The sequence below is a fragment of the Podarcis filfolensis genome (assembly GCF_964270895.1).
Source record: "Podarcis filfolensis genome assembly, chromosome: 13".
Lineage (NCBI taxonomy): Eukaryota > Metazoa > Chordata > Lepidosauria > Squamata > Lacertidae > Podarcis > Podarcis filfolensis.
In genome coordinates, this window is record NC_139615.1 from 9,952,972 (window position 1) to 10,013,919 (window position 60,948).

The window sequence follows — 60,948 nt, forward strand, 5'->3', positions numbered from 1 at the left end:
CAACTCATTTTCCTCCCAAAGCTTCAGAGCAGCAGCCCTGGCAAAGGACATAGAGATATTCTGGGATCAAATCAGAAGCCAGGATGGGTTTTTTTAATTCTGGGACTGTCCCTGGAAAACCGGTACACTCAGAGGGTATGCATATGGATGGAACAATATTCCTTCTCCCAATAAGTGCTCAGAAGAACATCATTGCAAAGGGAATAATTGGACACAGGGTGGTTGCATCATGGAATTGATTATTTTGTATACTTCCAAATCAGCCATGTTTTAATGAGGGCCTCTTGAGTTTGCCATTAGCACCATTAACTCAAAACAACCCAGGTCTCACAGGCATAACTTCCCATCACTTGAGGAGTGCAATTTGACTAAAGAGCAGAGGGGAAAGGAGAAGTAGGAAATACACAGGGTATAAATACAGGGGATGAGAATGAGAGGGCAGGTCTTTAGGAGAAAGTCAATTTCCTGGTATTTTCCTTGCAAAGCTAGAGTTGCCATTTCTTTCAGGTGGGTCCTTCCTTTGAACCTGACCATCTATTTCAGAAGAATACGTTAGTTCTTGATAACATGGTAAAGCTTATTGTTGACGAAGTCGTATCTTCCTTAAAGCTGGGAAAGGGAATTTGGGGAGTGATCAGAGGGTAAAAGAATAGGATTCAAATGCTAAATTATCTCAAGTAGAAATGTTATACTGATGATGGATAAAATCATGCAGACTGCATTAAAAAAAAACTTTCTAGATTTATTCCCATTGTTGTCTGCACTGAGATCTTCAGCTGATGGGCCTTGTAGCCTTGCTTTTACCCATGTTGGGTGTGTACCATCACAGACTGGTTCATCCGTAGCCATAAGAGGAGTCACAAATAACACCCATCCTGGGGAGCCACTCTTTCGTTCAATATTGCAGTCATCATTTGCTACTCCCCTGCTGGGGATAAAATTATGTAGTGAACAGTGATAGGATACGTACTGTCTGAGGAGTATTTCAACTAACAGTCACTTCATAGCGTAGTTTTCAAAATTAGGAAGTGTATGCTATTTTGATCTCCAGAATAGAATGAGACGTTAGGTTGCAAGCTGCTATGCATCTTTTGCCTCCTTATGTATTATGGGTTGTATGCAGTGTTCATCATTGCATACAATGTTCATCATCATAATAAATTATTATTATTGGGAACCAGGCAGAGGGCCTTCCCGGTAGTGGCACCCATCCTGTGGAATGCCCTCCCATCAGATGTCAAAGAGAAAAACAACTACCTGACATTTAGAAGACATCTGAAGGCAGCCCTGTTCAGGGAGGTTTTTAATGTGTGACATTTTAATGTATTTTTAATCTTTGTTGGAAGCCGCCCAGAGTGGCTGGGGAAACCCAGCCAGATGGGCGGGGTACAATTTTATTATTATTATTATTATTATTATTATTATTATTATTATTAAATGCCCAGAATAGACCTGTTGTAAGTAATGGGTATGCTAACTTAGCAACATTCAGTGGTTCTATTCTGAGTAGAACTTAGTTGACTACAACCTTACAAATCCTAATTTTGCTGTGTTTTGAAACATTAGGGCTTCTATGCAAGACCCACCACGGTAGAACAATGGGAGTATTGGAATGTATACAAGGAACTGTTTGTTTGTCTTTTTATCCCAAAGATTTGTGTGATGTATAAAGAACTACAGGTGAATAATGGGTTTCAAGACTTGTGAATTCCCATACCTTAGAGTAGTAGAGAACTGTATAGGTTAGGAAAATGCATTGATTTCAATCCAGAAACACATTCTCTTCAGAGCAGCATGCAAATCAAGCGTATATAATTGCTGTATTAGAGGGGTTGTTAGACTACAAGTGTCCTAAAATGACATTTCTATATTTTTACCTCTAAACATTACCCAAAATAGTTCACTCTGGGGTAACGTCTCAGGATAAACTGGTCTGAGCTGACACATCCGGCCAAGAGATGCTGACTTGCTTGCCCTTCAATTTGTGACCATCGACGCCATGTATTTTGTTCTCCCATGACACGTACTGCCTGAATGGCGTGTGGAAACGTAACATCGGTCCTTGAACATTTTGAACTTCTAGGATTCCTGTACCCCAAAGACCTAAAGTCCATGTTGCTCATCTTCTTCTTCTTCATGTACATATTGTGTCTTTCCGGAAATGGCTTGATCCTCTTAGTGGTAGGACTGGAACCCCACTTGCACAAGCCTATGTACTGGTTCCTCTGCCACCTGTCCATCATAGACATGATGGTCTCCTCAGTGGTAGTGCCCAAGTTGATTGTTTGGCTGATGGGAGGGAATGGGGCCATCTCCTTTGCAGGGTGTGTAGCCCAGCTCTTTTTCTTCCACTTCCTGGGCTGCACAGAATGCTTCCTGTACACTGTGATGGCCTTTGATCGCTTCCTGGCCATCTGCAAACCACTACACTACAGCACCATCATGAACCACCGTGTGTGCTTATACCTTTCTGCTGGCACTGTGTTGGGAGGTGCTCTGCACTCTGCTCTAGAGACTTCCCTCACCTTCCATTTGCCATACGGACGGGGAAACCAGGTGAACTTCATTGTCTGCGACATCCCAGCTGTTCTGAAGCTGGCCTGCGTGGACACATCCCTCAATGAGATGGTGACTTTCATTGACGTGGGGTTGGTTGCCATGGCTTGCTTCCTCCTGATCCTGACATCTTACATTTATATCATTTGTGCCATCCTGAGAATTCCCACTGCCAAGGGGAGACACCGTGCCTTTTCCACTTGCACAGCCCATATCACCTTGGTGATGATCTATTATGTGCCTGTTGTTTACAACTACCTGAGGCCGGCGTCTCAGGAATCCTTTGACGGCATCATTGCCATGTTTTATGCAGCAGTGACCCCGTTTTTAAACCCTCTCATATACACACTGAGGAACAATGAGATGAAAGTGGGATTGAAGAAATTGTGCAGTACAAAATGGCAGGGTTCTAACAAGTTGGTTCGAGCGTGGTGCTGATAATGTCAAGGTTGCAGGTTCAATCCTCATAAGGGACAGTTGCATACTGCTGTGTTGCAGAGTATTGGACAAGATCAGGGTTTCCCAAGCTTGCATCTCCAGCTGTTTTTGAACTTGCAGACCCATGTCTGGGAAACACTGAACTAGATGATCCTTTCCAATTCTCTGATGGGTTTTAAGTAAGAGTTTTGCTGAAACCAGGAGGAAACAAATATTTCATGCCTTTTGGTTTGCTTTGTGTGTGTTTTTTGTCATTTATTTATTTTTAAAGAACCATGCCGTCCAACTGTTATGTAGATCTTGGCTGTTTATGCACATTTGATTTTCTGGTCATTGCAAGAGAAGACAGACAACATGGTGCACAACCTGAGCATCGAATACCCACCTCGCTCTATTGTAACCCTTTATGCCATTTACAATGTGTTGTGCACATGATAGGAAATAACCACCTATGACCACAAAGTCTCCTTTGGTTATACCACACATCTCTTCCTCTATCTGTGCACATGGATTCAAAGTCCAATTTATGTAGTAAGTGTGCAGGTGGTTGCTGGTTTTGTGTGTGCCCCATGTGGTCATCCAGTGAAATGCAGGGGGCAGTGAAGAACTTTCTGGACCGATACTGCCCACCCAGGCATCCCATTGGATCTTCTTTAACCAGTTCTTCTTCAGCTCTGGTGTGTTTCTGTATTCTTGGTCGTTCTTTCATGATCCCTGGTTTCTCCTTCAGCCCTATCCAGTCCACGAGTTCTGGCCAATTACCTGTCTCATAGCTCCTGGTTTCTCGCTGCTGTCTCACCCCAGACTTTTGCCCATAACCAAGCCTCTATGCCAAAACAATTGTTTGCAGATGATTGTTTCCCAGTAGAGTTCCAAGCAACAATAATTTTTTAACTTTCAAATAAACAATAGTTTTAATAATACACACTGGACTCTGGTGAAACCACAGGGCATAAACATGTTCCCCAGATGTGCACATATCCCGAGAGAACAAGTAAGGAGGTAGCATGAAATTCAGAGAAGCTGCAACATTATAAAGACACAGGGGGAGACGAAATGGTGTCTGTCATGGTGGAAAACGTTCAGTTGATTATCTTCTACAGCTATCCTGTAGTCAACCTGTATTCCCCAGACTGGTTTTTCTTTCTTTCTGCATCTCAGAAGAAACAAATATGAATAAAAGAAAATATAATTTGTGGGCTCAGGACTTGCCTGGCCACAACACAACTGAAAGCAGTTAAGGTGTTCCAACACCCTCTGTATAATCTCCTGCAGAAGATCACACAGTTACTACTCTGAAGAGGAAAGTTAGTTTCAGAATCTCCTCTGCACACTCAACTAGCTGACATTTGACTGAAGGTACGTCTGAGGCAAATAGCTTGGTAAAATATCCATGAGTCTCCTGAACAGAAACTAACTGCAATGATATAATAACAACTAAGCTTCAGCAAGCTTTTGCTAATGATGTCTTGTTAAGTGATCAAATTATCCTATGATTCATCAGACATTCTAGCCATTCCTCAGGTAATTTTACCAATGATTTTATAGCACACCTATAATCTCATCGAAGAGGTCATTTGGCCAACGCCTATCAGGAAACTGGATTGAATAGCTCCCAAATGCATTTCTGGACGACGTTAAGGATTTAATAAGCAATAAAATAAAATAAGCTCAAAATAGTCTTTGGAAAATGAGATCGTGGCAAAAACATCTTGCGCATGAAATCCTGATATTAATGTAGTTTGGGATTATTTCTGAATATTGTGCACTGTTATTTCCCCCAGTTTATGATCCCACCTACTGCAAAGTATCTTATGAACAGCGGCAGACCTTGTGGCCTCAAATTTCAGCAGCGCCCTGTGCAACCCCAAAATTCAGAGCCCCCCCCCATTTTTCACACTCCATTCTAAAGCATAGTTGCAACATCCCCTACAGCACCCTTGAAGCTCCATGTCCCGTGCAACCAAAGCAGTCACACTCCCCTAAATCTGCCTCTCTTACCAATGGAGTGTGCAAATGAAACAGCACCAACAGAGTTCGTCCTCTCAGGGTTCCAATACCCACCAGAAATGAAGGTCCCATTGTTTCTCTTCTTCTTGCTCATGTTCCTGCTGACCCTGTCTGGAAATTCCCTCATTCTCTGGGTGGTAGCTTCTGACCTCCAGTTGCACAAGCCCATGTACTGGTTCCTCTGCCATCTGTCCATCCTGGACATGGCTTTCTCCTCTGTCGTCGTTCCCAAAGTGATTGCAGGATTCATCCCTGGTGGAAAGGTCATCTCCTTCACAAGTTGCGTCTCTCAGTTATTTTTCTTCCACTTCCTTGGATGTGCAGAAAGTCTCCTTTACACCTTGATGGCTTATGATCGCTTCTTGGCCATTTGTAAGCCCCTCCATTACACCAACATCATGAATTGGAAAGCCTGCCTTGGCCTCTCCTTGGGGACGGTGATTGGAGGCTGCCTGAACTCAATCATGGAGACAACCCTCACCTTCCATTTGCCATATGGGTGGAGAAACTACGTTGACTACATCTTCTGTGACATCCCTGCAGTGTTGAAGCTGACTTGTGCTGACACAGAGCTCAATCAGATGGTGATGTTGCTTGACATTGGCATTGTAGCAATGACCTGCTTCCTCCTTATCTTGACCTCCTATGTCTACATCATCTCAGCTATTCTGAGGATTAGCAGCAGGGAAGGGCGTCGCCGGGCCTTCTCAACCTGCACAGCCCATCTCATTGTGGTGGGTGTTTATTACCTACCTGTGGTTTATCACTACCTGAGGCCAGGTTCTCAGGACTCCATGGATGCTGTGGTGTGCGTGTTCTACACCACAATAACCCCATTTTTGAACCCGCTCATCTACACACTTAGGAACAAGGAGATGAAGACCGCTCTGGTGAAAAAGTGGAGTGGTAATGCAGAGTAAACAGCACCCATCTTCACACAGCTTTTTAGCTGCTTTTTAGAATGTCCATTCAAGTCGGATTAGCTTCACCATGTGATGAATTGGTTGCGGGAGCTGAAACAATGATGGAATAGGCTGGAACTTAGCCAACCAGTTCTGTGGGACCTGGGGTGACTGCCAGTGTTGTCTATGCTCAGTTTAAGGTGTGGGGTCATGTATTGGTTAGGGTGTTGGACTAACACTTGGGAAACCAGGTTCAAGTTCCCAGTCAGCTATGAAGCTCACTGGGTGACCTTGGCTCAGTCACCATCTCTCAGCCTAAGCAACCTCAAAGGGTTGTTGAGAGGATAAAAGGGGGAGAAGAAGAGAATGTACTTCACCTTGAACTCCTTGGTTGAAAGGTAGGATTGAAAAGCAAAAATAATTAAATGATATATTAAAAAAACTATGTGGCTGTACTTTGAAGAAGCCCCCTTGCATTCCCTTCTGAATTTCTCAGGATGTCTGCCATGTTCTAGGGTGTTTTGTAGTTGAAATAACTTTTGCTTTTCTGCACAATTCCTTACCTGCCCCTAAGAAAGAAGTTTGGTCCTCCTGAAATATGTTTTAGTTTAATATACATGTGTATAATTTTACTTACCTTTATTGTATAAGCATCTCCCTGATGACTATCCACATTCTTGGGTTGAAAAACTATTTTATTTTATTTTATTTTAAAAGATTTTGCTTTTCTGTTACATTAATACTAACAAATAAAAAATAAATTGATATTTTTAGTAAATATTTTGAGTCACACTTCTTCAGTAAAAAAATAAAGATTTGTTCATCATAAATCATAGTTCTCAGGATTAGACATATTTGCATTGATGCCAATGTTATATTCATAGTGTATTGCTGAAGTGCACTATGTAATGTTTTCAGATACTAATTTTCTCTAATAAACTGTTTTGAAAAAGATATAAAGGGTTAAAATAAAGCATGGACTGGAAATGGGGTAGATAAACACAAACATAAGAACATGTGGCTAACACCTCAAAATCCAACTTTGTCCGATTTACTCCAAAATTGGGCCAAAGTTTTACAGCATTTTGCAGCTATTCAGTTTTGGGGGCTCTGCAAAACATGAAGTTTGCACTGCAAATTCTGCAAAACAATTGCAAAACTTTGGCCCAGATTAGGAGTAAATTGAACAAGGTTGGATTTCAAGCACTGCTAATAAGGTACCCGAGTTTGATGTATCATTTACTCTGTTCTTTGGGAGGTTTGGAGGAAATTCCAAATTTGGGGGTTCATAATTAACACAGCTTGTTCTCAGGCTTCTGGTGAAATATATTTGAGTAATGTACTGCCTGGATTGGCCACATCTAGCATAAATATCAAAATCCTGGCCATGCGCATTTGCCTGATCAATGGGACAGTTCTTCTGTTTGCTGAACATCAGGTCATTGAACTCAGGAATTTAGGATTAGGGGACATAGTGGGAAGGGGGGTAAATAGTGGTTTCACACACACACAAACATACACATGCCCCATCACACCTTACATATACCAACCACATAATGTATCCACCATCACCACTTATGCTGCCTAGTAAGTCACATAACTAAACACAAGGTTCCATTATGGAATGATTCCCATGGTTCCCACAAATGAATCAACATTTTAATGAGGCCCTCTGGAGTTACAGCTGTTATTAACTCAAGAGCACCCCAATGGCCAGGGCTTGGTAACCTGAGAGACACAAAATAAGAAGAGAGCAGAGAGGGAACAAAAAGAAGATTATAAAGATGGGTGATCAGAACAAGAGGGGTAGATGCATAATACAAGAGCATATTAGGACTCTCTTGCCATTTATATCATGTGGCAATAAAAGACTGGCACATTAAAGGAGTTGTTAGACATAACTGAAATTTGCATCCACCCACTGATGGAAGATCTAGGTGAAAACTAGCCTGAGCTGACACATCCCACCAAGAGATGCTGACTTTGGTTTTCCTTCAATTTGTGACCATTATCACCATCCGTTCTGTTCTGCTAAGATGAGTGCTGCCTAAATGGAGTGTGGAAATGTAACATCAGTGTTTGAACATTTTGAACTTGTGGGATTCATATATCCCAAAGAGCTAAAGTTCCCGTTGCTCACCTTCTTTTCCCTCATGTATATATTATCTCTTTCTGGAAATGGCTTGATCCTTCTAGTGGTAGCCCTAGAACCTCATTTGCACAAGCCTATGTACTGGTTCCTCTGCCATCTGTCTGTGTTGGATATGATGATCTGTTCAGTGGTGGTGCCCAAGATGATTTTTTGGCTGATAGAGGGCAATGGGGTCATCTCCGTCACAGGTTGTGTGTCCCAGCTCTTCCTCTTTCACTTCCTGGGCTGCACAGAATGCTTCTTGTACACCGTGATGGCCTTTGATCGCTTCCTGGCCATCTGCAAACCACTCCACTACGGCACCATCATGAACCATCAGATTTGCTTCAACTTCTCTATTGGCATCTGGTTTGGAGGCTGCCTGCACTCTATGGTACATACCTACCTCACCTTCCATTTGCCATATGGACGGGGGAACCAGGTGAACTACATCTTCTGTGACATCCCAGCTGTGCTGAAGCTGGCCTGTGGAGACACATCCTTCCATGAGCTGGTGACTTTTGTTGACATTGGGATTGTGTCTTTGGTTTCCTTCCTCCTGATCCTCACATCCTACATGTATATCATTTCTGCCATCCTGAGGATTCCCACTGCTACAGGGAGACACCGTGCCTTCTCCACCTGCACAGCCCATATCACTTTGGTGGTGATATTCTATGTCCCTGTGGTTTACAACTACCTGCGTCCACCATCTCAGGACTCCCTTGATGGGACCATTGCTGTGTTCTACACAGCGGTGACACCATTCTTAAACCCTCTCATATACACTCTGAGGAACAATGAGATGAAAGTTGGTGTGAAGAAATTGTGCAGTAGGAAACCACAACACTCCCTTAACCATGTGAGATCATCTTCTTGAAAACATTATATATCGAGAAATCCTTGCAGTCCAACTCCAGAGAAGCGGACACGGAGCAATGGATCCAAACTACAAGAAAGAAGATTCCACCTAAACATTAGGAAGAACTTCCTGACAATAAGAGCTGTTGGACAGTGGAATTTGCTGCCAAGGAGTGTGGTGGAGTCTCCTTCTTTGGAGGTCTTTAAGCAGAGGCTTGACAACCATATGTCAGGAGTGCTCTGATGGTGTTTCCTGCTTGGCAGAGGGTTGGACTCGATGGCCCTTGTGGTCTCTTCCAACTCTATAATTCTATGATTCTATGATTCTATGAACTGTTAAGTAGATATGGGTATTTTAGGAATAGCTAGAGACAACAAATAATCTGAACATGGAACATTTCCCTGATCTCTACTCTCTCCTTTTACCTGTTGTAAATAGAAATCTCAAACCTAAAAATATTCTTTGTCTAAACTATTCATCTGTTGGCTTTTTGTATTGTGAGAAGATGGAACTGGGGGAAATCTAATAGGATCTAAGCAACTTCTGGTTCAGGATGAATCATCCCTAAGTGATTAGGATGAAAATATTTCTGACTGGTCCAAAGGTGGCTGGATAGAACTAAGCAATCAAAGTGCAATAGCACATAATAGCCCTGAGATCTCTGGATGATGGGCAGTATATAAATTTAATTTTGTTGTTGTTGTGGTTGTTAACAACAACAGCAGCAGCTATTGAAAGAGACCAATGAAATTTGAAGGGGAAACATACATGCCAGAGCCATTAAGAGAGAGAGAGAGAATCTGTTGGTCTTTATAAGTTAATATTAAAAGCTTTTGAGCCAAAATGTGTCAGCTGGAGTGCCTGGTTGTCACTGAGAGCATAGATGCAGTGGAACTAATGGAAACCTGCTACAGTGGAGTAAACCACTGGGACCTGGTTATTTTCAAATACTAACTGTGAAGCAGGGGTAACCAATGGGGCATTCTCCATAAGTTGTTGGACTACAATTCCCACTCCATTGTCTTTTGAGACAACAACTCAAAACCACCACAACAGAAAATGTAGTGATAGGCACCATCATAGAGTGAATTTAAGGTTGTTTGTGGCTACTAGCCATGATGGTTTCATTGCCTCCAGTATCACAGGCAGAAAGCCTTTGAAAGCAAGTCACTAGGGAATCACAGCTGGAGAGGCTGATGCTGTTTCTCAGCTGGTAACCGGAGGATTCAATTGTACAAGATGCAGGGTGCTCCTTCCTAAGTATCTTCTGCCCTTAAAGTGAAAGGAATCACAGCATCTATTTCTTCCCCAGCATATTTCATGATTGAATGCTTCACTTTAATGGCACTTGTCTTCATTTTAGTCTCCTCAAATGAATTGCCCTAGAGTGTTGCCATGTTGAAATGTTTGTGTCAATCATTCCAATATAACACTCCTGGATCCAACCACAGTGGCATCCATGACCCACAGATTTCAGTGGAATATGTTTAACTCTCTCATGTTGAAACTAATTGGGTCGAAATGTTTGATTGAGCGGGCCCAGTCTGGAGAGTCGCTTTAACAGATGTATGTAAATGTATATTTATATTTACTTATTTGGGGAATATCTAACTTGCTCTCTATTCAAGAGACTCATAAAGAGATGAGAGAAAATAGAAAGCAAGTGCAATTTCAGTCCAAAGTATGGCCAAATATCATACAATAGAATATCAAAACCTTGTACAAAATGCATATCAAACACAATACAAATAAAACCTCAAATTAATATACAATATTAAAATCAAATACAGCATAAAGGAATCTTAAATAAATATACAAAGTGTATAGAAAATAAATAAAAACGGGGCACCAAACAGAACTCAAAGACGACGACAACCACCTCAAAACAGTATACAGAATAAAAATCAAATACAATACAAAATATTACTAACCAAATTTTTTAAAAAGTGGTAAATCAGTGTGTGTGTGTGTGTGTGTGTGTGAGAGAGAGAGAGAGAGAGAGAGAGAGAGAGAGAGAGATTTGTTCCTATATAGAGAAAAATGCAAAGCTATCATCACATTTTAGTTTATGTGGCTGCGTATAGGTACCTATTCCAACCAAATAACAACAGGGTGGCAGCCACCCAGGTGACCCATTTAATGGAGGAAAGTAGGGGCTAAGTACCCCTCCCCACTGTGAAACATGGCTACAGCAAGGATTAATAGAGGGGAGAAGCGTTTCACGAGTCACTCTGTGCACTGCCTCTCCCAATTATATTAAACATGGCTGCAGCAACATCTAACGGAGGGAGGAGCTGCTTCAAAAAACCATTCCATGAAGCCCCTTCCTATTTCTTTTTTTTTTTAAAGGGTGGGTGTTGTGGCAAGCTGTTAGGGAAGCTGTTTGGGGTGATCTGTGAGGAGAGGGGGAGGCATTTGGGGTAAGCTGGGAGGAGATAGGTGATGGGGCAGGTGTGCTGTAGAGGAAGGAGGTTCAGTCAGCTGTAAAGGGACAAGGGGTTGGTGAGATGGTGGGAAGCGGGATGGCAAAAGGGTTGGAGGGTAGGTGAGCAAAGTAAGCAAGGCCAGCGGCCCCTAGTGAGTGAGGACATTAAGTGCCAGTCAACAAAGGAGTGGGGTCCCTCCTCCAGCTGTCTGCTAGTGGGCAGAGACCAAAAAAGGGTTTAGGATTTCAGTCTGCCTGATGTGGGTGGGAGAGGAAATCCCTTACAGTCTTTTAGTGGAGACAAGGAAGAGGAAGGGGGCAAAGAGCACCCTGCGGGCTGACTGAGACAGGCTGAAACAAAGAGACCGAGAGCAGGGCTGGTTTCTCGGTTCTGAGACCAATGGGAGAAGCAAGAAACCCTCTTACAATGTGAATGCTCCACACTCTCTCCATCTAGACTCAGGTTGTTTATATGTGTAAATAAACCAAATATCACAAAGACACTACAGTCTCCACTGTGCCTCATTGTCCAATCGGAAACACAGATTCTGGGTCAAGCGCACCTGGAACCACTGGAATCTTGCACTGCTCCTGGAGATTGGGGTGGTGTGTCACAATATATATGCCCAGTATAATGACAATGCAATGCTATACTAGGGCCGACTGTGAGCCAATTCAAAGAGGACACAGCAGTGGAAGGGAGAAGGGGGAGAGAGGAAAGGCCCAGCAATAGAGGGAAGAACAGCAGAGATGGTTGCCTGAGGATCCTTCAGATTTTAAGCCATCCCTGTCTTTGACTGTGTCAAACTCCAGTATCATAAACTGGTACTTAGTTATAAGTTATTTAATTTTGATTAATTCAATCACTGCTGAGGGAAGGGGTTCCCCTAATCATCTCTGGTTTGGTCAACAAGGTTGGAAAATAAATGGGAATGGAACAGTACTGTGGACTGAACTATGTATTTTGCTACTGAAGTTGACAATGTTTACTGTGGGTTGAATGATGTAGTTCTCTACTGCTCTTGGCAGCACTTGCCATGGCAGCTGGAGCTACAGTGGAGTGTTCAGATGGCCGTCTTGTTACCTCCACTTTCTGCTGAGCAATAATGTGGAAAGTCAAATATGGATGGAAAAACAACCTTCTCTCCCAAAAAGTGTTCAAATGAATATAATTGTGATGTGCATAAATATTCAAAGGGTTGCATCATGGAATGGTTCCTTGACATTCCCCCAAAGGAAGTAACACTTTAATAAGGACTTCTGGGGTTTCAGCTCCTATCATTATTAACTCAAGATCATGCCATGCCTCACAAGCTTATGTCCCACAACATGCAAAATGAGATGACAGTGTGGGGATAAGGAAAAGAAAGCAATGCAGGTAGGGGATAAATATGAGTACCTGAGGACAGGTGTTCAGGAGGAAGCCAATTGCCTAGGCTCCTCTTGCCATTTATTTCAGGTGAGTGCTTGCTTTGAACCCAGACAACTATATCTGAAGAATATGCCCAATATTTTTGATAACTCATTGCCAGCAAAGCTATCTCTTACCCAAAAGCTGATGAAGGGAATTTGAAAGAACCTTTATTTTAAGGAGGAGGGGGATGAGTAGGATGGGATATCTTGTATGCCAACTGGGTACTAATGACTGATAAAATAATACAGGTTGTATTTTGTTACAAGGTTTATAAATTCATGCACGTGATGGTTATCACCAAAGATCTTCAGCTAACTGACCTTCTTTCCACTCCACTGAAACACACACATCTGTTTTTCTATATGTTAGGTGAGATCTGGATAGACGGAGTTGTTTCATTTGTAGGAGTAAGAAGAGTAAAAGGCAGCACTTCTCTCGAAGATCCTCTGCTCTGTTCAATATACCAGCCATCAGTTGCTGCTCCAGAGGAAGGGGTATAAAATGATGTAATGAACAGTGATGGGTAAACTACCATCACAGGAGCATTCCAGCTAACAACAGCCCGTTCATAGCCTATGTTTCAAAATCAGGATGTTTCTGCTAATTTTGCAATGAAAAAAATGTGTTGGGGGTCTGCTATATAGCTGTCTCCTCCCTATATACCAGAGGTTTTATCCAATGTTAGTCATGTTCAAAGCAGATATATTGAAAATAATGTAAATGAATTTCAAGAGGTATAGTATGAGTAGAACTTAACTGGGTACATCCCTGTGTGTCTGAAATAGTAATGTCTTACTGAGCATTTTGGTTCTTTCGGTTTCTGTTCAAGGACTACTGGAGTGGGGGGAAAGGGTTTTATAGGGAGCTAGGATAGTGGCGTCTGAAGCAGAAGCAGGCAGAAGTTAGCTCTCTGGATGATTGGCAGTAGATTGGCAAAGGTTTCAGAATAATAAGTATTGCCTGAATGGAGTGTGGAAATGTAACATCAGTGCTTGAACATTTTGAACTTATGGGGTTTACATATCCCAAAGAGCTAAAGATCCTGTTGCTCACCTTCTTCTTCCTCATGTATATATTGTCTCTTTTTGGAAACGGCTTGATCCTCTTGGTGGTTGCACTGGAACCTAGTTTGCACAAGCCTATGTACTGGTTCCTCTGCCATCTGTCCATCATAGATATGATGATCTGCTCAGTGGTGGTGCCCAAGATGATTTCCTGGATGCTCAAGGGCAATGGGGACATTTCCTTTACAGAATGTGCAACCCAGCTCTTCTTCTTCCACACTCTGGGCTGTTCAGAGTGCTTGCTGTACACTGTGATGGCTTTTGATCGCTTCCTGGCCATCTGCAAGCCACTCCACTACGGCACCATCATGAACCATCGTCTGGGCACCTGTCTTTCTGTTGGCGCTTGGTTTGGAGGCTGCCTGCACTCTGTGGTAGAGACCTACCTCACCTTCCGTTTGCCATATGGACGAGGAAGTCAGGTGAACTACATCTTCTGTGACATCCCAGCTGTTCTGAAGCTGGCCTGTACTGACACATCCATCAATGAGATGGTGATTTCGGTTGACGTTGAAGTAGTGGCTGTTACCTGCTCCCTCCTGATCCTGACATCCTACGTGTATATCATTTCTGCCATCCTGAGGATTCCCACTGCCACAGGGAGACAACGTGCCTTCTCCACCTGTACAGCCCATATCACCTTGGTGGCTATCTATTATGTCCCTGTGGTTTACAACTACCCGCGTCCACCATCTCAGGACTCCCTTGATGGTATTGTTGCTGTGTTCTACACAGCATTGACCCCTCTCTTAAACCCTCTCATATACACTCTGAGGAACAATGAGATGAAAGTTGGCATGAAGAAATTGTGCAGTAGAAAACACAGCGCTCACTTAACTAACTGAGTTCTTGTTATTGCAATTAGTTTTATTGAAAATCAGAGAAAATAAACGAGCTTTTCTAAAACCTACTCTTGCATTCCAACGGTTAAGAACATCTCCACTGTTTGCAAGCAGCTCTTGAGCATGGGATACTCACCTGAGCTCTACTGTCTTTTTTTCTGTCATTTGCAACCTGGTGCCTGCAAGATGAAGAATAACAATCTGTAACCACAAATTCTCTTTTTTTTTTATAAGATATTTATTAAGATTTTTTTAAAGTATTACAAAGAAGTGAAAAAGAAGAAAAAACAGATAAATAACAAAAATACAAAATAAAAATAATTAAAAACACATAAATTTTCAATTGCTTATTTTCCTTTAACTTGTTTCCCGGACCTCCTCATACCTCCCTTTTTTGTATTCCACCACAAATTGTTGGTTCAGCAAATCCTTACCATTATATTATTACCTATTTATAATCCGTTTTTTTTTTCATATTCTCTTAAAGCATTACAGCTGGAAACCACTTAATTTCAATCCAACATCATTCTAACATTCATTAATTTTACAATATTTCTGTAGATAGTGTTTAAATTTCTTCCAATCTTCTTCCACCGACTCTTCTCCCTGGTCTCGGATTCTGCCAGTCATTTCTGCCAATCCCATATAGTCCATCACCTTCATCTGCCATTCTTCCAAAGTGGGTAGATCTTTGCAATAAGTATTCTTGCTGCTGTTGTGGCGTACATAAAAAAAGTTATGTCCTTCTTTGGCACCAATTGGCCGACAATGCCCAGAAGAAAGGCCTCTGGTTTCTTCAAGAAGGTATATTTAAATACCTTTTTCATTTCATTATAGATCATCTCCCAGAAAGCCTTAATTCTTGGGCACGTCCACCAAAGGTGAAAGAATGTACCTTCAGTTTCTTTGCATTTCCAACATTTATTATCGGGCAAATGATATATTTTTGCAAGCTTGACTGGGGTCATGTACCACCTGTATATCATTTTCATAATATTCTCTCTTAAGGCATTGCATGCCGTGAATTTCATACCTGTGGTCCACAACTGTTCCCAGTCAGCAAACATAATGTTATGTCCAACATCTTGTGCCCATTTAATCATAGCAGATTTCACCGTTTCATCCTGAGTATTCCATTTCAACAGCAAGTTATACATCTTTGACAAAATCTTAGTTTTGGGTTCTAACAGTTCTGTTTCTAATTTTGATTTTTCCACCTGGAAGCCAATTTTCTTGTCCAAATTATATGCCTCCATTATCTGATAATAATGAAGCCAATCTCGCACTTTTTTTTTAGTTTCTCAAAGCTCTGCAGTTTTAGTCTATCTCCCTCTTGTTCCAAAATTTCCCAATATTTCGGCTATTTGGCCTCCATATTGAGCTTCTTCTGGGCCTTTGCTTCCATTGGTGACAGCCACCTTGGGGTTTTATTTTCCAATAAATCCTTATATCTTATCCAAACATTGAACAAAGCTTTCCTGACAATGTGGTTCTTAAATGCTTTATGTGCTTTAACCTTGTCGTACCACAAATATGCATGCCACCCAAAAACATTGTTAAAACCTTCTAGATCCAAAATGTCTGTGTTCTCAAGAAGCAGCCAGTCTTTCAACCAGCAGAATGCTGCTGATTCATAGTAAAGTTTAAAGTCTGGCAGGGCAAATCCACCCCTTTCCTTTGCATCAGTTAATATCTTAAATTTTATTCTGGGCTTCTTGCCCTGCCAGACAAATCTAGAAATATCTTTCTGCCACTTCTTGAAACAATCCATCTTGTCCACAATCTGCAGTGTTTGAAACAAAAACAGCATTCTAGGCAAAACATTCATCTTTATAGCTGCAATTCGACCCAACAAGGAAAGCTTCAAGTTTGACCAAATTTCTAAATCTTTTTTCACTTCCGTCCAAAATTTTTCATAATTATCTTTGAATAAGTTCCCATTTTTTGCTGTCATGTTAATCCCCAAATATTTCACTTTCTTAACCACCGTCAGACCTGTCTCATTCTGAAACCTCTCTCTTTCAATCGGTGTTAAATTTTTCTCTAAAACCTTAGTTTTTGACTTGTTCAGTTTGAATCCTGCCACTTGACCAAATTCTTGAATTAGTTCTAAAACCCTTTTAGTACTAGATTCTGGCTCCTGTAACGTCAATACTAAATCATCTGCAAATGCTCTCAATTTGTACTGTTTAGCTCCGACCTGTATACCTTTAACCAACCGGTCCCTTCAAATCATATTCAGCAGAACCTCCAGGACCGATATAAAAAGGAATGGGGAGATTGGGCACCACTGTCGTGTCCCTTTTTCTATCTTAAATTCTTCCGTCACCACATTATTTACAATTAATTTTGCCTTTTGTTCAGAATATATTGCACCTATACCATTTTCAAAACCTTGGCCTACCCCCATCCCCTGTAGGTTCTTTTTCACAAAACTCCAAGAGATATTGTCAAAAGCTTTCTCCGCATCCACTAATATCAGAACTGCTTTAGTATTTATATTTACTTCTAATTTTTCCAGGATGTCAATTATGTTCCTCAAATTATCAGACAAATGTCTTCCCGGGAGAAAGCCCGCTTGGTCCTTATGAATCTCTTCCATCAATACTTTTTTCAATCTCTTGGCCCAAATGTCAGCAAATATTTTGTAATCCACATTAAGTAACGATATAGGGCAGTAGTTCTTAAGCTGAGTCTTTTCAGTCTCTGTTTTCGGTATAAGTGTAATATACGCCTCTTTCCACGACTCTGGTGCCCTCTTCCCTTCCAGAATTTCATTGCAGACTTCCTTCAAAGGTTGTAATAACCACTCTTTCAAAGATCTATAATATCTAGAAGTCAGCCCATCCGGTCCTGGAGATTTGCCCAATTGCATATTTTGAATGGCACCTTCTACTTCCTGTTCAGATATTTTATAGTTCAACATTAATTTACTTTCTTGGGAGATTTTCTGTAATCCATTTATTTTCAAAAATCGGTCTATGTCCATTTCTTTCTGTGGCCCTTGTGAATATAGCTGTTTAAAATACCTCTGGAAACAATTTCTAATCTCAATTGGGTTATGTATGTTCTTTCCTTCCACTTCTAAATTTGTAATAGTGTTTAGTTTTTGTCTTTTTTTCATTTGCCAAGCCAACAGTTTCCCACATTTATTGGCTGATTCAAATGTCTTTTGTCTCATTTGTTTAATTTTCCATTCTATTTCCTGATTCATCATTTCCATATATTGTACTTGATATAGTTTTATTTCTCTCAAAATCTCCTGCGACTTTGGTTTTGCCCTCAATTTCTTCTCACTTTCTTTTATTTTCTCCAAAATTCTATCTTTCTTCTCATTTTGACTTCTCTTCTTTATTGCGTTCTGTTGTATCAGAAACCCTCTCATAATGGCTTTGCTTGCATCCCAGATTACTCTTTTTTCTACATTAGTGTTCATATTTATTTCAAAATAATCTCTCAAAGTTTTTTGGGCCTTTTTATACACTTCTTCCTCTCCAAATAAGGTGTCATTCATCCTCCATCTGAAGGAGCCAGTTGATATTTGCTTCATCTCCATCCTTAGAGCGTTATGGTCGGAGCAAGTTTTTGGCAGATTTCCACTTTCTTTATCTTTGGTGCCATTCCTCTAGTTACCCATATTTGGTCAATTCTAGTCCATGTCATCTTGGCTTCAGAAAAGAAGGTTCCCTCTCTTCCCAAGGGGTTCTTTGTTCTCCAAATGTCCACTAAGTCCATATTGTCTGTCATCTCAAAAAAGGTTTTTGATAGTCTACCATCCTTAGTAACTACCTGCCTTTGTGCCTTGTCCATATTTGTAGATACTACTCCATTCATGTCCCCCATCAAAATCAGATTATAATCCAAATAGTCCAATAAGATCTCATGCAACTTTTTAAAGAATTCAGATTTCCCCTCATTCGGTGCATAAATTCCTACAATCAGAAATTTCTCTCCTTGAACTTGAATTTCAATTGCCAGGAATCTTCCTTGTTCATCTTTAAAGATTAATTTCGGTAATAATCTCTCCTTTGCATATATCACAACTCCTCTTTTTTTAAGTTTGTCAGATGAAATAAACTCCTGTCCCAATCTCTTATTAATAAGTAGTTTCCTGTGTAACCTTGTTACATGCGTTTCTTGTAGACAAATCAAGTCCAATTGTTCCTTTTTTAGTAGGTGAAAAACACTTTTTCTCTTCCGAGGAGAGTTAAGTCCGTTACAATTCCAGCTTGAAAGTTGCAGAGCCATGATGGGGTTACTTCGCTTTACCTCCGACTGCACCGAGTGTCTGTTCTTGTTCTGTCAGTGGTGTCTCTTTCTCTGGATCGTGCAATCCAAAGGATAGGTTTGCTATATCTAGTATTCCTTTTTCCAGTGCTCTTGGCTCTTCTCCGGAGACCACAAGGGCCATCGAGTCCAACCCCCTGCCAAGCAGGAAACACCATCAGAGCACTCCTGACATATGGTTGTCAAGCCTCTGCTTAAAGACCTCCAAAGAAGGAGACTCCACCACACTCCTCGGCAGCAAATTCCACTGTCGAACAGCTCTTACTGTCAGGAAGTTCTTCCTAATGTTTAGGTGGAATCTTCTTTCTTGTAGTTTGGATCCATTGCTCCGTTTCCGCTTCTCTGGAGCAGCAGAAAACAACCTTTCTCCCTCCTCTATGTGATATCCTTTTATAACTACTTTTATATCCTTTTATAACTACCTTTCATAACTACTTTCTGGAAACAGTCCTGGAGGTAGGAGCAGATCAAATGAATTCAAATGCCCCCAACATTCATCTCTGGGAGCTGTTCCAGAAAGATACAATTGTCAATGGCATCAAAACAACTGTGAAAGATCAAGAAGAATGAGCAGGGTCACACTCCCTGCAACTCTCTCCTAGCAAATGTCATCAACCAGGATGATCAGAATGGTTTCAGTGCCATAACTGGGCCTTAAACTAGGCTGAAATGTATTCAGAAATTCAATCTCCTCCAACCATGCTTGAAGGTGGACTGAGGCAACCCTCTAAAGCTCCTTGCCCAAAAGGGGAAAATGAGCCACTGGGCAATAGCTGTTTAGCACTTCTGGGTCCAGGGAGGTCTTCTTAAGGAGGGGATGGACGACAGCCTCTTTCAAGGCAGGTGGGTAGTCCTGCCTCCTCCAGTGATGCATTGATCACTCCCTAGGCCCACATGGTGAAGTCAATCAGACTTGACTTGATGAGGGTTCGAGACTCCCATTGTTCTAGGCACATTTTGCGACAGGGAATTTCATTAGTGCAAGCAGCTTCTTAGCTCTGGGCGCTGTACAGTGCCTAAGATTTCAGATTAAAACTGTAGAGTGGAAGGAAAGGAGGACCTTTTTCTGCCACCCCACTTCCAGCCACTCTCTGAAGACTGGAGAAGAGACCCTCTTAAGAATATTAGGGGAGTGGGCAGGGGAAGGACTAGACTATGTGAAAAATGAAAGCTGAATATTTTAGCTGCATTCATTCATTTTCAACTTGTATCCTTGTTATAAAAAAAGCGAGCCTAGACATGAAGTTGTTCCACCCCTAACGTAGGTTTAAGGTGCCATTTAGCTCCTAGCTTTCATATCTCGGTTTCTAACACTGGACTTGATGTGTCAAAAGGAACAGAAAACAGAATTGCACACATGGGGGGTTCTTTACAGGGCAATCCCACCCCACCTTTTCACCACAGCAGTCTTCATTTCCTTATTTCTAAGTGTGTATATGAGCGGGTTCAAAAATGGGGTTATTGTGGTGTAGAACACGCACACCACAGGATCCATGGAGTCCTGAGAAGCTGGCCTCAGGTAGTGATAAACCACAGGGAGGTAATATATTCCCACCACAGTAAGATGGGCTGTGCAGGTTGAGAAGGCCCGTCGACGCCCTTCCCTGCTGCTGATCCTCAGAATAGCTGAGATGATGTAGACATAGGAGGTCAAGATAAGGAGGAAGCAAGTCATTGCCACACTGCCAATATCTATCAACACCATCATCTGATTGAACTCTGTATCAGCACAAGCCAGCTTCAACATTGCAGGGATGTCACATAAGATATAGTCAACATCATTTCTTTGCCCGTATGGCAAACGGAAGGTGAGGGTTGTCTGTATAATTGAGTTCAGGCAGCCTCCAATCACTGTCCCCACAGAGAGGCCAAGGCAGGCTTTCCCATTCATGATGTTGCTGTAATGGAGAGGCTTACAAATGGCCAAGAAGCGATCATAAGCCATCAAGGTGTAAAGGAGACTTTCTGCACATCCGAGGAAGTTGAAGAAAAATAACTGAGAGACGCAACTTGCGAAGGAGATGACCTTTCCACCAGGGATGAATCCTGCAATCACTTTGGGGACGACGACAGAAGAGAAAGCCATGTCCAGGATGGACAGATGGCAGAGGAACCAGTACATGGGCTTGTGCAACTGGAGGTCAGAAGCCACCACCCAGAGAATGAGGGAATTTCCAGACAGGGTCAACAGGAACATGAGCAAGAAGAAGAGAAACAATGGGACCTTCATTTCTGGTGGGTATTGGAACCCTGAGAGGACAAACTCTGTTGGTGCTGTTTCATTTGCACACTCCATTGGTAAGATATTAATATCAGTTAGATAAGTTTGATTAACATTTTGGAAGTGAATGAGAAGGTGAGATATCACCACTGATGACAACGTTTTCCAAAAGTAGGTGACGCCTATACAGTTCTAGGGAAGGACATGATCTATAGAAGCAGTTGTTGGCCTCCTCCCAGCACCATGGAAACAAGTCCATTAAGTTGAATGGAGAACCACCAAACCTATCTCAGTCTGCTCTCAGCCAACGCCCACCTGCCTGCCTTCCCAGACGCAACTGATCCAAGGGCCTGCCTGCTTCCTCTTCCTTTGTCTCTGTCTTGCCCAGAGGAGTTCTAGGGAAAACTTGCATTAGTTCGGTCTGTCATTGGCCCTGGCACCACCCACTGTCTGTCTTCTTGCCTTTTCCCCTACCATTTCCAATGGGCACCAGCCATCACTGTCCCAGCAACAACTTAGACCTTTGTTGATATCTTAAGGAACCCAGATAGCAGATCATTGCTGAACAGCACGGGATTTGTGGTGGTAACTGCACCACAAGAGACAACGAAGTGTTGCTTTCCACTCTTGTTTACCTATGTGTTGTTTGAGAGAAGGAAGGAGAGTTTCCTTTCTAGCTGCAGTAGAGAACAGAGCAGAACTAAAAGGCTCTCTACATTCAACTGTAGGAACTAGCAACAGGCACTAGGAAGAGCCCAGTTTTAAAAGGCTGAAAAAATCTTGGCTTAATAGGTCAGCGTCAGGTGAACGATTGGCAATAAATCTCCTTGTCAGAATCAGCCAGACATAAAATCCATCATGCAGTTAGGAAAGCAGTTGCCCGATTTGGTATGGAAGGATGCATTTACCCAAGGCTTGGAAATAATGTGGTTCTGACATCCTCTCACCAACTTGTGTATCCATTACAAACCACTTTGTAACAAATGTGAAAAAATAGCCTGGCTTTTCCACTTGAGTTCAGTGGATTTCTGCATCCATAGGGCCCACTCCTCAACAGATATTTCCTGCCCTTGAGTCACCTTATTGGAGTTCAGTGATAAGCTGGAAAAAACAACAATGCATACAAGTCACATATACTCCAACATTAGCATACTAATGCTTTTGCCATGGTACAGCTTTTGAAAGACTATTCTCAGTTTTTTAATCTTATTATTTATTAAATGCATATCCTGTCCTGCGTTCCATCTTCTTCCATAAACACAGTTGGGAGGTGCTATTCAATGCAGCTTTCGGACAGTTATTGGCTAAATGAACTCTTTGATGACACGCTATAGAACCTGGTGGTAGTTCCAAGAGGAATGGTGAGAGCTTTTGTTGCTGTCAACCTTAAATCATTTATATCATTTCAGTTTGTTTCTGTTCAGAAGACTCACCTGATGTTTTACCAAGGGCCAAGGTGGCCCCTCAGTGCAAGCTATTTCATAACTTCAGCAAATGAGTGGGCAAAGGAAATCCTGAAGCTATATCCCCTTCCAGAGTGGTAGCTGTGTGATCTGCTGCAGGAGAGAACATGGAGGGTGTTGGAACACCTTAAAGGCTTTCAGCTATGCTGTGGCTAGGTCAGCCCACAAATCAGATTTCCTTTCATTCAGATTTGTTTCTTCTGAGACGCAGAAAGGAAAAAAAAGTTGGCATGAGGCATAGAGTATAGCTGCAGGGGATAATCAGCTCAATGTTTTTCACCAAGAGAGGCACCATTTCATCTCCCCCAGTATCTTTATAATACTGCAGCTTCACTGAGATTAAGAGCAGGTCCTTGTTCGTTCCCTCTGGAGGGAATGTGCCCATCTGAGAACATGTTTATGCCCTATGGTTTCATTAGATTCCAGACAGTGTCATTTATAATATGGTTTATTTGGAGGGTGGAAAGAGAGACTGAGAGTTATTATAAATTCCACTGGGGAATAATTATTTGCAATCAATGGTTTTGGATGGTCATGAGCAAGAGTCTGGGGTGAGACAGCTGCTAGAAACCAGGACCTATATGAAACAGGTCATTAGCCTGAACTGATGAGCTGGAGAGGAAAGTAGATTAAACCAGGGCTCAACATGAAAGAACCACCAAAGAATCATGAGAGCTGAAGAAGAACTGGTTAAAGAAAACCCAAAGGGAAGCCTAGGTGGGCAGTATCAGTCCAGAAAGTTCATCACTGCCACCTGCAGTTCATTGGTTGACCACAGGTGGCAGCCACATACACACACAAACATACAAACCTGGAGCCCCTGACAGTTGGTCTATGTTCAGTGCCAATGAAATCAATAAGACACATTGGTATGACTGGTGTGGTCACACTGGGTGCTGCGCTCAGGGGGTGACAAAAAAGCACTGTAGAACAGAGCCTGAGAAGTAAGGGGTGCCAAATTTTAGCATCACACAGCCCAAAGGCTGCCAGTGAAAGCTTCTTTTATGTGTTGTAAGAAAAACTGCTCCCTTTCCCTTATGGGGTATTCCGGAGCCCATACAGAGTCCTTAAGTGGGTTCCCGATCAGTAGGAGAAAACAGCATCCAGCCACAGTATATTAAGCAAAGCGGCTAGTAAGCCTGATCTTTATCAAACTGTTGCAACAGGGTCCCCACTCACCACATGCAGGAGGGAGGAGAACCTTGAACAATGGTGTGCAAGCCCTTATATAGACTTTTTAAACTGCCCACCCTGTAGCCCAAGACCACCTCCCAAAACATCATACACACATCACAGAAGGAGGCAGTCTACAGCAGAAATCCTGTCTGCCCCGATACCTGATAATGGTCACTGGCTGCATTACCTGGCCATTCTTTTGTGACGGTTAATCCTTTAGTTCCTGAATCCAGGTCACGGGCTCACCCTATTCATACACAAATACACCCTTAAGACAGGATTTGCAAGCAAAAAGACAATGGGAAGGCTTTCCCCATTTGCCTCCCTTACTGCAGAGGAGTATTTGAGTTCATTAGGAAAGTCAAAATGGCTTCAGGATTAGCTCTCCCATACTATTTCAGACACACGGTTCATATATTTAGATATGTGTGCATTTATGAATATTTATTCTATATTTGAGACCTTAGAATTCTTATACCATATGTGTTCTGAATCTTTCAACATTCAGCTGCATTCGATGTCTATGAGTTCTAGTTTTATGAGAGAGAGAGAGAGAGAGAGAGAGAGAGAGAGAGAGAGAGAGAGAATTTTTTTTCTCTATCCACTTTTTTCATGCCTCACATAATTTTATAAACCTCCGTCATTGAAGTGGCTTTAAAACTCTAAACTTTCCCTGCACAGTACGCAAATTCTAATGTTCTTAAAATCTAATTTCAAAAGCAACATTTGAAATTATTTCCCCTCACAATTACCAAAAGAGAGAGAAAATATATAAAATGCACACTGGAGCCCAATCATTGCATAAGGCCTAACTAGCTGTTGCAAGAAGCGAGAATGTGGGGGGGGGGGGAGAGATCAATGAGCTCATTAACATTGAAGAACCCCTTGAGTCTACTCTAATCAGTGCTTGTCTGGAATGTTAAAAAATATATATGTTTAATTGTTCACCCCCTGAAAGAGTTTGGACGGGTAACCCAAAGGACCATCACTGCAGAGAGCTGGGTCCTGATGGACTCAAACCAATTTAAAAGATGGGACTGCTGAGATATCAGGATAGTGAAGGCTATGGAGGAGCACTGAAATTAAGCTTCTGTGTGAAATTATAATTGGGCGCAGCATTGAGTAGTCTGGGAACGGAGTCACCCTCGAGCTGTGCCCAGAGAACGTAAAACGTAATGTATGTCTCTCTTCACCAGTGTAGATAATTGGGTTCACAGAGTAAATGGCAATTTTCTTTGTGTGCCAAGCTGATGGGAACAGAGGGCAGAAGACATGGAAGAGGAATTGTCCTCTCCAACTACAGGCGAAGTTTTAATATTATGGCTGTTCTCCTAAATTGAGTTTGGTCCGAAGACTAAGTACTCTGTCACTCCCTGCCTGGAGCTCTTACACTAGATGGGCAGCAGTAGAGACAAAAGGGATTGAAAATGCAATGTGCGATGTAATTGGGGGGAGGGACAGTTGGTGTTTTTGTCCATGGAGTTTTCTTGGCAGGGATACTGGAGTGGCTTGCCAGTTCGTGCTCCAGGTGGATCACGTTTAGTCAAAACTCTCCATTATGATCTGTCCATCTTGGGTGGCTCTGCACGGCATAGCTCATAGCTTTTCTGAATTATTCAAGCCCCTTCGCCACAACAAGGCAGTGATCCACGAAGGAAGGACAGATCCTGAAGCTGAGGCTCCAATACTTTGGCCACCTCATGAGAAGAGAAGGCTCCCTGGAAAAGACCCTGGTGTTGGGAAAGATGGAGGGCACAAGGAGAAGGGGACGACAGAGGACGAGATGGTTGGGCAGTGTTCTTGAAGCTATGAACATGAGTTTGACCAAACTGTGGAAGGCAGTGGAAGACAGGAGTGCCTGGTGTGCTCTGGTCCATGGGGTCACGAAGAGTCGGACAGGACTAAATGACTAAACAACAACAACAGTTGGTGTGGGGAGCAGGTTTGGATTTTGTGCTCCAGGAAGAGGAAGGACATAGCAAGTGGATTTATGATTGCAGCCTCCATGCTTATTATTCTGTTCTTTGTTGTGGGGTATTCCCCCTTCTCTTGTGGTGTAGTGGTGAAGAGTGGTAGACTCATAAGCTGGTGAACCGGGTTCGCGTCTCCGCTCCTCCACATGCAGCTGCTGAGTGACCTTGGGCTAGTCACACTTCTTTGAAGTGTCTCAACCTCACTCACCTCACAGAGTGTTTGTTGGGGGGGGGGAAGGAGGATGTTAGCCACTTTGAGACTCCTTCGGGTAGTGATAAAGTGGGATATCAAATCCAAACTCCTTCTCCTCCTCCTCCTCTTCTTCTTCTTCTTTTTCTTCTTCAGGGATAGGTCCCATGGAGAAAACCTCACAGTTGTGACCCACTTCATCCTCCTTGGTATCCCCCATACAGAAGGTCTCCAGAACATCCTCTTCCCTGTCTTCTTACTCTTCTACATGTGCACTTTGCTGGGGAACCTATTGATCATGACTGCTGTCCTGACTGACTCCCGTCTTCACACCCCCATGTACTTCTTCCTTTTCAACCTCTCCATTCTTGACATTGGGTTCTCTTCTGTTAGCACCCCAAAGATGTTGGCCAATCTTTGGGGGCAAAGCAGAGTCATACCGCTGGGTGGATGCGTATGCCAGGTCTTCTTCTACCATTTCCTAGGGAGCACAGAATGCCTTCTTTATACCGTCATGGCCTATGACAGATATGTTGCCATCTGTCACCCACTGCGCTATCTCATCATCATGAACTGGAAGGTATATGCCATTTTGGCTGCTGGCACGTGGGTCACCAGCTCCTTCCATGCCACCATCCTCACGACCTTGACTTTCACCCTACCCTATTGTGGGCCCAGTGAAGTGGACTACTTTTTCTGCGACATCTTTCCCGTCATCAAGTTGGCTTGCGCCGACACCCTCATCATCGAGACGGTAAGCTTCACCAACATTGGTGTCGTGCCCATGACCTGCTTCATCCTCATCCTGACATCCTATGTTCGCATTGTCTACTCTGTCCTGAGGATGAGTTCCGGGGAAGGACGGCGCAAGGCAGCCTCTACCTGTTGTTACGAAAAAGGAGCAATGCTGCTGAGTGCTCCAGATGGCTGGAAAGCCAAACAGGATGTTGATGTTTTGGGACTGTACCGTGGGAAGAAGGGACAGTCTATTATGTGCACTGAGCACCGGATGTTAGCTCAGAGTGTCACATGACCCTGTACTGGAAGTACATGGGTGGAGTTATTCTCTCTCTGGCTGCTGATGTGAGAGGGTGCAGACACGTTTCTCTGCACTACTGGAAAGACAGAAATAAAGGCATGTAGATATATTTCTGTCTGTCTCTCTCCCCTCCCTGGGAGTGAGGGAGGAGGGATGGTTGTGTTCTTCTTTCACGTTGGGAAGAATCGCCGATTGGAGACCTCCTTTGATCCTGCCGGGAGTCGCAGACAGGAGGTCACAAGGATTCAAGCCGGGCACCTGGAGGGTGGCCAAATTCCTCTGAAGACAAGGCTTGAATCAACATATGGTAGCAGAGGCTGCTGGTTATCTGATCCATGGGAATCAGCATGAGAGGTGAGAGGTTGATGGATCGTGTGCCATCCTCTGCACCAAGGAAAGAAGATAACGTCTGAAATTGCAGCCAGATGCTGAACAGACGGCTGGCCCCAAGAGGGGGTGTTTTCCAAGCAACGGAGCTCCAAAAAGGTATGCTGAATATCGGGCTAAAAGTGTGAATGCAGATTGATTTATTCTCTGGTTCACGAGAGCTGCGTTTGAAAAAAAAAACAGCTCTGAGAAGAAAGGCTGGCATACCAGGAATTCCTGTGGTAGATAAGGATTCCCGTCCCGAGAAAGGTTGCTAAGCAACGACAGTCAGGGCAGTGGAAAACTACTGACACCTGGGGCTGGCTCAGTCAGAGCCGGGAAAGCGAAAGTTGTTTTGACTTTAAGACAGCTTGGAGCTTGCCTGCCTGAGAGAGAGGCAGAAAAACAGCTCAAAAGGAGCTTTTGGATTTTAACTAGCTCGAGAGTAAAGAGCTGAGACTTGAGTTCAGCATGGATGCCAAGAAGGGGGGAGTGCCCCTGAGTGCCGTGGTTCAGGATGAACACAGCCGGCATGCTGCATTGGAAGTAAAGGACAGGGGGAGGGAAGAACGGAGTTCTAATTCCCCCACTGATGAAGCTACTGGAGAGGATGCTGTAGCTTTGAACGTTGTCCGATGCTACAATTGCGGACAGACTGGGCATCTTCAGCGGAACTGCAAGAAGCCACGCCAGCCGAAAGGAGCGAAGGGCCACTCAGCAAAGCCTGAGGCAGCAGGCAAAGGTCATACCAAGTCTTCGGTGAAACCTGCAAAGGCCCTGATGGCGAAAGGAACCACGCCAGATGTTGGACACTCTTTTGTAATCGATACGGGCTGTAATTTTCATATGTCCCCGCACAGAGGACTCTTTTCGACGTTTAAGAAGCAAAGCTTCGCTGTGGAACAAGCCAACGGTCAGAAGCTGGAAGCGACCGGGGTTGGCACTGTCTATCTTAAGAGTCTGAACTTGACAATAAACAATGTTTACTTGGTTCCTGAATTGAAGTTCAATCTGCTGAGTGTTTCGCAGATTGCAAAGAAAGGACTGAGATTGTCCTACGATGCTGAGAGCTGCGAGATTTACAAAGATGGAGAGTTATTTCTTTCAGCCAGAGAGAAGGATGGACTATATTTGTTGACTTTTGCACAAAGTGATTACATGGAATGTAATTCATCTGTGTCTAACCTAGTTTCTCTTGCAGGTGTGAGCAAGAAGAAGACCGGAGTCAACAGAGCATTTCAGCGGGTGTATGCTGATGTGATTGGTCCTCTAGAACCATCTAGAGGCAATGCAAGATATTATCTTGTGTGTGTGGATCATTTCTCTAACTTTGTCTGGGTTTATGTGTTAAAGAAGCCACAGGAAGCCTTAGAAAGGTTTCAGGGGTTTTGTGACAAAGTTAAAGATATGCATGATGCTAACATTGATTGTCTATTCACAGATGAGAAGCAGATTTTTCTTTTACAGGATTTCCAGAGTTTTCTGCAGAAGAAAGGAATAAGACACAAAGTTGCTGTTTCAGCGGAAGCGTGGAACAGGGGTGTCTGTGTACGGGTGAACAAAGAATTGCAAAAGGGGATGAATGCGCAATTGCTTAGTTCACATCTGCCACATGAGTACTGGGCGGAGTCACTCATGTCGTATTGTCATGCATGGGTGAGAAAGGTGTCGAAAGAGTTGGGAAGTTCTCCTTTTGAGAAACTGTTCCAGAGAAAACCTTCTGTTGCCCATTTCAAGGTTTTTGGGTCTCATGTGAGGACAGAAGCTCCAGGTGGAGTAAAGAATGCCAGAGGCATTTTTGTGGGATATGAAAAGGGTCTCTACAGAGTAATTTTGTCTGAATCTGGTCAGGTGATTCTCACAAAATTTCTAGAGAGTGCTCCTGAAAAGGAGAGAGTGATAGTACACACATTTCCCACAGAGGACGATTCAGATGATGATGATGATTTCACAGAGTACAGTGGTACTGAGAGTGACAGTGATAGCTCAGACAGCTCTGTTGTCACAGTCATTGAGAGGAAATCTCACACAATGGATAGACCTTCACAGGTGAAGGATGAACCACTGTTTGCTGTTGGAACTGGTTCTCCTAAGAGTCCTGAGACAGAACCAGTGAGCAGAGAGGATCAGCACCTCATACGCAGGTCTGAGAGAGTCACAAAGGGTGAACCACCCAAAAGGTACTCAGAAGAGTATGCTAATTTAGCTGTTGCATGTGTTGCTGTTGTAAACAACCGAGGACAGGTTGGAGCTGTGTCTAAGTCAGAGACAAAGACACAACAGAGAGTTGCTAGCCAAGGTAATGCAGATGCACTCATTCCTTGGAAGCCAGACAACCAGAGAGGTACACTGGGAAAACCAGTGGCGGGTAGTTCCAAGGGTGGAACTGAAACAACAGGGGAGTGTTATGTGTATAACAACTGTTTGTTTTCTTCTCTGGATCACGCTTTGCTTGCCGCAACATGCATTGATTCTTTTGGGGGAGGTTGTTACGAAAAAGGAGCAATGCTGCTGAGTGCTCCAGATGGCTGGAAAGCCAAACAGGATGTTGATGTTTTGGGACTGTACCGTGGGAAGAAGGGACAGTCTATTATGTGCACTGAGCACCGGATGTTAGCTCAGAGTGTCACATGACCCTGTACTGGAAGTACATGGGTGGAGTTATTCTCTCTCTGGCTGCTGATGTGAGAGGGTGCAGACACGTTTCTCTGCACTACTGGAAAGACAGAAATAAAGGCATGTAGATATATTTCTGTCTGTCTCTCTCCCCTCCCTGGGAGTGAGGGAGGAGGGATGGTTGTGTTCTTCTTTCACGTTGGGAAGAATCGCCGATTGGAGACCTCCTTTGATCCTGCCGGGAGTCGCAGACAGGAGGTCACAAGGATTCAAGCCGGGCACCTGGAGGGTGGCCAAATTCCTCTGAAGACAAGGCTTGAATCAACACCTGTGCCTCACATTTGACTGTGGTCACCCTCTTCTTTGGCCCCTGTGCTTTGATCTATACTCAGCCGTCCCTAAGTGAAATCTTGGTGACCCCCGTGCAGATCTTTGGCAATGTGGTGACACCCATGCTCAACCCAGTCATTTACACGCTTCGGAACAAAGAAGTGAAAGCAGCTTTGACTAAGCTGACAGGGGCAAAGAGAGTGACTCAGACTATAACCCACTAGCTTAGTGGTTTCCAATTCCCCCCCCCCCACCGACCACTTAAAAATTGCTGAGGGTCTTGACAGACCACTTAATGATTTTACTGCCTCTTGTAGCCATGATAGGACTTGCCGATCAGAAGGTCGGCAGTTCGAATCTCCACGACAGGGTGAGCTTGCATTGCTCAGTCCCTGATCCTGCCAACCTAGCAGTTCGAAAGCACATCAAAGTGCAAGTAGATAAATAGGTACCGCTCCGCCGGGAAAGTAAACGGTGTTTCCGTGCACTGCTCTGGTTCACCAGAAGCGGCTTAGTCATGCTGGCCACATGACCCAGAAGCTGTACGCCGGCTCCCTCGGCCAATAAAGAGAGATGAGAGCTGCAACCCCAGAGTCGTCCGTGACTGGACCTAATGGTCTGGGGTCTCTTTACCTTTACCTTGTAGCCATTGTGATGCACTATTTTTAGTTGTATTTTAATTGCTTCTTTTATTTATTTTTACCTTGTTTTTTATTGTATGACCTATGAATTTAAATTATAATGCAATAAATATAAGAGATAAAAGAAGCAATATAAACACAATTTAAAAAATCAATATGAATAGGTAATAGGTAAATGGTAAAGGACCTCTGGACAGTTAAGAACAGTCAAAGGTGACTATTGAGTGCAGCACTTGTCTGGCTTTCAGGCCGAGGGAGCCAGCTTTTGTCCACTGATAGCTTTTCGGGTCCTGTGGCCAGCATGACTTAACCGCTTCTGGTACAACAGAACACCATGACGGAAACCAGAGCACACAGAAACTCCATTTACCTTCCTGCCACAGCAGTACCTATGTATCTACTTGCACTGGCATGCTTTCGAACTGCTAGGTTGGCAGAAGCTGGGACAGAGCAACCGGAGCTCATTCTCAGAGATTTGAACCGCCGACCTTCTGAGCAGCAAGCCCAAGAGGCTCAATGGTTTAGACCACTGCGCCACCCACATCCCCTGAATATGTAATGCAGACATGCCACAGGCCACCTGAATGAAGCTTGTGGACAACTGACTCATAGACCACTTTTATCACTTCTTCAATTTCTTATATTGTATTTTTTATTGTGTTGCCATATGAATTCCATAGAACGCAATATAAAATGCAATACTAAATATTCAAATGCAATATAAGAAAGAAAAGAAGCAATAAAAGTACTATTGAATATTAAGATGCATAGTGAATGTGCTGTGCTCGCATTTTTGTGTGCATTTTTGTGATAAATCCAACAGTTAAAATGTAAATTTGGTGTGGGTATTAAAATGCAGATTAATGTAGAACAAGGAAATAAAATATTTTGGAATGAACACCAGGAAAATTGGCATGGACCAGAGGTGCACTGATTTATCCATTCTTTGTTGTATACAGACGTGCCTAAGAGCCAAGCAAAAAGCAAAAGTCAGATTAGCTGGGATGCTAAGGAACAGTTTTAATGCTCTGAGGAGAACAGCAAGAGGGGTCTGAGGGAGACAATGCTGAAAATGTTGTTTAGTCATGTCCGACTCTTCGTGACCCCATGGACCAGAGCACGCCAGGCACTCCTGTCTTCCACTGCCTCCTGCAGTTTGGTCAAACTCATGCTGGTAGCTTTGAGAATACTGTCCAACCATCTCGTCCTCTGTCGTCCCCTTCTCCTTGTGCCCTCCATCTTTCCCAACATCAGGGTCTTTTCCAGGGAGTCTTCTCTTCTCATGAGGTGGCCAAAGTATTGGAGCCTCAGCTTCACAATCTGTCCTTCCAGTGAGCACTCAGAGCTGATTTCCTTAAGAATGGATAGGTTTGATCTTCTTGCAGTCCATGGGACTCTCAAGAGTCTCCTCCAGCACCATAATTCAAAAGCATCAATTATTCGGCGATCAGCCTTCTTTATGGTCCAGCTCTCACTTCCCTACATCACTACTGAGAAAACCATAGCTTTAACTATACGGACCTTTGTTGGCAAGGTGATATCTCTGCTTTTTAAGAGAAAAATAACAGTGGAGTATTTATAAGAGAATGGGAGGATGCTGAGGGGGAGAATAAAGTTACTTTTATTATTTGTTTGTTTGTTTGTTTTTTGTTTGTTTAAGTAGTCAGATACCGTCTATTTCAATCTGCCTCAAGGCAGTGTAGAAGTTAAAAATGATGAAAGACTGACATCACAAAAATATAAATAAAATAAAAGCTGATGATGCAAGAACATTGTGTTATACCTGACATAAACTCTTTGAAAAGCTTGAGTGGACAGGTATGCTTTTCACAATGGCCAAAAAACACACATCAACATTGGCACATGTCAAAGCTCTGAGGGAAGATGATTCCACATAATGGAGGCCACTGCAGAGAAGGTCCTCCTCATGACTGCTACTAACTGAGATTATGGCGCAACCAGCAAGCTTAACGCAGCTGAGCTCAATGCTTAGGCATGGCAATGGAATGAGAGAGGCTCTTTTAGGTATTCTGGTCCCAAGCTGTTCACAATAAATGAAGGTTGGTTATTGCCACACCTTGGAAAGCTTTGTGACAGGTCTCATATGGCCCAAATGGCACCACATATGGAGAACATTTAACAGAGAACAGAAGTCTTCAAGGAAAACCAGAAGAAAACTATTTTGTAGCCAGTGAAGCAAGTTTTGTGGGCAGTGTGTTGTGCTCTTGAAGATATCTTGGAACCTCTTTCACAAACGACTAACTCAGTTCCTGACTGAGATGCAGTAGCCATGGAACCTCAAGGTCTTCCAGCAGGCTAAGAGTAAACACGTAAGGTTTTAAAATACGTGAGAAGTAGATGGAAGACATGCGCATGTCAGAGCTCAGAAGATCTGTAGACCTTTTTCTTAAATTTTCCAGGCTTTATTATGAAGTTAAAATAACAATAAAATAACAATCCAGTGAGAAATGTGATATTAAATAAACAAAAAAAGAATGAGAGTGAGAAACTGTACCAACCCTCCGCAAATGGCATTCATGGCCTTACCTCATAAAATTAAGCACCTTCTCAAGAGACCACACCATGAATTAGATGTTGCAACAAAACCCAACCTGATACAGAAAACAAATGTTATGGATACCAAAGAAAGCTTCATTTCATTGGGATTTGCCATCCCTATGACCGGCCTGTCAGATAAATAATCAGTGCTTTTTTCTGGGGGGACGCAGGGATACGCATACCCCTAAACATTTTGTGAATCTTTGTACTTTTGTCCATTTACTGAATTTATTTTTCCTGATTTGAACTATAAAATGGTGGTTTTCTTGAGTGAAAATTAGAGTACCCCTAAGCATTTTTTAAGAAAAAAAGCACTGATGATAATAATAATTTATTATTTATACCCTGCCCATCTGGCTGGGTTATCCCAGCCACTCTACAAATGGCCACCAAATGGAGGCAAAATCCATAGGTGTGACTGCACTCCAAAATGCCCTTAATTTACAAGTCAATTTCTCAGAAATGAGGAAAAAACTTTATTAAATCAAAAATTTAAAGAAAAACCCGATGACTCTTTCCAGCCCTGCGGTCAAGCAAGCAGCTGTAGCCTTGCCTGCTTCAAGATCAGGATGGTGGACCTTAGAGAAAGGAAATGAGCTATACATTAATTTGTCCTTATTTGCTTTTCTAATCCATCCTGTTTTGTTAAAATAGAGGGAAATGTGTTTTTATAATAAAAGGGCTAAAGCAAGGCTCTTGGTCAAAGCAAGACTCTGTTACAGAACAAGGTTGCTTGAGATTAGCAACCATCCTGCCCCCTGGAAATTTGAGGCTAGTAACACTGCCGGTCCCCCAGATTCTAGGGAAATGATATTGCTCGTGTAGGAGGTCCTAAGTAAAGGTAAAGGGATCCCTGACCATTAGGTCCAGTCGTGGCCGACTCTGGGGTTGCGACGCTCATCTCGCTTTATTGGCCGAGGGAGCCAGTTTACAGCTTCCGGGTCATGTGGCCAGCATGACTAAGCCACTTCTGGTGAACCAGAGCAGCGCACGGAAAGGCCGTTTACCTTCCTGCCAGAGCGGTACCTATTTATCTACTTGCACTTTCACGTGCTTTCGAACTGCTAGGTTGGCAGGAGCAGGGACCGAGCAACGGGAGCTCACCCCGTCACGGGGATTCAAACTGCCGACCTTCTGATCGGCAAGCCCTGGGCTCTGTGGTTTAACCCACAGTGCCACCCGCATCCCTTGTAGGAGGTCCTAGCCTCTCACATTTTCTGGTGAGCTACTTCTTCTGATGATACTGGGATTTTTTTAGCATCTGCCTCGTGGCAACATTTCTTATCCTCCGTCCCCATTTTTGGATGACTACAGACTTTTAAAGAGCATGAAGGTTGGTGCCTTGCCCCTCGCATTCCCTGTGCCATTGGGTTGATCGTGTGGTGCAGTTGTGGCCGGTGAGGCACCATTTTTCTCCTGGCTTCCCAACACAGCAGGTCACTGAGAGTGAAAGGGGAGATGTGATGCGCAGAGAGCTTGGCCTGGTGCAGTGCATGGTGGAGGGGTCCATCCAAGGATCCCAACACCACATGCTGCACCAGTCCAAGCTCCCTTCCCTTCTCGGTAAGCTCACTGTTAATAAGTTGGGAGAGCAACAGTGCCCCATCCATGTTGCTTCAGTGGCCACTTCTGGTATAGTGTGAGAGGCACTCAGTTCCTCAAAGATTCTTATTAGGGTCCCGGGTCTGGTTCTAAAGTAAGAACATAAGAAGAGCTTGCTGGATCAGGCCAATAGCCCATCTAGTCCAGAACCCTGTTCTTTCAGTGGCCAACCAGATGCCTCTGGGAAACTCATAAGCAGGACCAGAACGCAAGGTCACTCTTTCCTCTTGTGGTTTTCAACAACTGGTATTGAAAAGCATTACTGCTTCTGACTGTGAAAGCCCAGCATAGCTATCATGGCTAACAGCTATGGACCTTGGTTCAGCAGCCTCTCATCTCCCAACGTCAGATTCATTGGGTACCTAATCAGTGGCCCTGTAGATTCTGATTTGGTGTCCTGGTCACTGCTGGACTCCAGACTCACGAAACCTCTCACTCTAATGTTTCACAAGATTCATCCCCATTCCTGTGAGTTGATGACATCCGCAAACAATTGTTTACAAAGAATAGCTTCTCACATCGAGGGATTCCATGGCAGATACCAGCCTGCGCTGCAATCCATTGCACACATGGACCATGCAAAGCTCCATACTAGAGTGCCCTCCCCGTCAGTTTTAGAAGGGCAACTTTTATATCTTTGTTCCTTAGAGTATAGATTATGGGGTTCAGAAGTGGAGTCAGTGAAGTGTAGAACACAGCCACTACCCCGTCCAATGGATCCTGCGATCCTGGTCTCAGATAAATGAAAACAAGTGGCACATAATAAGTCACCACCGCAGTAAGATGAGCTGAGCAGGTGGAGAACGCTCGCCAGCGCCCTTCAGTGCTGCGGATTTTCAGTATGGCAGATAAAATGTACACGTAGGAAGTCAGGATGAGAAAGAAGCAAGTGGTGGCTACAAAGCCAACATCAACCATGGTTACCACCTCATTGAGTGCCGTGTCAGCACAAACCAGCTTCAGCACCGCTGGGATATCACAGAAGATATAATTCACCTGGTTTCTCCACCCAAAGGGCAGGCGGAAAACAAGGGCTGTCTCCATCACAGAGTGAAGACAGCCACCAAGCCAGGTACCCATGGCAAGGAAGAGGCACGTCCTACGGCTCATGATGGTGCCATAATGGAGTGGCTTGCAAATGGCCAGGAAACGGTCATAGGCCATCAGAGTGTAGAGGAAGCATTCCGTGCAGCCCAGGAAGTGGAAGAAGAAGAGTTGGCACACACAGCCCCCAAAGGAGATGCTCCCACCACCCTCTAGAAACCCAGCAATCACCTTGGGGACAATCACAGTGGAGACCGTCATGTCCAAGAAGGACAGGTGGCAAAGGAACCAGTACATGGGCTTGTGGAGCTGGGGATTGGACATCACAACCAACAAAATCAGAAAGTTTCCAAGGAGAGTCAGTAAGTAGATAAGCAGGAAGAAGATGAATAAAGGACCCACCAAGTTCTTGGGGTATGGAAAGCCAGCAAGGACAAACTCAGTCAATGGAGTTTGATTTTTGTATTCCATCTCTGTAATGTAAAATCATGGGCATAGTCAGTAAGTAAGGGGTGAAGAACAGAACTAGCAACAACAACATGCAGAACAAAAGTTATGAGTCATGAACTAATCAGGCCCTCGATGAAATTTCTTAGGGGAGATCTAGACCGTCCACTTCAAGAACATCCAATACACAGTTATATCACATGACTTTCCCCCAAAGAATCCTGGGAACTGCAGTTTGTTAAGGGTACTGGGAACTGTAGCTCTGTGAGGGGGAAACCACAGGACTGGGTGGGGTAGTCACATGTTTTAAATGTGCATTGGAGATGCTCTGAATATATGGTGTAGATCTGCCCTTAATGTTGGTTTCCTTCTTGTATGAGGATTGCTAATGTATTGCTCTGTATAGCACAGCATACTTTAATACCACATAGCATAGCAGGTAAAGGTCCTTTGGGTGAGAAGGGGCTGAAAAAGGTGCCCCTTCTCCACCACACACTATATGTGATCTTAAAAGCAACATCCGGCCCCTGTTTCACATTGGCTTGAGCGGGAATACACTAAAGCAATTTGTTGCAGGTGCCACTTGAGGGAAGATATTGTGGCTGTGTTGCTCAGGGATGAGACAAAGGCATTCTGGACATACATCAAGCCACTCCTCTTCTGTATATTTCTTGTTTTCCCCAAGGGTCTCAAAGTGTTTTATCGGTATTAACATTACAACAAATTCAGCAAGTTAGGTCACAAAATGACTCGTCTGAGGACACACAGAAAGATCATATATGAGCTGACCAAGGATCTCCTGATTTATACTCTTAACCACCACACTAATATGCAAATCTTTTTGGTTCAAGGTTTTGTTCATGGGGATGCTTCAGAATCTAAATAAATAATGAACACAGATATATTAAAGGATGCAATTTTACTCTACAGGGGCATGCTAAGTACCCTGGTTATCCATCTTAATACAGTAAAGAACAGTAACCAAGATGTTCAGGTGAATGTCCTGACCACTAGGAACCAGTTACCTACTAGTCTGTTCATTAGATTGCTTCCAAATTAGTGCACAAACAGCTTTATCTCCTCCTTCAGAAATTTTTCTACAGAGTGTTAAGATGTTTTGTGATGCCATTCAAGTAAGTATAGAATTGCAGCCTAACTTAGACCATTCTGTGTTTGAGAAATTATGGTAAGCATCAATAACTCTTGATCTCAGCCCTTTATTCTAGCACAAACATATCTCAACCACACTTTGCCTCTAAAGCAAAGAAGAATTGCAACACAGCTAGGGAGTTAAGAGGAGAGCTTTCAACTTGGTCTAATAAATTATTAGACGACACCTTATCTCAAAGTGTCTGCTGGCCATCTGCTCTTGGTGGAGAGAGAAGAAGCCTCTCCAAAGATGGAATCTGTTCAGAAGATAAGTCCAACTCTTCTTAAGTTAAGAATCCTCTTTTGCTACTGTTGCATTCAGCTGTGGTATTCCTGACATCCTTTTCATGGTCTTCGTTATGTCAGCTCTAACCCTACCTTCAGACCCAGAAGTCTGCAGACCCCCAGAAGGTCTCTTGTTCTGCAGACCTTACTCAAAGAGTATGGTTGCTCCCTTTCATCACAGGATGAAACTCTTTTTTTTCCCCCTATACATGTTCTCCTCTGCCTGCATTTCCCCTCTCTCCCTCTTTCTTGTCTTTCCTCCATCCACTCTTCCCTTATAGAGTTTCCTCTCCTATCTCATCCTGTACAGTTTCCATTCCTGCCAGCCTTTTCACCCCTTTCTCACTTTCTGGCTCCCTTTCCATCCTATCATTCTTCCTCTTTTCTGCTCTTCATTGTCCTCACCGAAGCAGCACTGTTTCCCCTTGAAGCTCACTCCTTTTCTCTCTACCTCCTCCATCTTCTTCCCGCGTTCCTCTTTCTTCACCTTTTCTACTGCCGCAGTCTCTTTGTCTCTTCTGAGTTCCTCCTCTTCTGTGTCACTCTCGTCCCTGCCTCTTCCTCCTTATCCGCATCCGCAGCACGACTTGGCTCAGGCACTCTCACATGCTGACAATTTAAGAGTTGCTGAATGCTCTCTGGTTCCTCCCAACATGAGGCACTTGCACCCACTAGGATTCCCTCAGAATGGTTTGTGGCTGTGGCCCCATGTGGTGCCTCTCTCTGTCTCCCTCAACCCCAAATGTATTTATATTCCTTAAAGTCCTATCACACCAGAAACACAGTGACAAACAAAAACGCCATCTCCAAGTAAACTCCTTTGAGATGTTACTATTTCAAGTAAATTGAAGTATCTAAGACCCCAGTGATCATATCCCTATGGCTCTTTGATTGCTTATACAGTGGTACCTCGCGTTACAGACGCTTCAGGTTACAGACTCTGCTAACCCAGAAATAATACCTCAGGTTAAGAACTTTGCTTCAGGATGAGAACAGAAATCGCACAGCAGCAGAAGGAGGCCCCATTCACTAAAGTGGTACCTCAGGTTAAGAACAGTTTCAGGTTAAGAACGGACCTCCAGAACAAATTAAGTTCTTAACCCCAGGTACCACTGTATAAGAAACAGCTCTTAACAGTTCAAGTATATTGTGTAACACAGGGGTCAGCAAACTTTTTCAGCAGGGGGCCGGTCCACTGTCCCTCAGACTTTGTGGGGGGCCGGACTATTTTTTTTGGGGGGGTGTGAACAAATTCCTATGCCCCACAAATAACCTAGAGATGCATTTTAAATAAAAGGACACATTCTACTCATGTAAAAACACACTGATTTCTGGACCGTCCGTGGGCTGAATTGAGGAGGCGATTGGGCCGGATCCAGCTCCCGGGCCTTTGTTTGCCTATCCATGGTGTAACACATCATTATCATCATCATTGCAGTCCTTTTGGGATTGACAATGACAGCTTTCACATATATCCTTTTTTAAAAAAAAAGTGTTTAAAAAGAGTATTATGAAAATGCAAACATACAAAAAAAGGAAAATAATAATTATAACATAGAATCATAGAATTGTAGATCTGGAAGGAACCCAAAGGATCATCTAGTCCAACCCCCTGCAATGCAAGAATCTCACCTAAAGCATCCATGAGAGATGGCCATACAACCTCTGCTTAAAAACCTCCAAAGGAAGGAGAGTCCACAACCTCCCGAGGGAGACTCTTCTACTATTGAACAGCTTTTACTGTCAGAATCTCCTTTCTTGTAACTTGAAGCCTTTGATTCAGGTCCAAGCCTCCAGAGCATGAGAAAACAAGCTTGCTCCATCTTCCATGTGACAGCCCTTGAGATATTTGAAGATGGCTGTCATATCTCTTCTCAGTCTCCTCTTCTCCTGGCTAAACATACCCAATTCCCTCAACCATTCCTCATAAGGCTTGGTTTCCAGATCCATGATCATCTTGGTTGCCCTCCTCTGCACTTGTTACAGTAGGGTTCCTCAACCTCGGCCCTCCAGATGTTTTTGGCCTACAACTCCCACGATCACTAGCTAGCAGGACCAGTGATCAGGGATGATGGGAATTGTAGCCTCAAAACATCTGGAGGGCCGAGGTTGAGGAAGCCTGTGTTACAGCTTCTCAACATCCTTCTTAAATTGTGGTACCCAGAACTGGACACAGTATTCCAGGTGTGGTCTGACCAAGGCAGAATAGAGTGGTATTATTACTCCCCTTGAAGTAAATCATTGTACTTTTGTTTTAATAGGATTTTATATTATGACTATGAAATACAAATGCTTTGAATAACAAATACAAATAAGCAATAAAATGGGATCAAGTCAGCATACAAAAGCAAGGCAGGGCATTTAAAATTATATGCATTGGAAATAGTTACACCCAGGATTGACTCATATTTCTCAAGATGGCAAAGTGAGTCTGAAACATAAGAAATAAAATCCCACCAAACAAGAGAATGGAAAAAACACAACAGAAGATAGGCATTAAAATAATATAAAATAAAAACCTGCAGCAGAGACTTTTTCATCAAGCTGGAAAAACTATCTTAGTTGTTTTATGGTACATTGATAAAACACCTTGTGAGACATACACGAAAGGTCATTCAGAAATTAATAAATGGAGACTAAAACAAGAATAATGAAATTTTGCATAGACGACATTTGCCCAAATTCATCTCCTCTCTTATGTAAATCATTTCATTTGGTTCATATGTAGTTTGGGAGGAGATGTCCTGGACTCCCAACTGGTATGGTATATTTTAACTGAAAAATATCCCTAGTGGTTAGACACTGACATCCAGAGATTATTTGACCATTTCCCCCTACCATCACTGCTTCTGCTAAAGACAAATGTTGGGTCCAACTAAAATCAGGCTGTGTCTCAGTTCTGAAGCATGGAGAGAGAGAGAGAGAGAGAGAGAGAGAGAGAGAGAGAGAGAGAGAGAGAGAGAGAGACCTTACTTCTTTGTGTTCCTCATGTTTCCAAATTTGTCTTCGCAGATATCTTCTTATCGCTAGACAACATGTTTGTGTCCCCCAGAACAGCAGTGTATAATGCCACGAAACGTATCAGCACATTAAAACCAGTGGGAAGTATTCTTCTCAAGAAAAATAGGCTATAGACTGCTTAGCTTTCTCAGGAGTGAGTTCTTTGGTCACATGGAGTTCAATGCGGACTAGTCTAGGGTTCAAGCTAGTCTTGGATATCACACTGAGTTCAACAGAAGCTTACATAAATGTGACTAACTTAATCTGGATCCAACTGCAGAGACATCCAGAAGCCTTCACTTGAGGAATCAAGTTTGGGGTAGCAGTATTCAAGCATTCGAAAGAATGGGGGCTCCAGTGAATTCACTGGCAGTGCACCAGTGCAACTGTCTAATCCATCCTAGAGCAGTTTGGTTCCTTCCAGACTACAGCTCCCATCATCCATAGGCAGCTTGGCCAAGGGTGATGGGACCTGCTGTGCAAAGCCATGTGGAGGGCACCAGGTTGACAAAGGCTGTTCTAACAGCACCATTACTATATTAAGAATGACAGGGAAAAGAAGAAATCTCCAAGATTCTTGACCACCATACCATGGGCTGCAGAAAGCAATATACTAGTGATACATTCATGATTACATTTGAAGAGGACACTGAATTATTATTATTATTACTATTATTATTATTATTTTAAAAAATTGTATACCTCCCTACATTTGCAGGTCTCGTGGTTCACAACATAAAATCACATCAGAAAAACACAAAATGCATAATAAAAACAAAAACAAGAACAAGAAGAACCCAATAATCCCACACACACATTTTATTTTTTTTATTTTTCAAAAAATATATTAATTTTCCACATTTATAACAAAAATAACAATTAACTCCTTCAATTTACTATCTTCCTCTCTTTTCTTATTGGCTTAAATCCATATTACTATACAACGTTCTTATTCTAATCCTAGGCCTATCAGATACTTTCAGGTATCTTCTAATTATCTTATATTACAATATTTAACTAAATAGTCTTTAAATTTCTTCCAATCTTCTTGGTGCTCCTCTTCTTTCTGATCGTGGATTCTCCCAGTCAGTTCTGCCAGCTCCATAAATTCCACACACACATTTTAAAAGGGCACTGGATGTCAGTCAGTCAATGGCCTGATTAAAGAGGAACGTTTTTGCCTGGCGCCTAAAGGTGTATAATGAAGGCACCAGGCGAACCTCACTGGGGAAAGCATTCCACAAACTGAGAGCCACTGCAGAAAAGGCCCGTTGATGTGGATCCACCCTCTGGATCTCTCACGGAGGAAGCACACTAAGAAGGGCCTCACAAGATGATCTCAGGGTCCAGGTAGGTTCATATGGAGAGAGGCGATCCTTGAGGTATTGCAGTCCTAAGACATTTAAGGCTTTGTAGGTCTAAACCAACACTTTAGTATATGTGCTGTCAGAGCGAGCACCAAAACCAACACTTTGAATTGGGCCCAGGAACTAATTGGTAGCCAGTGCAGCCCAACCAGGATAGGTGTACAGTGGTACCTTGGTTCTCAAATGCCTTGGTTCTCAAATGCCAAAAACCCAGAAGTAAGTGTTCCAGTTTTCAAACATTTTTTGGAAGCTGAACGTAGAGTTCAGCTGTCGGCTATTGTTTCCAGAGCACCTGTACCAATCAGAAGCTGCACCTTGGTTTTTGAACATTTCAAAAGTCAAACGGACTTCCGGAATAGATTGAGTTTGGCGCTTTTGTTTTTGCTATTTATTTTGCGTTTTTATTTCTGAGGCTTTTTCAGTTAATTTGTTTTTGTGACTATGTGGAACCCAGTCCAGCTACTGATTGATTGATTGAATGTGTGACTGTGGAAATGGGTAGAAGCCCCCCATCTAAACAATGACTATCATCTTTGCAGGTAAAAAAATTTTTTTTTAAATTTTTTATCATCTACAATACTGTCTTATTTATTTTATAGTACAGTACATTAATTATTGCTTTCATTTTATGGATCAATGGTGTCGTTAGAGAGTAAAATTCATGTTAAATTGCTGTTTTAGGGGTTGTTTTTAAATTACTTTCTATGGGAAAGAGCGCCTTGGTTTTGGAACACGTTGGTTTTGGAACAGACTTCTGGAACAGATTAAGTTTGAGAACCAAGGTACCACTGTAATATGCTCAAATATGCTCAATAAAAGGCCAAAATGTTTATTCCAAGCATGCACCCTTTAGGAACATGATGTTCCTTAATGTGCCATCAACTTTGGGACTGTCTGCCTCCCCATTAGTTTCTTCAGGGCTGCTTTCACATCCTTATTGCGCAGAGTGTAGATGACTGGGTTGAGCATGGGTGTAACAACATTGCCAAAGATCTGCACCGGGGTGACCAGGACCCCACTCAGAGACGGCTGGGTGTAAATCAAGGCACAGGGTCCAAAGAAAAAGGTAACCACCAGAAGATGGGAGGCACATGTGGAGGCCGCTTTGCGCCTCCCCTCCCCAGAATTCATCCGTGCAATGGAGTAAATGATGCGGACATAAGACAAGAGGATGAGGAAGAAGCAGGTCACACCCACAATGCCAATATTGTTGAAGCCCACAGCTTCGATGTTGGTAGTATCTGCACAGGCCAACTTGACAACTGGGAAAACATCACAGAAGAAATAATCTATTACATTAGGGCCACAGTAAGGCAATGTGAACGTGAGGCTGGTGAGAACGATGCCCTGAACAGAACTGGCGAGCCATGTACCTGCCGCCAAGATGATGCACACCTTCCAGTTCATAATGACCATGTACCGCAGTGGGTAACAGATGGCAATGTAGCGATCATAAGCCATGACAGTATAAAGCAGGCACTCAGAACATCCCATAAAATGGTAGAAGAAGACCTGGGACATGCATCCCCCTACGGAGATGGTCCTGCTTTGTCCCCAAAGGATAGATAACATTTTGGGAGTGGTGACGGAAGAGAAACCAATGTCTAGGATGGCCAGGTTGCAGAGGAAAAAGTACATAGGGGTGTGGAGATGAAAGTCGAGGAGGACGGCCGACATAATGGTCAGATTTCCCAGCAAAGTGCAGAGATAGAAAGCCAAGAAGACAGCGAAGAGGATGGTCTGGAGGCCTTCAGTGTTGGGGATTCCGAGGAGAATGAAATGGGTCACTACTGTGTGGTTCTTCTGGTCAGACCCATCCCTACAGCAGCAGAAAAATAAGAATGTTCATGTTGTTTCACCTCTCCTGCTCTGAATCGTGATAGGAATATGGGGAGCTGCCTTAAACCACATCAGGCTATCTGGCGCAATATGGTCTACACTGACTAGCAGCGTCACATACCCTCCAACCTTTCTCCAATGAAAATAGGAACGTCCCATTCCATATTGATAATTTTACTGTTTATATCCCACACATCTTACTGAGTTGCCCCAGCCGCTCTGGGCAGCTTCCAACATACATAAAAGCATAATAAAACATTAAACATTTTTTTTAAAAAGCTTCCCTATACAGGATTGCCTTCAGATGGCTCAAGGGTCAAATAACTCCATACCCTCCAACATTTCTCCAATGAAAATAGAGACTTCCTAAGGAATAGCTGGACATTCCAGGATCAAATCCAAAACTCGGATGGCTACTCTAAATCAGGAATGTCCCTGGAAAATAGGGACACTTGGAGGGTCTGCTGTCATGCCAGGACAACTTTAATCCACTTTAATTGCAGAAACCTAAATTTCCTGTTATGCCCTCCTACAAAATCCAGGCAGTCAGCAGGCACCTGTCTCTGAACCCTAAGGCTTCATTAAACTATTGTAGCTAATACCCACTGGTGCCCTACCACTCCCTTCATTTTTACACTACCATTTCAAAGCCGCCTAATCCTGCAACCATTGGCACTTCTTGAGCAGCAAATCCCATAGTTGTTTTATGCATTTGTGTGAAGAAATAAACCAATGTTTACTGTGCAACACTGGTGATGTGGAAAACCAATTCAGGTGCCAGAGAAATTTGGATGCAAAATGAAGCCAATTCCCCATAACTCCTTCACCATCATTGTGATGCCACCAGCTATTCTCACATCAGCCACAACAATTTGGTTGTGGAAGAATGCCATCTCTCACAGATCTATTCACACACACATCTGCCTTTTGACTTACCTACAGGATGCATTCAGTTTTCCAGAGCACATAATCAATTAGTGCAGAAGAAATTAATGTTCTAATTCAAACTCATGCACAACTAATGGGAGAATGAATTTTAGAGACATTACTCATGAACACCATACATAGTGCCACACTGTTCCTTAACTCCAGTGGCTTCACTGCTTTTATGCCATCCTCTTTTGCTCATCCTGGTGTCTCAACCAGGTTTGTTTGTTGTTTAATAGTTTGACAACCATAAGGGACTTGATCCCTGATGGCTCACCAGTTTCCCAAGCCTGAAACCTCCAAGGAGATAGCAAACTAAGTGAAATGGTTTCATCATTTCAGACATTACCTTATGCAAGATGCATATGTTTCCCAGTACGTTTCCGAGCACAATTCAAAGTGTTGGTGCTGACCTTTAAAGCCCTAACTGGCTTTGGCCCAGTATACCTGAAGAAGCATCTCCACCCATCGTTCTGCCCAGACACTGATGTCCAGCTCTGAGGGTCTTCTGGCAGTTCCCTCACTGCGAGAAGTGAGGTTACAGGGAACCAGGCAGAGGGCCTTCTCGTGGTGGCGCCCGCCCTGTGGAACGCCCTCCCATCAGATGTCAAAGAAATAAACAACTATCTGAAGTTTAGAAGACATCTGAAGGCAGCCCTGTTTAAGGAAGTTTTTAATGACTGATGTTTAAATGTACAGTCGTACCTCGGGTTACATATGCTTCAGGTTACGTATGCTTCAGGTTACAGATTCCACTAACCCAGAAATAGTACCTCGGGTTAAGAACTTTGCTTCAGGATGAGAACACAAATCGTGCTCCGGCGGCGCGGCAGCAGCAGGAGGCCCCATTAGCTAAAGTGATACCTCAGGTTAAGAATAGTTTCAGGTTAAGAACTGACCTCCAGAACGAATTAAGTATGTAACCAGAGGTATCACTGTATTTTTAATCTTTTGTTGGAAGCTGCCCAGAGTGGCTGGGGAAACCCAGCTGGATAGGCAGGGTATAAATAAAAAATTATGATGATGGTGATGGTGATGGTGATGATTACAAGATGGGAAAACATCACAGAAGAAATACCACTTCTGGCGGCTCGTGACCAGGGGCTCGTGACCAGGACTCATGAACAGAGGTGAGGGATTGGTGGAGGAGGCTGAAGAAAGTGAGCTTGTGTCTTTTGGTTTAAGGCTGGTTGGTTGTCTGAGCTGTTTGGAGATTTGATTGTGAGTTTGTTTGTTTGTGGATGCGGCTGTGTGCTCTTCTAGAGCACAGGGTCTGAGGGGGAGGGGCTACTCCTGAGAGAAAGGCAGGCTGAATGAAGAAGTGAGTTGTGGGAGGATTTATCAGCCAGCAGCTGTTCTACTTAGCTGTAATATCAGGGAGACACTCTTTACATCCCTTAATCTGTGTGTCTCCTAAAAAAAAGAAAATCCCATCTGGCAGCTATCACTGCAGGGCAGGAGTCGTTACGGCAAAACGTTCCCCCAAAAAGCTCAACAACTTTGACCTAAACAAAAAACAACTCAACAATTTTGTCCATATTTTCACTTTCAGGAATACTAAGAGCATCAGCATTGAGGCCCAACAAGATGTGATGTTGGGAGAGGGTACGTCTACCTAATAATAATAATAGCAGACACACGATACTGGATTGGGATCACATTACTCTGGAGTGAAAGTTAACCCTTTCTCTCATGTTTAAATAAAATTTTAAAATCTCTCCCTAAATTTATTTTCACTCTGCGAAGCAAAACATACAGGTATTGTAAGTGTACCTGTATGTGGTGCAGATAACAGATTCAGTTTGGCTAGTGTGAATCAGGAAAACAGGCATGATCCCAGTCTGAATCAGGGCCCCTCACAACTGCAATTTATATAAGTAATAAATTAAAAGGCAACTTTCTCAAACTTTTAAAAAACTTTTAGAAACAGATCCTGATCATTGATCTCTTGAAACATCTACTTTGACTCCAAGTAATTATATTAATAGAACAGTAAAGCATAGGGATGGGTGAACTTGTAATTTTTTTGTTAATCTCCATTTCTCATCTTTGCAGATTTAAGGTCATTTCTCCACATTTCCACATCAGCTTGCAATTTCTTTTTTAAAAAAAAACTCATGAAAACTCATCATATTAGGGGCAAATTCCTTGTAATATACGAACTTTTATACATGAATGTGCTTAACACACACATTTTTGTATACATTTTTGTTAACATTCATTTTATGGTCACTTTACCTTGCTGTGTATGTTTTGGTACACATTACAGTATTTGCAGTGCAAAATTCAGTGCAAATTTTGAAGGATGTGTTTCAGTTCATGTATCATTTCAGGAAGTGAGAATTAGGTAGGTCCACCTTTAAATGTGAACTGTATCAGATGTTTCACCCCAGTGAACGAGGTGATGCTGAAGATACCTCTCACATGACTCTAATGTTTCTGATACAAATAAACTGGCATGCAATCTTCATCTTCGGAATTTCACTTGTCGGACTTGTAGGAATTCCACTTGTCAAATGGAAGAAAGAGGATGAACACAGTGCCAGAGGGAAGAACAAACTTTAATGGGCTCAAGTTACAGGACAATCAATTTCACATGAACGTCAGGAGAAATTTGTTTACGGCAATGGAACCAGTTAACTACAGGCGTGGTAAGCTCTCCGCTGCTAGAGGTCTTCAAAGAGAAGCTGGGCAGCCATCTCTGTGATGCTGGATTTATTTTATTAAGCTGTATGCTGGGGTAAATGGTCTACAAAGCCTCCACCAAACTCTATGACTCTGTGCCCTGATTCAAGCCATTTGTCATGGCAATGGTGCATGTTGTGTACATGTGTAATAAGCTATACTTGCCATCCTTCTTTTGCTTGAAGCAAGATGGTTGTCCAACTGAATCACTGCAAGAGACGTTCTCTTTTTTTTATAATAAATTTTTATTGGTTTTACAACATATATTAACACACAGAAACTAACAATTCACAACATAACACATTGACAAAACAAACATGTAAACACGTATAATTTCATAACCTTTTTTTCTTATACCTTGTTTCAACGACTTCCCCATACCTCCCTTTTCTGCATCCCTGTTTTAAACTTTTTCAGCAACCCCTAATTTCAATTACTTATGATTCAATTTCTTTAATCCTTTTTCTCTTACCCAATCATTTATCGCTGCAATTCTGTTTTACGTTACCCATGACATTTTAGCACTCATTAATTTTACAACAGTTCTTAAGATAAACTTTAAATTTCTTCCAATCTTCTTCCACCGTCTCTTTCCCTTGGTCACGGATTCTGCCGGTCATCTCGGCCAGTCCCATATAGTGAATCACCTTCGTCTGCCACTCTTCCAGCGTGGGTAATTCTTGTGTCTTCCAGTACTTTGCTAAAAGAACTCTTGCTGCTGTTGTAGCATACATAAAGAACATCCTATCTTTCCTTGACACCAATTGGCCTACCATGCCCAGGAGGAAGGCCTCTGGTTTCTTGTGAAAAGTACACTTAAGTTCCTTCTTAATTTCATTATAGATCATTTCCCAGAAGGCCTTGATCCTTGGGCACGTCCACCAAAGGTGGTAGAAAGTACCTTCAGTTTCCTTACATTTCCAGCATTTATTATTGGGCGTGTGATAGATTTTTGCAAGCTTGACTGGGGTCATGTACCACCTGTAGATCATTTTCATAATGTTCTCTCTTAAGGCATTACATGCCGTAAACTTTATACCGGTAGTCCATAACTGTTCCCAGTCAGCAAACATAATGTCATGACCAATGTCTTGTGCCCATTTAATCATAGCTGATTTAACCGTCTCATCCTGTGTATTCCATTTCAACAGCAAGTTATACATTCTTGACAAATTCTTAGTATTGGGTTCCAACAATTCTGTTTCTAATTTTGATCTCTCCACCTGGAAGCCAATTTTCCTGGCCACTGCAAGAGACGTTCTCAGGCAAACCCGTAATAGCAAGGCTGAATTCTCCAGTGCACCTTCCTCAATCCCCGATTGCAACTGCAAGAGAAGCCCACTTGAATGTGCAAGTGGACGCTCACAGGTCAAACATCAGGGACGGAGGTTTCCTATAGCTTCCACATCCCCTCAAAATACTTGACTGTGCAGCCAGTTCATTGCTTAGCCACAGGTCAACAAAGCATGTTGGGCACTTACACATGTACATCAGTTACACACATTTGTCCTGTTGGGGAAAACCATGTGCTTGAGATGTGCTTGAGATGGTTTGGATATGACTACAGCTTGGGTAGGCAAACTAAGGACCGGGGGCCGGATCCAGCCCAATTGCCTTCTAAATCCGACCCACAGACAGTCCGGGCATCAGCATGTTTTTACATCAGTAGAATGTGTCCTTTTATATAAAATGCATCTCTGGGTTATTTGTGGGGCCTGCCTGGTGTTTTTACATGTGTAGAATGTGTGCTTTTATTTAAAACGCATTTCTGGGTTATTTGTGGGGCATAGGAATTCATTCATTATTTTTTTCAAAATATAGTCCGCCGCCCACCCCCACCCCCAAGGTCTAAGTCTGGACAGTGGACCGGCCCCCTGCTGAAAAATTCTGCTGACCCCTGGACTACAGTCTTCTACTCGATCATTTCTCCAAGCCATTTTCAGAATACGTCATACTATTATTATCATTGTTATCATAAGAATAATCTTCATCAACATTGTGGTCATTGTCCAAAGGTCCATCTAATCTAGCATTGTGTTCTCACATTGACCAAGCAGGTGCCTATGGTAAGCCAGCTAGCAGGGCAGGAGCTAAACAGCACCCTACTTATGATTTCAGAGACATACTAGTAGCCACTGGTAACTTTATCTCACAATAATTTTTCTAAAACCCTTTGAAGGCCATCCAAGTTAGTGGCCATGACTATATCTTGAAAGTGTAAGATGCAACCAGAAACAGACCTTAGAAAGATCTGTCTGAGCATGCACATGGGAAAGGAACTATGCTTTCCTGCCTCCTAGTCTCAAGACAGCAGCTTTCATCTCCTTGTTTCTTAGAGTGTATATGACAGGGTTCAGGAAGGGAGTCACTGTGGTGTAAAACACAGCCACCACCCCTCCCAGTGGATCTTGTGCTCCTGGTCTTAGATAAGTAAAGGTTAGAGGAATATAGCAGATCATTACAATAATGATATGGGATGTACATGTAGAGAAGGCACGCCGTCGCCCCTCGGCACTGCGAATCCTTAGGACTGCCAAAACAATGTACATATAAGAAATGAGGAGAAGGAAAACACAAGTCATGGCTACAAGACCGACATCAATCAAGGTCACCATCTCATTGAGGGTTGTATCAGCACAGGCAAGTTTCAGCACAGCTGGAATGTCACAGAAGATATACCTCACCTCATTCCCTGGTCCATAGGGCAAGCGGAAGGTGAGAGCTGTCTCCATGGCTGAGTGCAAACAACCACCTGCCCATGTGCCAATAGCAAGCCAGAGGCAGGCATTGTGGTTCATGAGGGTGCCATAATGGAGAGGCCGGCAGATGGCCAGGAAGCGGTCATAAGCCATCACGGTGTAGAGGAAGCATTCTGTGCACCCCACAAAGTGGTAGAAGAAGAGTTGGCTCACACAACCAGCAAAGGAGATGGTCCCACCACCCTCCACAAACCCAGCAATCAATTTGGGCACCACTACGGTCGAGGTGGCAATGTCCAAGACGGACAAGTGGCAGAGGAACCAGTACATGGGCTTGTGCAGCTGTGGTTCGCATATCACAGCCAAGAGGACCAGGAGATTACTAAGGAGGGTCAGCAAGTAGATGGATGCAAAGAAGCAAAATAAAGCAGCATGTAGCTCAGGTGGGTATGGAATCCCCAAGAGGACAAAATACATCAGTGCTGTTTGATTTTCGCACTCCATTCTTTGAATGCCTTTAAGGTTTATCACTTCAATGTACAAAAGAGAGTGACAAAAATTATGAAGCTTTGGCAAGCTCTGTGTAACATTTTGGATATCACACCAAGCTCTTGTCATTTGTTGTCTGGGGGGAGGGAAGTGGTGAGATGTGGAATATCCATATTTTCCACCCTAAATTCTAAAGATTCAGGCGTCATCTCAGAGTCTTGGTGCAACAATTGTGCAACTTCATCCCCAGGGTTCATTTCAATCACGGTTCATCAATACTTTCTTCCAGAAGCTATTTTCAGATACATTCCACATATAAGCCAGGAAAATGTAAAAAGAGAGTGCTTTTAAATAATGAGCACCATACCTTCTCTAATCTTATCCTTCCTCCGGACATACAAATGCACAAAATAAATTGTGGGGAAAGAGTTCTAGGTTGGAGGACATGATATAACCAGACTTGAATCCTGGTTTCTCTACATTTAGTAGTTGGTCACTTTTCTCCCGCATATTCCATGCAACTGAGGAAAAGGTTGTAATCTGATAACAGTCCTTATCATAATGGAGACTCTTAGGAAGGAGAGGTCCAAGCAATACAGGTTGTGGACTTGGGTACTGAAGACACAGAATCCCACCTGCTTATTCATATTGAGATGCCCAATAGAAAAGGTTCTGTGCCTTTTTCGTGCCTTCAATCAACAATCTGGAGAGACAGCCAATCCCTTTTCTGTCCTTCAGCCAAGTTTGAACCCTGAAATAACAGCTGGTGTTCAATGGCCAGCACAGCAGAATGAGTGCTCTCCTCTAGAAGTCCTAAGTTTCTCATCATAAATCCATTCCTAACATTCTCCCACAGCTCTGGATTTTTCCTATAAGTTTTTCCCTTTTTTATAATACTGTGTGTCTGATCTTCTTTATATCTTCTCCCTCCCTTGTGCATTTATTTCCTCCCTAGGTTTCTGCTTTCCAGGCTTTTGGGATTTGAAGGCCTTTCTGAACTCATGATTGTGCTGTGTGTTTTGATCATAACAATGCACCTTGGGCTTATAATAACTCCATTTGGAGTTACATCAGATTTTCAAAACATCATCATGGCAAAGTAAAAGGCCATAACTCAGTGGTAGAGCACATCTTTTGTGTGCAAAAGGTCCCGGGTATTGTTGGCAATACTATGCTGGATGAACCAATTTAAGGCAGTTTCCTACATCCACGCTGAATTTACTGTTTCAAAATACAAGCTGTGCTTCCTTTCTCCCATACATGTTCATGGCTTCTTTTAGTTTCCACGGGGAACGGTATAGCTAACGAAATTAATAACAGCAAACAGGCCTGTTGCTCTTTCGTGGTTAGTAGGGATGAAGCCTGGAGGACCAATAGGAAGAGGAGCTAGAGCCAACGATAGGCAAAGTCACTCCCTGATTGGTTGGAAGTAAGAAGGCAGGCAGGTGCAGAATCATTGACAACAGACTGAAGCTGGCACAGGGAATACCCAATTCACCCTAATGAACCAATCTCCACTGCTCTTGTCTCTTGCACATAGATTTTTATTATTTGTAGCTCGAACCAAGTTTCTACATAACAAAGTCCCTACCTGAAAACAACTGCATGATCTAAGAGACCTTACACAGGAGCAGGCAATCTTTCAGGTTACCTGGTCTCTGTTAAGAATAATTGTTTAATGCAGTGGCATAGTGTGGGTTGCCAGTGCCCGGGGCCATGCAGAGGGGGTAGTTGTAGGGAGGTAAACAGGTGAAGTAGGCATGCACATTCAACTGCCTAATGGCATCCGCATCACCTGGGAGATCACAGCTGCAGAGATACAAAAAGAGTAATTCATTGTCTGCAGAGGTCACTTCCTGGTTCACATGGAGAAGCTGTTTTCAATGGAAACCAGCTACGGAAGCAAGCAACTGTACTGAGGCAGTACTAATTTTATCCAGCAGCTTCTACACGAACTAATAATAATAATAATAATAATAATAATAATAATAATAATACAGTGGTACCTCAGGTTAAGTACTTAATTCGTTCCGGAGGTCCGTTCTTAACCTGAAACTGTTCTTAACCTGAAGCACCACTTTAGCTAATGGGGCCTCCTGCTGCCGCCGGAGCACGATTTCTGTTCTTATCCTGAAGCAAAGTTCTTAACCTGAAGCACTATTTCTGGGTTAGTGGAGTCTGTAACCTGAAGCATATGTAACCTGAAGCGAATGTAACCTGAGGTACCACTGGAAGAAGAAGAAGAAGAAGAAGAAGAAGAAGAAGAAGAAGAAGAAGAAGACCTCTAAGGTGACCTGGTAGCTGATTGTCAGCCAATGCACTTCTCTCAGTACAGGTATAATAGATGCATATCCAGTTGCTTCACTCGACAGCCTGGCCACAGAGTTCTGCACCAGCTGGTGCTTCCAGGTCTCAGGACCACATTTCCCCATGTCACTGGTACCAACATGCACTCCAGCCACTGACTCCTTCCCTGCTCTGACTCCTTGGTGACATCTCTTTCCTTCCTGAGAAAGACCTTCATTTAAAAATTAAAAAAAACAACAACAACCTAACCTCATGTCACCATTCTTTCACACTGCTTCACATAGTCAACTACAATTCAATGAGTGATGTGAAGAGTTACAGCTCCCTGGTACAGTACCTGCTTTGTTTTCAAAAAGTCCCAGGTTCAATCTCTAGCATCTCCAGGTAGGACTGGGAAAGGACTTTGTCTGGAACCTATCCCTCCCTCTCTCCTACAGACACATTTAAAAAGCCATAGAATGTTAATCAGCCAAACAACTGGCTGAAGGGAAATGTTTTCACCTGGTGCCTAAAGATATGTAATGGAGGTGCCAGGCAAACCTCCTTGGGGAGGGCATTCCACAAATGGGGAGCCACCACCGAAAAGGCCCATCCTCCAGACGTCTCATGGAGGAGGCACTCAAAGAAGGACCTCAGAAGATTATTATTTATTATTATTTATTAAATGTATATACCGCCCTATACCCGAAGGTCTCAGGGTGGTGCTTGCAGGGTCTGAGTCAGTACATATGGGGAGAGGCAGTCCTTGAGGTATTGCAGTCCTGTGCCATTTAAGGCTTTAGAGGTCAAAACCAGCACTTTGAATTGGGCCCAGAAACTCACTGGCAGCTGGTACAATCAGGCCAGAATCAGCTTAATATGCTCAAACCGTCTTGTCCTGGTGAACAACTTGACTGCCAAATACTGCACCAGCTGGAGTTTCTGCACCATCTTCAGATACAGCCCTACATATAATATGTTGCCATAATCTAACCTAGAGATGACCAGAGCATAGACAACAGAAATCAGGCTATCCCTACCCAGATAGGGGCGTAGCTGGGCCACCAGCCGAAGCTGATGGAAGGCACTCCCCACCACTGGGGCCACCCAAGCCTCAAGTGACAGCAAATGACCCAGAAGTAACCCCCAAGCTACTGTTGGGATACTGCCAGGGAGACGGAGGCATCAGGCAGGCCCCCAGTCGTCTCCGGACAATCACCGGTCTCCTGTGGAACAGCATCAATCAATTAGCGACACAAGCCTCAGAGAGGCTTCCAAGGCCCGTGCACACCCTTTCAGCAGAGTCTCCACAATGAAAGGATGCAGACAGGAGAGCATATTTACAGCTTTATTCAACGTAGATCAGAACAAAGGAAAAACATGACTGCTTGCCTCCGTGTCCAGGAAAACAGCCGGAACAAAAGCTACATACAAAACGTAAGTTCCCAGAGAGCTGGAAGTAAACAGGCATGTGACACACAACAGCCTGTTCCCTTTTTAAGGTGGAACGGAACTATCCTAACATCTACATACCCGCTTCTTCAGAGGGAGTGTAACCCCACCAAGAGCAGGCAACCTCCCATTCATCCACTCTGGAGAACCAGCCAGTAACAGTGCCTCATTCTTATCTGGATTGAGCTTCAGTTTGTTGACTCTCATGAGACTCATCCGGTCCATTACCAAGGCAAGACAATGGACCACCACATCCATGGCTACACCTGCAGCTGTAACCGAGAAGTCGAGCTGGATGTCTCTCTACTGACAGAGGTCATCATACAGGGTGACCAAAGCAGTTGTGTGCCAAAACCAGGCCTAAACCCTGATTGAAATGGATCTAGAATATCCATTTCCTCCAAGAGCGCCTGGATCTGGTCCGCAACCACCCACTCAAGAGCAGTGGCGTAGCGTGGGGGGTGCAGGGGGGCCGGCCGCACCGGGCGCAACATCTGGGGGTTAGGGCAAATCCACGGGTTAGGGGGCACAAATTACTTGCCTTGCCCTGGGTGCTGACAACCCACGCTACGCCACTGCTCAAGAGCCTTGTCAAGAAGGGGAGATTAGCAACTGGCCGGTAGTTACTTCGATTTTCTGAATCCAGGGTTTACTACTACCTCCTTTAAGCAGGCAGGGACTACCCCCTCTTCCCTTCCAGCCCCACAAAGCAAGGGCAAGGATGGGTTCAAAGGGTGCATGGCTATTGCTTCTTTCTCATGCCACCCTCCCCAAGGCAGATCATCCCAGCCTCGCAAAGCACATTGGGGCTGGTGTCACGTTGGTGGGCTCGTGCATCTGCACCTACCTGCCACCCTGGATGCCAGGAAGACACACTCCACCACTGCCCTCTTGCAAGAAGGCATTGATCACTTCCCTAGCCCAGACAGCTGCCCCATTTCCTGCTACAGTGGTGCCTCAGGTTAAGAACTTAATTTGTTCCGGAGGTCCGTTCTTAACCTGAGGTACCACTTTAGCTAATGGGGCCTCCTGCTGCTGCCGCACGATTTCTGTTCTCATCCTGAAGCAAACTTCTTAACCCGAGGTACTATTTCTGGGTTAGCGGAATCTGTAACCTGAAGCGTCTGTAACCCGAAGCATCTGTAACCCGAGGTACCACTGGACTTTTAATCAGCCAAGAAGATCAAGGGTCTAGAGCACAAGTGATCGCCCTGACCGATCCAAGCAGTTTGTCGACATGCTTGAGCCTTACGAACTGAAAGTCACCCAACACAACAGGACCAGACAGGGCTCTGGACACCCCTTGAGATTCACCTGCTATAATAGATGATGAATAATAATAATTGTTTTTATTCCTCTCCTCCTTGCTAAATAATCCTGCTTCACTGGGCCTTATCTCAGACGCATTCCAAACAATCAAAAACACTTCCTGAGAGAGGGGATGCGGCCTGGGAAGGGACATGGCCTGAGAGGAGCCTTGAAGGTCACATCGTGAGGTCTGGAGGGCTGTATTTTGCTCCCAGGCCTGAGGATCCCAATCTCTGGAAGAGCAATGTGCCCTCATGTTGCGTGTCTAGACCCCGCAACCACCCCTCATTGAGGGATAAAACACACCAGGACACAGATATTAGGTTAATGTAATTGGGCAAATTTAGGCCACAACTTTACTGATTACAGAATGTGAGCAGTAATTGGCTTAGGTATTGAATGGACCTGACTATATCTGACTCCTGCCTGCTGTGCAGGGAGTCCGGTAAGGGTAAACCACCAGAATGGGGAGCCCTGACAATGCAAACCAATTCGAGCTCCCCCAGGTGTTCCCGATGGGGTTGTGTCATGGCCCTAGCCCCACCCCGGGCTTTGGACAAGATCCACACCCCCAGATTCCTTTAACAGAATGATGGCAACACCTCCCCTCCCCCATCAAAAGATCAAACAATGCCTAACTACAAACCTTACAAAGTTGTGACGATTGCTACGAGGTAGGTGAAAACCAAATGGCCCGTGCCAATTTTGCCGTGGAAAAATTCCTACTAGGTCCCTCAACGGTGACCAACCAAGGTCCATAGCAAGGCCAATGAAAACCTGTGAAAAGGGACAAAGGGCGGGAGATTGAAGGAGCGAGCCAAGAGGAAGCCCTCCGGCTCGTGCCTCCGTTTAAATGGTCCCAGCCACGCCCCCACCAGCCAGCAGATTGGCTGGCTGAGTGGTGACGCAGCCGGGATCCCCAGGGCAATGCGGGACTTCGTCCCCCACCCTGGGGGAGAGTGGGTGGCCACACGGTCCACCGCAACTCCTCCCCACTAGGAAGTGGAGCGGACTTATCATATTGTGCCATCCAGAGGTGAGAAGCTTAGTCTGATGTTCTGTTTCCAATTTGTTTCCTCCTCTTCACTGAAAATGATCTAAGCACCTTTCATCCTCTTGAAAGCTGCCTGAACCTCCTTGTTCCGCAGAGTGTAGATGATGGGGTTCAACATCGGGGTGACCACATTGCAGAAAATCTGGATGGGTGTAGCTAGCACATCGCTCAGGGACGGCTGGGTGTAGAGGAGAGCACAAGGCCCAAAGAAGAAGCAAACAACGGTCAAATGGGACGCACAGGTGGAAGCTGCCTTGCGCCGGCTTTCCGCCGAGCGCATCTTCAGGACCGAGACGGCAATTCTGACGTAGGATGTGAGGATGAGGCAGAAGCAGGCCATGGGCACCACGCCGATGTTGGTGAAGCTCACCGTCTCGATGATGTAGGTGTCAGCGCAGGCTAGCTTGACCACTGGGAAGATGTCGCACAAGAAGTAGTCCACCTCGTTGGTTCTGCAGTAAGGCAATGTGAAGGTCAAGCTGGTCAAAATGGTGGCATGGAACGAACTAGTGAACCACGTGCCCGCTGCCAGAAGGGCACACACTTTCCGGTTCATGATGACCGTGTACCTCAGTGGGTGGCAGATGGCAGCATAGCGATCATAGGCCATGACGGTGTAGAGGAGGCACTCAGTGCTTCCCAGGAAGTGGTAGAAGAAGACCTGGCACATGCATCCACCTAAGGAGATGGTTCTGCTCCCTGCCCAGATGTTGGCCAGGAACTTGGGAGTGCTGATGGAGGAGAAGCCCAGGTCTACCACAGAGAGATTGCAGAGGAACCAGTACATGGGAGTGTGGAGGCGAGCATCGGTGATGATGGCAGAGAGGATGAGGAGGTTGCCAAGCAAAGTGATGAGGTAGAAAGATAGAAAGACGGCAAAGAGGATGTTTTGTATGCCTTCGGTGTGGGGGATGCCAAGGAGAATGAATTCCAAGATTACGGTGTGGTTTCGCATTTCAGATCCAACCATGTTGCTAAAGGGATATTTTTTTGGTGTGGGGGGGGAGAGAAAAAACATACAGTCTTGGTCAGTTCTTCAGAAATGCAGCAAATCTATTTAGGATACTGAGTTGCAAAGGATCTACATCTGTTGTTAGGAATCTGTGGCCCTCCAGATGTTGATGGAATCTCAACTCTCATTAGACCCAACCTGCATGGCTGATGGACAAGGATGATGGGACTTGTAGTCAACATCTGGAAGGTTCCCCTTCTACAGGAGCTGAAAGCCATTCTCCAGTGTTTCAAACAGAAGTCTTCCCCAACCCTACCTGGAGGATTGAACCATCTGCAGCATAACACCCAGAGCATCACACCCAGAGTCAGCTATTGGAGGGGTTGCAGATAAGAGTCCTAGCTCATCTTCCTCCTGTCCTGACTGGCTATCTGACATAGGAGGGACACACTGTAAGGCAAAGCCTGGAATGAATAGCAGCTGAGGGAAGGAAAGCACCAGAGGTTGGGGTCTGGAAGCAAGTGAGCAGCGGAAGGGAGAGGGTGCAAAACAGATTGGAGCATCAATTGGACTGCAAATCCCTTTGAACTCTTGCTTCTGAGTAAGCTTGCATAGTGTCAGGCTACAACCTCTTAGAACTTACTTCTGAGTAAGCCAATAGGATTTGCAGCTAGGTAAGCATTTTTAGGATCAGGCTGTAAAGTGCTGGGGTGTCCAGCAATGTGCATAAATGTGTAAACTCTGCCTGTTTCTGCGGAATCTCGTTCACAGATCTTTTCCAGATAATCTTCAGGCGAAACACCCATTTTGCTATCAAGCTCTCAGCACACTCCATGGGAATCATTCCAGAATTAGCCCCGCAGAAATCCGTGCCATGAATTCACTGTGCACCCTTTGGCCTCAGTTCCTCCATCTCTAAAATGGGAAGCTGCCCACCTCATCAGAAGGGCAGGTTGTAGCAGCTGGAGTGGGTGATCAAGGCTAAATTAGGTGCCTCCAGCAGCTAAAAGCCTGGGGTAATTCTGCAAGCATTTCACCAAAGGACAGGGTGAAGATTTTTTAATGGATTTTGCAAATGCAGAAGTTATATTTGAATAATAATGCAGTAAAGGCAATTATCCTGAATCAGGCTGCAGCAGAGCTAGAGTGAGGGAAATTCTGCTGAGAAGCCAGCTCTGGCAGGCTGCTCTCTCCATCAATTGTCACCTGGAAGCAGTTTCAGCAGAAGGAGAGAAGGGAAGAAGGCTATTTTAATTAAGAACTAATTCTGGGCTCATCCACACTTGCACTGCGCTTTCTAGGCATGTGTTAAAGCATCGTGTCCCAGTGCATTCCCTGCACAAACCTGTTCCGAATGCTGAATCAGAACAAATGACAATTTGGATTTTCCACATATTGCTGTTTGCTCCAATTCAGCAGTAAAGAGCAGTTTTTTTCATCCGGAAAGCAGCAGGACAAAGAAAGGTGCTCAGATATCATAGAATCATGGAGTTGGAAGGGACCGTGTGGATGATCTAATCTAGGGATGGCCAATTCCCAAGAGACTGCGATCTTCTCACAGAGTTAAAAACTGACAGTGATCAACCCCATTTTGGGGGGTTCAGGTCAAAGTTGTTGAGCTTCTTTTTTTAGGAAGGAAAACCCTGTTTTGGGGGGTTCAGGTTGTTGAGCATTTTTTAAGGGAGCCAAGGTTGTTGAGCTTCTTTGGGGGGAGTCAGTGATCTACCAGTGATCTATCACAGACATCCGGTGATCTACCAGTAGATCACGATCTACCTGTTGGACGTGCCTGCCAACGCCCTGCAATGCAGGAATTTTTCACCCAAGGTGAAATCTCACAACCTTGAGATTAAAAGTCTACCAGCTGAGCTATCCCAGCTTTGTGGCTCATTGATGTATAAACCTATTCCTAGAAAAATGGCACAAAAGGAAGTCCAGATGAGCCCTCAGTGGTGAGAAACATGTGTGCTACCAGGTCTTTTTATTAACCTCCAACTCCCATTAGCCCTTGACAGCATGGCCAATGGTCACGGATGAAGAGAACATCTGGAGGACCACACCCTGAACTAGCACCTGAGTTTGTTTGCTTTCCCTCCTCCCTTCCTATCCCTTTTCCCCTTTGTGTCATCCCTCCTAGATTGCAAGCAGAAGAGTAGGATCATTGACCTTTGCCTCCAGTTTGTACCGAAGAACAGGGCAAATACATTTGGTGAATTGGCAGCAAAATGGGACCTTTTGAATATGGAAAAGTAGATGTTTAAAAGGCATTCGAACAACAAAGAAAAGGAGCCGGAGAAAAGAAATATTCTCTTACCCTGCATGCATCGAAGACAGGGAGTTACTGCATTACTTAGTTCTTCTCTCTGATGCTGAATCTTATCATCTCAGCCCACCACCAGCACCTGTTTCCTTGAAATAAAACTTCTACTGATTGATCAGAGCATGCGCCTTCCCTTCTTTCTTTCACAAGGAAATCTACTTTGCTCTTACAGCAGTTCAGTAAAAATGCAGATCTCCTGCGTTGCAGGTTCTGAAAGTCTGAATAGCCCCAGTCTTCTGGAGGCATCTTTACATCTTTTGTGTCCTTCTGTAGGGATTTGAGACTCTGGAGAATGTCTTCCAGTCTCCCTGTCTCATGGCAGCGCTCAGTGAAATCACCAGCAGTGTTGCATCAGTTGTTTTGAACAGTTAATTAGCTGCCTGTAAAATGGAAGGGGAGGCAGTTGTCTCTTAGAGATGGGCTGTCAAAGAAAGCCTGGGGCCTTTAGAAGATCTCTGTGGCACCCTTAGCACTCTCCAAGGAAATGATCATCTCCAGGTTTAAGGATTAGTGACTTGATAGGAAAGCAAAGGAGTTA

General features: G+C 43.8%; 7 protein-coding genes across 7 annotated transcripts; 3 read left to right on the forward strand and 4 right to left on the reverse strand.

The window, feature by feature from the left end:
- Positions 1–2,034: 2,034 nt before the first annotated feature.
- LOC310747310 (olfactory receptor 10G6-like) lies at positions 2,035–2,994 on the forward strand (the record flags this gene model as incomplete). Its single annotated transcript, XM_083581676.1, has 1 exon — positions 2,035–2,994. The coding sequence occupies one exon, from the start codon at positions 2,035–2,037 to the stop codon at positions 2,992–2,994; it is 960 nt and encodes a 319-aa protein (XP_083437802.1).
- A 2,003-nt stretch (positions 2,995–4,997) lies between these two features.
- Positions 4,998–14,647, forward strand: LOC310747311 (olfactory receptor 10G6-like; the record flags this gene model as incomplete). Its single annotated transcript, XM_083581677.1, has 2 exons — positions 4,998–5,283; positions 13,992–14,647. 2 exons carry the CDS (start codon positions 4,998–5,000, stop codon positions 14,645–14,647), a joined length of 942 nt encoding a protein of 313 aa, XP_083437803.1.
- Positions 14,648–20,300: 5,653 nt separating this feature from the next.
- LOC310747312 (olfactory receptor 10G6-like) lies at positions 20,301–21,227 on the reverse strand (the record flags this gene model as incomplete). The annotated part of the gene is made up of 1 exon (XM_083581678.1): positions 20,301–21,227. The coding sequence occupies one exon, from the start codon at positions 21,225–21,227 to the stop codon at positions 20,301–20,303; it is 927 nt and encodes a 308-aa protein (XP_083437804.1).
- A 2,222-nt stretch (positions 21,228–23,449) lies between these two features.
- LOC310747313 (olfactory receptor 10D3-like) lies at positions 23,450–30,529 on the forward strand (the record flags this gene model as incomplete). Its single annotated transcript, XM_083581679.1, has 3 exons — positions 23,450–23,484; positions 26,111–26,841; positions 30,309–30,529. The coding sequence occupies 3 exons, from the start codon at positions 23,450–23,452 to the stop codon at positions 30,527–30,529; spliced, it is 987 nt and encodes a 328-aa protein (XP_083437805.1).
- A 5,169-nt stretch (positions 30,530–35,698) lies between these two features.
- Positions 35,699–36,622, reverse strand: LOC310747157 (olfactory receptor 10G6-like; the record flags this gene model as incomplete). Its single annotated transcript, XM_083581510.1, has 1 exon — positions 35,699–36,622. The coding sequence occupies one exon, from the start codon at positions 36,620–36,622 to the stop codon at positions 35,699–35,701; it is 924 nt and encodes a 307-aa protein (XP_083437636.1).
- Positions 36,623–43,266: 6,644 nt separating this feature from the next.
- LOC310747314 (uncharacterized protein) lies at positions 43,267–51,053 on the reverse strand (the record flags this gene model as incomplete). The annotated part of the gene is made up of 3 exons (XM_083581680.1): positions 43,267–44,218; positions 49,122–49,175; positions 50,131–51,053. The coding sequence occupies 3 exons, from the start codon at positions 51,051–51,053 to the stop codon at positions 43,267–43,269; spliced, it is 1,929 nt and encodes a 642-aa protein (XP_083437806.1).
- Positions 51,054–57,181: 6,128 nt separating this feature from the next.
- On the reverse strand, positions 57,182–58,093 carry LOC310747164 (olfactory receptor 10D3-like; the record flags this gene model as incomplete). Its single annotated transcript, XM_083581518.1, has 1 exon — positions 57,182–58,093. One exon carries the CDS (start codon positions 58,091–58,093, stop codon positions 57,182–57,184), a length of 912 nt encoding a protein of 303 aa, XP_083437644.1.
- Between the last annotated feature and the right edge of the window lie 2,855 nt (positions 58,094–60,948).